Source organism: Pan paniscus, chromosome 9, assembly GCF_029289425.2.
Source record: "Pan paniscus chromosome 9, NHGRI_mPanPan1-v2.0_pri, whole genome shotgun sequence".
Taxonomy (NCBI): domain Eukaryota; kingdom Metazoa; phylum Chordata; class Mammalia; order Primates; family Hominidae; genus Pan; species Pan paniscus.
The window spans coordinates 60,293,148-60,365,067 of NC_073258.2; the positions used below are offsets into that span (position 1 = coordinate 60,293,148).

At 44.2% G+C, this 71,920-nt stretch overlaps 2 protein-coding genes across 2 annotated transcripts; one reads left to right on the forward strand and one right to left on the reverse strand.

Annotated features, from left to right (window-relative positions):
* The first annotated feature begins 2,324 nt into the window (after positions 1–2,324).
* On the forward strand, positions 2,325–38,284 carry DTX4 (deltex E3 ubiquitin ligase 4). Its single transcript, XM_034932688.3, has 9 exons — positions 2,325–2,535; positions 11,464–12,187; positions 18,443–18,504; positions 18,870–19,031; positions 20,814–20,875; positions 21,798–21,950; positions 24,908–25,069; positions 29,388–29,477; positions 34,367–38,284. The coding sequence occupies exons 1-9, from the start codon at positions 2,325–2,327 to the stop codon at positions 34,598–34,600; spliced, it is 1,860 nt and encodes a 619-aa protein (XP_034788579.3). The 3' UTR covers positions 34,601–38,284.
* On the reverse strand, positions 37,148–42,695 carry MPEG1 (macrophage expressed 1). The gene has a single exon (XM_008951798.4). The coding sequence runs from the start codon at positions 42,624–42,626 to the stop codon at positions 40,476–40,478; it is 2,151 nt and encodes a 716-aa protein (XP_008950046.1). The 5' UTR covers positions 42,627–42,695; the 3' UTR covers positions 37,148–40,475.
* Between the last annotated feature and the right edge of the window lie 29,225 nt (positions 42,696–71,920).

A 71,920-nucleotide genomic window follows, 5' to 3' on the forward strand; every position in this document is an offset into this window, starting at 1 on the left:
TTCACCTTGGAATTTCTGGCTTAGCTGGTCAGGTGCTATATTTTCGCTGGTACTTCCAATATCCCCTTGAATCATTACTCTTCACTTTTTGATTCATACTTACCAAGACTATAAGAAAGTTTCCTGAGTTTTGATACTTTCCATTTTTATGACTAGAAATAAAAGTAGCCCAATAAATTTTTAAATTACTTTTTCTTCAGTTTGCCTTCTGTTTCTTTTCCAGAAAATTCTACCCCCATTTTCTCCCTTCCCTTCTTTCACACTGAGACACTTCTACATTGCCTGTTATTGTGCCACCTCTGTGTTGTACAGGACATGCTATGGAGCAGGCATTTTCTTTTGAGTCAGCCCAACTAAATTTTGAATACTGGTTTCCCCTCTAACTAGCTATGTAATCTAGGGCAAATAGTTTAAATTCCTTAAGTCCTGTCATTTGTAAAATGGTAATAATAATGGCCTATGATATAATTAGTCGAGGTATCCTTGTTTTCTTTTTGTTCTTCTAATTCTGAAACTCGACATTTTAATGAGTGGTATTGTTTAGGTCGGATTAGGAACAGTCCCCAATTAAGGGAGAGGCCGACTAGGCATTTTAGAGGCCAAGCTGTGCAAGAAGACCAGAAAGAACAAAGCTCAGAGGTCCCTTGAGCCTGGTGCCTTTAGGGGCCTGAAGAAGAACAGATCTCACACTTTTTCTTTTGCTTTGTATTTAGAACTCTGTTGGGAGAAAGATAAAGGTAGAAGGATGCAAAATTCTAACAATGGGAGAAATGACAGCTGCAAGGAGAGGGAGGGGGAAGCAACTCTTCTAAAACATAAAAGGGTCATATGATATTTATGAAAAAATTGATTATTTCAAAAAGATTCACAATCCCATTCTCTAACACATAATCAATTTTTACTTTCCCGCATCCTATAACTTGGATCTTGATAAGACTCGATTCGTTGTTTTATGTGGTTTGCAATCTCAACAAAACAAAATTTGTGCTCTTTGACAAGGATAATGCATAATCCTGACTTCAGTCTTCCCTTTTAGTCAGAACCTACCTATTTAAGGTTATTTTCCATATTAACTATTGATGATCAAAATAAGTCTAGCTCGTGTTTTTCCTAGTGTTTCATAATTTTAGTTACAGAAACGATGCAGATAAAATTAATCTAACATGCGTCTTCCTGACTCTAGTACGTTGAATCTGGCCAGAAAAACCACATTTGCTCTCTACGTAGGTAATATAAATCCATCATTAGCGAAATTGCTGCATCCCTTTGGACTGGGTCTCAGCAGAGGTTGGAGTGGCCACTGGCCGGCACACGACACTTTATGCCAGCAGGGGGCGGGTATGCTCCAGGGCACTCGCCCGAGCAGCAGGGGGCGTGTCTTCTGCTTCCTTGACGGACAGCTAAGGATGCAGGAGAGGATGAGGTAATAGGAGCCGGGGCAAGGAAGGAGTGGGGGTGCGCGCGCGTGTGTGTGCGACTGTGAGTGTGCCAGTGCGTGCGCAAGCCCCGAGACAATGCGTGTCTCCAGTTCGCGCTGCGAACACTGATCATGCTGCATTAAGGAAAAAAAAAGAGAGAGAGAGACAATTACATTTGGGGGAAGGAGGCTGCAAAGTTGCGGCTGGGCGACAGTGGTGGTCCTGGGGCCGTGTCATGGCGGGTCGCTTCTCTGCATCAAGGAACCAGGGAAACACACGCGGGCGCGGGTTTGCCTTAGCGCCCCGCTTGGGAGGGGTGGTTCATTCTGGAAGGAACTGAGCAGAGCCACAGGCAGGGGGAGCTCTCCCAGCGGCGGCGACTGCAATTCGTGCGGCGAAGGGGTGGGGAGGGAGGGAGAGAGGGGAGGGTACCAGAGCGTGCCATTCCGAGCGCGGCCGTGCGGCGAGATCCCACCCCGGCGTCTGCAGAGCCCGAGGCGCAACTGGTGCGAGGGCTGGGTCCTCGCCTCGCCGTCAGCCTCAGCTCGCAGCCGCCGGGGCTCGGGCCGCGCGCCCGCCGAGTGGCTTTTGCAAGGCGGGGCCTGTTTGCAGAGAGCCGGGCATTTGCATGAAGCGACTCGACCCCACGGAGCAGCGGCAGCAGCAGCGGACCCCGGCGGCGGCGGCGGCGCGCAGTCCCAGCCAGGCGGCCCCGGTGTCCCGGCCCCGGTGGATGCACGGCTGGGGAGGAGCCCATGGGCCGGAGCTGAGGCTGCCCGGGGCGGCGGGGCGCGGGGCAGGGGGCGCGGTCGAGGCCCGGAGGCGGCGGCGCAGGAGGAAGCGGAGGAGGTCGGGCGCTCGGGGCCCGGGAGGCGGGCCGCGCAGCGCCGCAGCCCCGGGCTCGCCATGCTCCTGACCTCGGCCGTGGTGGTCTGGGAATGGCTGAACGAGCACGGCCGCTGGCGTCCCTACAGCCCAGCGGTGAGCCACCACATCGAGGCGGTGGTCCGCGCCGGCCCCCGCGCGGGGGGCAGCGTGGTGCTGGGCCAGGTGGACAGCCGTCTCGCGCCCTACATCATCGACCTGCAGTCCATGAACCAGTTCCGCCAAGACACGGGTGAGCCAGCCGCCCCTGACCCCGCCCCGCCTGCTCCCACCTTCCCAACCTGCCAAGGTACCTCCCTCCCTGTGAACCCACCTTGGCCACCTAGTCGGCACTTCTGTGCAGCAGTGTCACCAAGAGGTGGTGGTGGGAGGCGATTCACTCCGCTGGATCCTCGCAGGATCCTCCCTCCCCCTTATACATCCATGCAAATAGTATCAGTGTTGTGGTTTTGCAAACCCAGCTTCAACCTAGTCGGTAACAATCCACTCCCCACCCCTTTCATGCCCCCGCTTTTCAGCAGTTGGTGGCCCTAAGTCTTTCCATGTAGAAATTCTAGGGCCGCCCCAGACTACAGGCAATCCCAGCCCTTCGCAAAGGCTTCCTGCCCTCATCCCGTGGCGGCCGGCACCTTGGCTGACCTGACCCTGTTTTGCTTCAGGCACGCTGGGGCTTGCCACACGTCCCCTCACCCCCGATCTCACTGCCTCTGCGTCTCCTGTGTGGGATGCCTCCCCGCAGCTGGGTCCTGGGTGTGGGAACTGGGGGAGGAAGAAGGGATTCCCCGGAGGTTCTCGCTACAGTCGGGTAAGGGAAGCGCCGGGCTCCCTGGGAGGAGAGACTAGGGCTGGGGTACCCTGGACGCCGCGGCATTGGCGAATGCCTCTGCTACACACTACATGCGCGGAAGCAACAGGCCGGAGCAGATGGAGAGAGGAGGGGGAGGCTCGGGGCTTCGGAATGCATGGCAGGGAAGCCGCTCCCTTTGTCTGCGGAGGAGGAGGACGCAGATTCCTAAGGAGAAACTGTCCCCAGGCTTCCTCTTGAAACCATAGCCTGTAAGGAACCCATGGTCTCCTGGAGCGCCAAACTCCTATCTTTTCATGAGAATCAAGTTGTCACTGTAGCCAGCACAAACCCGCTTCCCAGCTGACCTGCCTTTCCAGGTCAGAGCCAGGAAGGGAGCCTCCAGGATGGGGCCTTGGGGGGTGGGGAGTGGGGGTGCTGCCCAAGGGAGAGCAAAACTGACTCTCTTTGCTCGGTCCTTGCTTAATCGATGACCCGGGAAGAGTTTCTGCCTCCGTCAGTGACAGGTGGGGAGGGGGCCATTGTTTCTGGAATTCTGGCTCGGCTTTCCCAAGAGTGCAACCGAGGAGCCTGGAGAGGCCGGTGTGCTGGGGAGGAAGTAGAGAAGATGACTCGGAAAGGCCCTCCCCAGTGAACAGCTGTTTGAGCAGAGTCTCTCTGCTTCCTTGGAAAGCCCCCACATCCTGTGTGCTAATTAGGATTGTCATGGGAAAGGGGTATCTTTCCACCCTCATGTCCCCATCTTTAGCCATAACTCCCAGCAACCCCTTTGCCAAGGACTCTGCAGACACTGGCTGATTGAGGAGAGCTTTCTGGGGAGAGGATTCTGGAAGTGTTAGAATCTGGAGGGGCTTCAACCCTGTGTGGAGCTGAGGGAAACTGGGAGGAGGAGAGAATAGAGAGGAATGTGGGGAGATTGAGAAAGAGGATTAAGTGTGGCTGAGGGGGAGGGAGAGAATGTCATTGTGCAACTTGGGTAAAGGTTGTGGAGGTGAGGGTGGAGGCATCAGAAGGTGAGGGTGGAGGGGGTGTGTGTTGGGCGGAGCTGAGCCACGGAGGTGGGACCAGAGAGAGAGAGACCAGCAGTTAAAGCACCTGACAGGGGATTCCAGTCCTGAAAAAAAAAAAAAAAAAAGCAGGTGTTAGCTTTTCTATTTCAGAGTAAATCTCTGCAGCATTTGGAAAACCACCCTTGTGACAGAAACGTCTCAGCCCCTTTCCCACATTTGGAAAGGGCAAAGGTGGAATCTGTGTTTGGGGGTACTTAGGATAGGCAAGGTATCTACAAAGGTTCATGACCCTTTCTACAGAAGCGAAGTTGTAGAGAAAACTGGGTGGAAGGAAAGAAGCTACGTTTCCCAGGTCTGATCACTCTTACCTGAGGACTGCCTGGTGGTGAGCAATTTAGTCAGAGGCTGGTGCTCCCTGGACTTTAAACCTCAGGCAGAGAACTTGCCCTGAATCATTTTAAAGGCTGCCTCAGGGTGTGTTTATCATCAGACTGCTGTGGTTTCATCCGCTCATTGCTAGAGTCAGTCAGCCATCCTGAATACCTCTCTGCTGTGCGCCAGGGCCTGTGCTGGGTGCTGCGGACACTGGGCTGAATTCCCAGAAAAGCTGGGTCTGTCAGGGTGCTTGTCAAAGAAGAATAGAAGAATCTCTGGGTTTCTTAGCTCTGAGCCCCCTCCTCTCCCTTCTCCACCAACACACTCATAGTTCCTCTCAATCTCATTGATGAGGCCATGACAGGGTAGGAACTTTAAACCAGTGGCTCCCAGGCAACCTCAGCCAAGCCCTCCCAATGTTTAATTAAATTACCCACCATCCTTAAGCCATAATTCAAAGCTGGGAACCAGAAACATCCCCATAAACAAAAGAGATCTGGAAGTCCCCTGCCCAGAGGCGATTCCTCTCCTTTTTTGTTGCCTCCTCTGTATGGGGACATTTCCTGACATGAGAGCTTTGTCTTTTTAGAAGTTGCTTGCTCTGCTGCTGAGAGAGTCCTCAGGCTCTCCACTCGCCTGGGCTCCTGACCTCATCCAGCCTGTCTCCAGGGAGATGGCTGGGAGGTCCCAGACACCCGTCTGCCCGCCTCTGTTTGCCCTGGGCCCTTCTCCTTCCCCAGACTGCCTAGAGGTCTGATCTTATTTGCATTCTATGCCAGTCTCCTCTAGGCATTTTGGGCTAGAGAATCTGGAATAAGGGTAGAGATGGGGTGAGATAGATGGGACTGGCTCTTGGCCACTTCCAAAAGCTTCGGTGGGCCCCTCTCCACTTGCCATCATTTACCTTGACTGGGTTGTCCTTTTTCTGTTGTAGGGCAGTGACTGAAGAGCTTTACTTCAGCATCACTTTCCCCTGTACCTTTCAGCATGCCTGACCCTACCAACTCCAGGTTTTCAGTAGCAGAATGAGGAAGATCCAGGCTGAGAGTGGAGACAAACAACTGTGGCTCTCATTCCAGGCTCACTGTTTACTCCGTGACCTTGAGCAAATCTCTAAATGGTCAGGCCTCATTTTTTTTTTTTTTTTAGAATGAAGAGCAGCCTTAAGATTTCTTCTTTCCCTCTTTTTCTTTCCTCCCATCATGCAGATCAACAGGTGAATGGGTTGGCCCCTGTGCCAGTGATGATACTGATAAGCACAGGGTAAAGGAGCGTTCTTTCCAGCTCCGAGTTTTCTGTGCAGGTTTTGCCTTCTTTATGTCTTTTAAAGTGGTGAGAAGTGTCAGATGGAGAGAAAGAGCGTGGGCTGAATTAAATGATTTGACAGAAGCTGAGTTTTAGCCCCGCCACAAAACCCTCTACCCTATGTTAGCATAGAAGTGGAGGAGGCAGGCATCATGATGACCACATGATAATTACAATGTGCAGGATGCACCATGTGTCTGCATCATGCCAAGCACCTTGCACACACTATCTTATTTAATCCTCACAACAATCTTATGAAGAACCTATTATTATCCCCATTTTATAAGTAAGGAAACAAATTGAAAGTGATTAAGTTGCTCAAGGGTTTACAGCTAGTCAATGGCAGGGCCGAGATTCTGAATTAGGTGCCCTATGTCCTATTTCTTCATTCAGTAAATAGTTATGGAGCAACTATTTAGCGCAGTCACTGTTCCAGACATGTGAGATATAGCAATAATAGAGCATCCAAATATTTCTTTGTCCTTACGGAAAATTCTGGTGGGCGTGGGGGATGCTGGTAAGAGCGGCCTGGGATTTCTTGGACATAGCGCATGCCCTAACGGCAGTGAGTCACTTACATAGATGTGTGTAACATGCCCCAGAGACCTCAGTGCATGCCTGGAAGGCATGGCCTTCCACTTCCCAGAAGCTGAAAGGTTTTGGGTGCTTTGTAACGCAGGTGGAAAATCTGTAAAAAACTGATTTTCTTTCTCCTTCTTCATCCTTAGTTTATGAACATCCTCAATCCCTATCCTACTGGAGCCCCTTTCCTTGGGTTACTTCACAGATTATCTGGTTTATAATACTGATTCTAGAAAAGTCAAGAACTAGCACATCCAAAATAGGGTGGTCTCTGAAAATAATCAGCGAGTAAAATCCCACCATGTCTATTGTCTCAACACTTTGGTTCTGAGGTCTGCATGCTATCTCTGACTCTCTGTAGCGTTGAATTGAACTCAACAACTTTCCCTCCAAAACCAGCTCTTCCTCTTGACATCCCTCTGACACCATTTTACCACTTTCCCATGGTCCAAACCCAGGATTCTTTGACTCATTCTGTCATTTAGAATCTTATTTGGGCACCTAATAGGTACAGGCACATAGACCCTGTAGCCCAACAGCTGAAATTTGAGTGTACCCATGCACCACTCAAGGTGGCCATTCACATGCAGATTCCCATGCCCAGGTCCTGGAGATGCTGGCCTGTAGGTCTCAAGGGCACTGCTGATTCAATTCATACCCCAGGAGATTCTGACGGAGGCGATCCTCAAACCTCACTTGGAAAGCATTCAGCTACTCATGATCAAGTCTTACCCATTTTTTTCTCTGTAAGGTCTCTCCAGTTTGTCACCTTCTTTTCATTTTCTATGCCAACACCTCTCCACTCACCTGGAACTAATGGACAGAGTGGCTCTGGTCTTGCCCCTCTTTTCTTAACAAACTTCACTGGCTCTTCATTGATTACAAATTAAATCTATCATAGTCTGACATTTCAGACCTTCCATACCCTCTCTGGCTCTAACATATCTTTCCAGGATTGTCTTCTTCTATGCCTTATATTTCCCTCCAATCTGCCAAACAGAGGCTACCTCTATCCTCATGCATTCCTTTAGAGTTCTCTGACACCCTTCACCCCCCCAGCTAGCCTTGAGGTCCCTTCTTCTGAAACACTGTCCTTTGCCATTTTTACCTCTCAAAATTCTTTTTGTTATACGAGTCCATGCCATTTGTTATTCATTTCTTAAAACATTCTCCACACCTTGAAATGCTTTCCAAACCATCATTACTTCATTTATTGAATCAATATTTTGGAGTGCCTAGGACATGCAGGCATAGAGAATACAGCCATGAGCACATACCTTGATGCCCACTCTCATGGTACTCACTCTCTAGTGAAGGGGACAGATATTCATCAAATTAGCCACACAAATACATATGTAACTGCACATTGAGATGAATGCTATTAAAAATTTTTTAAAAGGAACAAGAATTTCACCTGTCCAGGACTGCCCAGGGGGCCTCCTTGAAGAAATAAACTCTTCCTGTGGGAAGAGCTATGGAAAAGATGCCAGAGTTTTGGGGAGGAACCAGCATTGTGAAGAGGCCCAGAATCAGAGAAGCCTGGCAATGAGGAGAGATTGAAGGCCAGTGTAGCTGAAATGTGGGCAGTTAGGCTATGAGGGGGCCATGTATGTTGGTGGGTAGGGGGGATTTAGATTTCAACCTAATGGGAAGTCATGGAAGGGATTTACGCAGGGAAGGGACATGGTCAATTTTCCTGCCAACATGCATTTTGTTGGCATTCTTGTGATACGTTCTGCCTCATAAATAGTCATTCACACACTTGTCTTCTAACCCTGTTTCAGACTGAAAGCTAATTGAGGAATGCTTGAATCTGCATTCCCCATAGCAGTTAATGAGTGCTCAGGGATATGTGATAAATGATTAAATATTAAAGCAGCCAGAAGTCTTCAATCAGTCACAGCAGTTTCTGGAGCCCTTGCAACTGCCAGACACTGCATTAGGCACTAAGAATGCAAAGAGCTCCACAGTGGCATTCCTGCACCCACTTAAGGCAGGATGGTATGAAAAATGTTGCTGAAACATTGGTGCACATCAGCATAGTCAAGCTACACAGCTCAGGCTTCCTGAGGGTGGGGCCTGGGCTGGGAGAACATTTTAAGAAATGGATGGAAAATGGCTTGAGACCTGAATGGTAAGGAGAATTTCAATAGGTAAAAATGGCAAAGGAGGCCATTTCAGTAGAAGGGACCTAGCGAATTGTGGGGAAGGGAGTCAGGGAACTCTGGGGGAATGCATGAGGATAAAAGGGGCCTCTGTCAGGCAGGAATAGAAGAAAACACAGAGACTGAGGAAGACAAACCTAGAAAGGTATATTAAAGATCCATGGCATAGTTTCCAGAAGTTCTGGGACAACTCTCAGGCATCTCCAGGATTGATAACAGTATTGTGTTTTAAAAAAAAAAAAAAAAAGTCTTTTAGGCAAATCTGTGAGGGGGTTAATTGCACAGTCCCTGCCACCCTGGAGAGAATATAAAATAGTGCCATTTAAACTCTCTAAACTTAATTTCCTCATCTGTGAAAGGTATTTCTAGGATTGCTATGAAATTTACGTGGGATATGTGAGGTGCTTTGTAAGTAATAAAGATTGTGCAAATACCAATTTGAGAGCAGCAGAAGGCAGCCAAATGACTAGGCAGATAGGGGCAGGTCCCCAGTGAAACCCCACTTTCAAGCCAAAAACAGCCTGAAGGCTGAAAGACTGGACTGCTGGTCCAAGATAAAACCCGCAACCCAGAGTGAGAACTTCTGTTCCTGTTTTTGTACCCTTTCCCAATTGATTCTTTCTGAATAATGCCTTTTAACCAATCAAATGTTGCCTTTTCCAGTACTACCTACAGCCTGCCCCTCCCCTATTCTGAGCTTATAAAAGCCCCAGACTCAGCCACATTGCAGGGACTTTCCCACTTTTCGGTAGGGGCACCACCCCTGGGTCCCCTCTCTGCTGAAAGCTGTTTCATCACTCAATAAAACTCCCCACCTTGCTCACTCTTCGATTGTCAGCATATCCTCATTCTTCTTGGGTGTGGGACAAGAACTTAGGAACTGGTGTGCAGCCAAACTTGGCCCAGGTGGGCAGAGTGGGCGAGTCATCTCTTGCCATCTCCTGCAGCAGGTTGTGTGGCCAAGTGAGGCCCAGGCAGGGTGTTGCCAGCCAGAGGTCCCTGGCTTGAAAAGTGACCGAGAAGAAAATCCTGTGTCAGTTATATAGAAACTTTTTCTCTCTCTCTTTCTTACACCCCCTACCACCCTACACACACACACACAGACACACACACACACACACCCTCACACACCCTGAGCTAAACCTTCTCCATGGTTTCTCCATCCTGCTTAGACATATAATAGAAAATAAATTACAAAAATAATCACCAATTTTCATTGAGTTCTTGCCATGGTGACAGGTGCTATTTTTGAGTTTTGCATTCATTTCTTCATTTAATCCTCAAATCCACCCTTTGAAGTCACTACCCAGGACCCAAACAGATGAGGAAACTGAGGCTTAATCACACAGCTGGAAGGGACAAAACCACCCCTATTGGCCCCAAAGCCCATACTCTTTGTTCCCCAGCAAGCTGTGCACTTAGGAAGGAAATGGAGGCAAACCAGGGAACTATTGCCTCCCCCTCCCCTGCCCCCACCATCCTGATACCCCCATGTTCCCCAGCAGAGGCCCTGGTGATGAATAGGGGATTGTTCTGCTTCTCCCTTGTGCCTCTGAATGTTGATGTTTTGGGTCATTAAGGAGCTTGGAGATGGGGTGGGGGGCAGGTTATGACCCTGGCAAAGGCCTGAATAGCCATTGTTTCTTTTCTTCCCCCCTTGAATGGGATTCTGTCCCCAGTCTTGGTGTATCCCTCTGGGTTGAAGGAGGGGTGGGTCAGAGGCTGGTGAAGGCAGCCTTTTCTCACCACTTTGATGGATAGAGCTTAAGCTGACAGATGCAGAGATTCCAGCATCCCAGGGGCCCTCCCCGACCTCCCCACCCTGCCCTGAGCTAGACATCTTTAGCCTTAATGTTGATACCATGAAATGAGCCCTGGTTGAGGATGAGTCAGGATTCAGGTTTTGAGTGAGGGAGAAAGAGGCAACAGTTACAGGTTCAGTTCCCTTACAGTCCTGCCAGTTCATATCTGCTGTACCATTACCCTGTAATAACCCTGACCTCTTCCCGGCCCCAAAGTGAGACTCTGAAAATTAAGACAATCCTATCTTTAGGAGGGTTTTAGCTTCTTAAAGAAAGACATCAGATAAATATAAAATTATTCTCATGACCATTGAGAATGTTACTTTTGCTACTGATATAAGATTTAATGTTGGGAAATATGAGAGAGTTCTCCCAACCTGATTTCCCTTCTTCTCATAGTAACACACCATTTTTTTTTTGGACAGCATTCATAAATGTATAGAGATCCAGCTCCCTCACAGCCACTTCTGGGCAGCCTTCCTGCATGGAGGCAGAGTCTTCCCTCAGTCCTCTAGGCTTCCACAGCCCTGTATTCTTTTCCTCATGACCCTTGGCACAAGAGCATTTAGAGGAACAGAGGAGAAGGAATATGATCATTATGAGCACCTACTGTGTGTCAAGGGCTTTACATGCCTTAGCGCATTCATAGGGTTCACATGAAATCCAGAACCTCGCATGTACAAATACATATTTGCTGAATAAATAAGTGAGTCATATTTAGTTTGTGCAAAAACTCTAGGAAGGAGTTATCCTGTTTCCCAGGAGGGAAAGGGAGGCTGAGAGGTTCTATATTAGCTAGTAAATGGAATGAATTTGTCTGCAAACCAAGATGTCCCGACTGCAAACCAGGAGGCAGTCTTTCTGCTACCTTACCTTACACTGCCACCCATATCCTTCATGCTGTAACTCATCTGCTTCTACCCTGGTTGGACTATAGACATCTTAAAGGGAGAAATGAGTTTCATTCAAAGCTGGCACTTCAGGCAGTGTCATGCCCAGTACACAGTAGGACTTGTTTCATGTTTGCCATTATGGCAATGGCATGACTTGTTAATGTCATGCCACTCAGTGTAATTGCATGCTGACTCTGACCTCTCCCCTATCCCACCCTGGCAGGAACTCTCCGCCCAGTTCGCCGCAACTACTACGACCCCTCCTCGGCCCCTGGGAAGGGCGTGGTGTGGGAGTGGGAGAACGACAATGGCTCCTGGACGCCCTACGACATGGAAGTGGGCATCACCATCCAGCATGCCTATGAGAAGCAGCACCCCTGGATCGACCTCACTTCCATTGGCTTTAGCTACGTCATTGACTTCAACACCATGGGCCAGATCAACCGTCAGACCCAGCGCCAACGCCGCGTCCGCCGGCGCCTCGACCTCATCTACCCCATGGTCACAGGGACCTTGCCTAAGGCTCAGTCCTGGCCAGTCAGCCCTGGGCCAGCCACCTCGCCCCCCATGTCCCCCTGCTCCTGTCCCCAGTGTGTCTTGGTGATGAGTGTTAAGGCAGCCGTGGTCAATGGCAGCACTGGGCCCCTACAGCTGCCAGTGACCCGCAAGAACATGCCGCCTCCTGGAGTGGTCAAGCTACCCCCACCGCCAGGCTCTGGGGCCAAGCCACTGGACAGCACAGGCACCATTCGAGGCCCACTGAAGACCACCCCATCGCAGGTGATCCGGAGACAAGCCTCCAGCATGCCCACTGGGACAACCATGGGCTCTCCTGCCAGTCCCCCAGGACCCAACAGCAAGACCGGAAGGGTGGCCCTGGCCACCTTGAATCGTACCAACCTGCAGCGACTGGCCATTGCCCAGTCCCGGGTGCTGATCGCCTCTGGGTAAGTGCTTCCACAGCTGCCTCAGAGCATTTACTCAGGGTAGAGATAGGCTACAGCAGATCTTCTGGATCAGAAGAAGGAGGGGCTGCCAAGACTTAAGCGTCTCATCTTGTGCTGACCCCTGGCTGCAGGTGAAGGTGGTGCACCTGGCTGCAGGTGTGGTGGATAAGGGAGGGTTTGATGCTTGGCCTCTGATCTGGACTCTGGTTGAGACTTTGGCCCTTCCTAGCCATATGATTTAGGACCAGATACCTAACGTCATGGAGTCCTAACTTTCTCATCTGTAAATGCTGGCAGTAATACACCTGTTAGGGTGGCTGTGAGGCTTAAAGAAGATTGTGGCCAGGCGTGGTGGTTCATACCTGTAATCCCAGCACTTTGGGAGGCTGACGCTGGAGGATCTCTTGAGCCCAGGAGGTCAAGGCTGCAGTGAGCTATTATTGTACCACTACACTCCAGCTTGGGTGACAGAATGAGATTGTGCCTACTAAGCAATAATAGGCAACATTAATAACATTAATTGAACTCCCACTATATTGTAGTTTGGGGCTTTATCGTCTCATTTAATCCTTGCAACAACTCTATGAATTAGGCAAGTAGGCATTATCCCATTTACAGATGAAGACAGTAGATGTTCGCTTGTTCAAGGGTACATAGCTAATCATTGGCAGAGAATGGGATTCAGACTTTAGGACATCTGACACTAGAGCCCAGATTCTGACTCTGCTGTGCTCCTCTTCTACCAAGTACCTACCACAATGCCCAGCATTCAGTAGGTGCAAAATGAGAGTTTCTTTCCCGTAGTCTCTCTGGAAGCCAGAGAGGTGACTCCAAATTGGAATACCGGCCTATTTTTAGTGATGACTTATTATGTGCCAGGCACTTTCCATACATTGTCTCAGTTATTTCTGTGACAACCTGTTGATGCTGTAGGTCCTGTTTGTATTGGTTTTTATGTTCTTGATTTTCCTGATCATAAAATCGAAGTGACCCAGATCCATATGGTGGCTGCAACCTTTGCCTGCCAGCCCCTGGTTTCTTAGCATCTCACAGCCACCCAATCTTCCCTGTCTCCAGAGAGGCCTGGCTCTGCCTGTGGCCCCTGATCCCAGCTGATCAGGATGGTTTTCAATTGCATTGGGTGCCTAAGTCTGAAAGTCCAGGCTGCTCTAAGAAGGTGGTTTTGGTACTCAGCTGGGTCCCTGCACACAGAGGTTTGGCACTGGGAGGAGGAATGAAGGAGGGTACACCACAGAGTGGGAAGGGTGCCGAGTTGGAAATCCAGAGGCCCAGCCCCTACTCCTACCTCTGTCACTGGGGTGAGCCACAGAATCTTTGCAAGATCCAGTGGCCTTACCTACTGCATGGAGTTATCGTGAAAACCTCCACTAAGGGAGTTGGCCCCTTGGCAGTGCATTCTCTTACTCTGTGATCTAAGTGTTAAGCACAGACATCCTGCTCAGAATTGATTTCCCAAGGAGAAACAGAGCTCATGTGTTATGCGATAGGGGTTGGAACCCAGGTTTTGGCCTCCTGATCCACTGTTCTTTTGGCTAAAGCCTAGCTCCTCATTGTACACAAAGGCAGTTTATAAAAGGCAAAATGCTGGTGAGACGCATGAGATTTTCATGACTTCCCCTGAGATGGCAGAAGTATTTGGGAGCAGAGAATGGATGGCTAAACCTTGCTGCTGCTTAATTTCTCCCCGATTTCACACAGCACCATCCTGGGGGCCTCTAACAGAGTTCCAGGGTGATTGCTAGCATGGAGGAGGGAGGCTCCTGTGCTGGGTAAGAACCCGTCCTCCAGAAACTAGGACTGTCTGGGCTTGAACCCAAGTGCCTTGCTGTGTCAGTTGGGGCAAGATTTGCATCCTCTGTCTTCAGTTTCCTCATCTGTAAGATGGGATAGTAATAGTAACTTCCTTTTACAGTTGTCTTGAGGTTCAAATGACATACTAAGTGTATAGACTTAGCACAGTGCTTGACACATAATAAGAGTTCAGTCAGTATAGGCTGCTGTCATTGTGATTGCTGTTATTATTGTTAACAGGTGTCCATGTAGTTGAAGTCAAAGCTGAGTAGGGTCTGACATCCCACCTTGTCTCTGGTGCCCTTGACAAATGCCAAGTGACTTCATTGCCATCACTGAGGGAGAGGCACCCAGGTGGCTTTGAATCTCGATGAGGGAGTGGAGTCAGCAGCTTTATCTATCTTCTTTATTTCCTCTGCCCGCTAATAGAATTGGGGCTAGAGAATGGGTGGAGGTCTGAGCAGTACAGTTTCAAAAGGGCTATAGAAACAAGTTTTTTTTTTTTTCTCTCTCTCTACTCTGTTTTCCTGATGAGGGAGGCCCCTGCCTACTCCTCTCGATCTTCCAGACCTTTGCTTTTCACCTCTTACCACCTCCCTCACCCCCAATCCCATCTTCTCCTCCAGCCTTTCTTGACCATTTAATTAGCGTGTTTATTCCCTTTGTCTGGCATTGCCATCGACCTTCTGTCGTTGCAGGGCCCCTTTCCCCCTCCTCTCTCTGCCCATGACCTCTTCCAGCAACTTTCCCACGGAAAAAGGAAGACCAGGGAGGGCGGGAGGAGTGGGATGAAGAGAAAGGTTTGGGGGCAGGAACAAAAGATCCTGTGAATTATTCAGAGACAGAAGCAGGGGTTTTCTAAAGGGAAGCAAGAAGGGGGCTGTGCAGTGGAGGCAAGCGTCACCCCTCTAGCCCCCTCCTCTAGAGCTGAGGATTCTCTGTCTCCAGCTAGGCCTCAGTTGCCGTAGAGACAAGATCCTTGTCCTGCTGGAGGATTCCTGGACTGGTGCATAACTCCGAGAAAAACACTGCTGCTCGTCATGGTGACTGCAGAGATATACTCCCTCCCTCAAAACTCCTTTCTCTGCCACCTTGCCAGCTCTCTTCTCTTGTCTTAGTTTTATGTTTTAGCGACAGAAACAAAAGACCCTCCATATCAGGGAACAGGCCAACTGAATGGGGGCAGGGGGTGTCTTATGATTGGCCAAGAAGTGGTTAGGACAGACAGTTTTGGCTGATGGAGTTGCCTGAAGGATGTGAGATGCATGCCTGCCATTGGGTTGCAGTTTTCTAGGAGAGCTCAGGCTTTTGAAGCTGGGGCCCCAAAAGGGTGTGACCAGCTGGGACTTCATGGGCTGTTCTCCAAGGTTTAACCAGTAATAGTGGGGGAGGTGAGATCAACCGTCTCAAGTACTGCCCAGCACTCAACTTTATGCTGGATACCCATGACCTCGAGAATCAGAAAATTGGAATATTAGAGCAGAAAACGTCTTTATTCAGCCCAATGCCCCTTTTATACTTGGGAGGTAAAAGCATAAACAGTCACGCAAACTTGCACAGGGTTCAGCTGTTTACAGTTAGTTGACCTAGTTCCTAAATCCTCACAGGGACCCCATGGAGCAGACATTTAGGATGCCCAGTTCACGGCTGTGGTAACTTAGATATGGTCAACAAAACGCAGAGAGGCTGTGCGGCTCTCCCAAAGGCAAAGCAGGTCGGTGCTGAGCGGGGCTAAAACAAAGACTCCCTGACTCCAGTGCAGAGCTCCTTCCATTACACGGTTCTGGATTTCACAAGCAAATATACCCCTTCTCCCCAGACTCCTCCTTCCCAGAGCCCAGTGACAAGCCTACCCGCCATGTCATTCCTCTCCTCAAGTGGCAGGGACATGTATCTCTCCCACCTGTTGAACCCACAGTCTTCTTGTGTGTCCCAGGTCCACATGCGGGCCCTTCCCTCCCTCTCTCCACATCTTGCCCCTGAGTTCTTGAGCTGCCTGAAATGTGTGGTGTTCTGGGGATTGGATTATTTCCTGGTTGGCCAGATTGGGTGTGGAAACCTGCCAGTCCAGTTTATGGGAACAAAGGTGGCTTTTGTCACCCAGATCACAGCTACTTATCAGCTGGAGTGGGGGCTCTGAAGATGGCGAGGGAGAAGGTAGGTGCAGGTCTGGGTTCTGAGTGCTGCCCCCTGCTGGGGAGCTGGGAGCAGGACACAGGAAGCCGGGTCTTTTCCCCAAACCTCTCCAGAAAGGGCTGGGCGAGGAGAATCGGCCATAAGTGGAGGACTCAGGGCTTGGGTGGCCATTTTGTTCTCAGATATTGGTGGGAAGTTGTCAGCCCGTTTCCGTAGCGTCTTCTAACCCAAGACCCTCACAGTTTTACAGATGGGGAAATTGAGGCTCAGAAAAGTTAACTACCTTAGCGAGAAACTCCTGGCAGGGATGGGACTTGAACCTGATTTTCCGGACTGCCCATCCACCATACCATGCCTGGCCCTGGGGAGCAGGTCACAGAGTCCAGAAACAAGTCCATTCTTCTTTTCTTGGCCCAGTGGCCCTTGTTTTGTATTCAGCTTTCTCCTCAATCCTCCCATCCTGGTTTGATTTATCCTGGGGACAGTTTCAGAAGAAAAGCGGCTTTGGGTGGCCTGGTGAGACACAAACATTCCCATTCCCACATCTGTTCTTTCACATCCATCTCCCAGCATTGGTGCACATGTCATCATCCCTGGGAAGGGACAGAGCCCCAGGCAGGCTCAAAGTAGGTTAGAGCTGGGGAAGAACCTCCCTTACAAGGATGAGGGGCAGAGACAGACCCCACTGCTTGGCATGGAGGTCCCGTTGCAGCTTTCCCCATTCCTAGTGGTGGGTTTATTCATTACGCTCTCTGAGTTTCTGGTCTATGTTTGCAGTGTGGGATGTTATAAGGATTACGTAAACACAAGAGCCTGGCATAGTAAATGGGCTGTGGTGCCAGATTTTCTGGCTTAGCTGTGTGATCTTACCAAGTTTCCTTAACCTCTCTGTGCCTCAATATAGTTGTCTCTAAAATGGTGTTAATGACTGCACCTCTTGCATAGGATGTTGGAAGGATCAGACAGGTTTATATGCTGTGAGCAGTTGGAGCCACTGTTGGGAGGAGGTGAGCTCTGTGCATGTTGGTAACTGTAACATGTGAGTGAAGAAGGGCCATGAGCCATGTGTTCACTGCTGACCCCCAGCATCGGGAATAGCAAACAACACAAAGTAGGGCTCAATAAACACTTTTTGGATGGATAAATCAATACATAAATATTCTTTTTTTCCTCCTCTTGCTTTCCCAGCACCATTCTGCCCCCACAGCAGAGCTGTTGGCTTTGCAGGCTGTCTGCCTCCTGGAGTCATCTGTGACCGGGTCCATTAGCCTCTCCAAGCCCAGCTGCAGGAGTGTGGGTGGCAGAGAGGATGGCGCAAGACCCAGACCCATGTGTCCCATATTTTCCAAGTCAGCGCTGTGGGAGGGCCGCGCCTTTCCCAGGCAGCTGTGCCATCTCCTCTCCAGCCTGGCTGGAGTTGCTGGGGAGAAGGACAGAAAGGGGAGGAGGCTTTGCCTAATATTTATGTATGTCTCAGGGAAAAGGAGAAGTGACAGCTGTTCTAGCAGTGGTTCCAAATGTTAGGCTGGGGATTGCTACATCTGCAGCCTCTCAGGAGCTTTGGGAAATGCAGCTTCTCGTGCTCCACAGGTGGATATTCTGGTCTGGATCTGGGACCCTGTCCTTCTAAAAACATCTTAGGTGACTCTTTTGTACACCCTGGTTTGAACTTGCTTCTTTGTTTTTTCATCCTTCAACAAATATCAATTGAATGCCTACTAGTGCCTGGCTCTGAAAAAAACAGACAAAGATATTTTGCCCTTTGTAGAGCCTAGATTCTAGAAGGGGGCATAATAAGCAATAATTTCTTTTAAAGGATCCTGAGTAGAGCAGGAGTCCTGGCGTGGGATGGAGGGGTAGGTAGCAATATTCAATACTATGGTCTCAGGAACCTCACCTGATAGGTAGGATTTAAGCCAGGACTGAAGGAGTTGTAGGAGGAAACTAAGCAGTTGTCTGGTGGAAGGGCATTTTGGGTACAGGGAACAGCATATGCAAAGGCTCTGAGGCAGGAGTGCACCTGGCTCCTTGAGAGCTGAGTGATATGAGAGGAAGCAAGATGAATAAGAGAAGCTGGGTGGCAGTGTTGGCAGATCGTGCTGGGCTCTGTAGGCCTTGCTAGGACTTTAACTGACATAGTTCTGAGGTTCTGAGTGGTGGCGTGACATGGCCTGACTTAGGTTTTGAAGATGTCACTTCCTGCTGTCTGCTGTGTTAAGCACTTAACTGCATTTTATTAGAATTAAATACTGGTCCATTTTGTTCCACGTGTCAAAATGACATTGTATGTGCTCTTTCCTTTCACAGGGTCCCCACAGTCCCAGTGAAGAACCTAAATGGGTCCAGTCCTGTCAACCCTGCCTTGGCAGGTAAGAGAAACCCCAGGATGCTCTGGGTTAAGGTAGAGAAATCAGAGTGATAAAATAGGTCGTGAGCATTTGTGGAAAAAAAGGAGAGAATCTGGATATTAATGAAAGCAAATGGTGATTTTAGGAATTGCATGGGAAGGGTATGAAGAGTTTGGAAGAGAACTGATTACTAAAAGGAAAGCATGCAATTGAAGATAAGTGAGTGAATGAATAAGTTTCTGGGGAAAGTACAGGGTAGAGAATCCAGGAATTATGAGAACTTTCTGCTGGAAAGGAGGAGAGTAGGTTAATGGGGAAAGAGGAATTTGGGGAATGTTGAGAGCTAAGTCTCCAGTCTTTCCTCACCCATGCCCTGCCCCTTCCAGGAATCACTGGGATCCTCATGAGTGCAGCGGGGCTGCCTGTGTGTCTCACCAGGCCACCAAAGCTGGTCCTACACCCACCCCCCGTCAGCAAGAGTGAAATAAAATCCATCCCAGGGGTTTCCAACACAAGCCGCAAGACCACCAAAAAACAAGCCAAGAAAGGTACCAGCCTCTTGTCTCGTGGGGTACTGAGAGTCAAAGACTTGGCTGTCAGCCCTGAGTCTGCCTCAACCTCCAAGGGTCATAGCCACGGCTTCACCCTCTGTGCCTCAATTTCTGCATCTGTAAGTGGGCCTAACCAGTAAATCTTGACGATTATACCACAGCTGATGTGTATGGATCAGATGGAAACACCTTGAGAAATAAAAATATACAATGCAAAAGTATAGAAACATAAAAATATAAGGCGTGGTACAAAGAAAATATGTTAGAAGAGAAAGATGACTTTGGCATTGGAACCAAAACAGACTGGATTCAAATCGTACCTTTGTTTCTTGCAAGTTGTGTGACCACATGGAGCCCCTATTTTCTCATTTTTATAATGAAGTAAAAATAGTCACAACTGGTATAACTGGTATCCAGCAGGTATATCCTGGAATGCATCCATGACAGTTAGGAAGTAGTCCCTGTCCTGTGTCCCCCTAGAACCTACAGATGCTCTGAAATCCTCCTTTAGGAACCCCCTCCTACCTGCACGCAATCCGGCAAATAAGGGGTCAATATCTGTACCCTCCTAGCACTGCAGGACCCCAGCTTAGCTCTGTGGCTTGTCTTTCTGGTCACTGGCATTAGTTGTTAAATTTGACCATCTCCCTAAGCCCCAATCTTGCAGGCTTGTGAAGTTTAAATTGGATCATGTGTGTGTTGCACTTAGCCCAGGGCCTGGCAAGAAATAGGCTCTTAATTACTAGAGCTTAATTCTTACAAGAGAAGCAGGGCAACTGGAGGAAAGGGCCTGCATCGAAGCTTTTGGCTGTTGCATGATCCACTTCCTCAAACCCTTGTCCTACTTTTCCAGTCCGTCAAGATTTCCCTGCTTAAATGAGCTCAATTGCCTTGCTCATAGTCTTATCGGAAATAACAGCATTTTACACTTTCCCACTCTTCCTGTTATTATTAATAGTGCATATCGGGCCCTTATCTGGCAGAGAGCTAAAGGGCAGTACATCCATTTGCTCATTCAATTGTCAAAGCAACCCTTTGAGGTAGTGCTATTGCTCATCCCCATTTCATAGGTGAGAAAACAGAAGCTTAGAGAAATTAAGGGAGTGGCCCAAGGTAGCACTGATCATTTTTCAGGTTATATCATCCCATCCTCTACCTTCAGGTTGGGCTACCTTTTAAGAGTCCAGTCCCCCGAAAAAAATCCCTAAATCATTGCAGCCCATCAGGATGCTTCCGAGAGGATCACCCTTCCCCTGCTGCAGGACTGTGCTGGCTGGCAGTGACAGTGCCATCCACAGCCAGGAAAGATTGTTCTGGAGTCGTGGGTCATAACTTCCTTGTTTCCCATAAAAATAATCACACTTTGACACCACATTATAAATTGAGACTACACTTAGCAAATTGTAAAATGAAGGTGGTAAGACTGCCTAACATCTATTTAATGTGTAAGAGTGCAAAGTGCTGTTATCAAATCATTTGATTATAAGGAAGAGAAACCCACTCAACTCTTCTCAATTAAAAAAGTGGTTTGTTGAAAATAGGCAGAGAGATGTCAGAAAAGGGACTGCAAGAAATAAAGCCTTCTCGTCAAACCATCTCACTAGCTTTTCCACAATCCATACTCTCTTCCATGTTCTTAACTTAAATTGCAGAGGGAATTCCTCCCCTTTTTGCTTTTAACTTGCCTGATAACTTCCCCCTCTACCATGTCTAGCACGACAAGGCTGTTTGATCTCTTACCTCTGCCTTGGTGGCCCACTGAACCTCCTGTCTCTGCAGGTAAAACCCCAGAGGAAGTGCTAAAAAAATATCTACAGAAAGTCCGGCACCCACCAGATGAGGTGAGTTCAGGGTTAGAAGAGCGGGATTCACCTCTCCATCACCCACAAGCATTTCCTCTTATGTTGTTGGTTTCTACAGGATATGGCGGGGGCTGCATTCCAAGCTCTCATGGATACAGAACTGGTCAGAACTGACACTGAGGGTTCAAGGTCCATGGTCCAGAGCTGCAGCTGCACCTCAATCTCTCCCGCCTCCCCCTTCAGCATAGTGCTGGTTGTTTTTAAGCTACCTTAACATGACAGTCTCAATTTAAGAAAAACAGTGTGATAAGCCACAAGAACTCACCTTAAAATGGGTTTGATACAGAACAGTGGTTCTCAACCAGAGACAATTTGGCCCCTGAGGGAACATTTGGCCATGTCTGGAGACATTTTTGGTCGTCATTATTCTCAGGACCTTGTGAGTAGAGCAGAGGCCGGGGATGGTGCTAACCACCCTACAATGCCCAGGACAGTCCTCACAGCAAAGAATTGTCCTCCCCAAAATGTAAATAGTTCTGAGGTTTAGAAACCCTGTTGGATATTTATTTAAATAGCCGTCCCTCTGATACAGTTAAAATACAATTCCTTTACATTCCTTAAAAATTCACCTTAAGTAAAGCTCCTCAGTGGGCTTGTTGACAGTATTCGTTTCCTCCATAAGCCGTTGAAGGACAAAACAGAAGGACAGTGCATTGTTATAGCCCTCACGATTATGATAATTTAGATGATGAGCCCAAGTTAATCAGTACCAGGAATTATTTCAGGACGTTGTTGTGTAAAGACAAAACGATATTTAGATTCCAGAAAGCACATACACCCTGATTTGTGGGCGTTTTAGAAGAGAAGTGGTAAGAGCTCATCTGACCTCTAAGATCATGTGGAAATCTCCCAGGCTGGGTGAGAGCTGACAGCCTCTCTGCTGTGTCTCCTCCCTCCCCAGGACTGCACCATCTGTATGGAACGCCTCACGGCCCCCTCAGGCTACAAGGGCCCGCAGCCTACGGTAAAACCTGACCTGGTAGGGAAGCTGTCCAGATGCGGCCACGTCTACCACATCTACTGCTTGGTTGCCATGTACAACAATGGGAACAAGGTCAGTGCCAGCCTGTGGGGCTCCTGCCACCCTTCACACTGGGCTATGGAGTAGCAAGATGGTGAAGGCCCTTTAGGGCCCTTGCTCAAGTGATCTGGGAAGTCTTAGAGGTTACCCCTAGGCAAGAGTGGTGATCTTGGCTGTTCTCAGCAGGATCAGTTCTTTACTAAATTACAGTGCTGGTAAGACCCGTCTTCACCTTCCCTTTTGGGCTGTGCTATCTAACTCTCCATCTTCGGTGTCAGGTCTAAGAGTGGGGTAGGTTTTACCCATGAGGGTTCTGAGGGGAGTGGCCCATTGTCATGGCCCATTGCTAGGTGAAGTGTGCCCCCATCAGTGAGAGAGAAGGAAGTTCTTATCACAGCGCTAGACCCATGGTGAGTATTCGTTCATACCATTGTAAATGGGTTTCCCAATCACCCTTTCTTCCCCAGGGTTAGTGATTTTCAGCTACAATTTTCTTTGGACAATTTCAAAACACCCTTGATTGGCCCTTCAAAGGTACTAAAGACTGTTGCCAAAGTACACCTGGTAATCCCTGGCCTAGAATCCCACTGTTGGAAGAGGGGAAGGCTGTTTGGGATGCTTGTCTTGTCTATTATCTGACAATGCAATGGTATCCCCTCATTAGAGCTGGTTCTTTGGAATCTGGAAGACTCCATAGGTGATCATTCTCTCCTTACAGTGTCTGAGCATTTCCTAAGTCATTGACTCATGTTCTTTCGTGTACCTGAGATAACTTTTACTCCCTATTTCCATGAGTACTTATTTCTCCAGGCCAAGCTTAGATTACATCAGAGTCTGAGATCTCCCTAATAGCTCCCAACCTCTCACTAAGCAAGAAGTATGTCTGGATTATACGTCTGTCTGGTCTGGTCTATACATCTCTTACTGTGGGAAAGAAGTAGAGGTAAGAGAGGTGGGAGACCTGAGCTTGAATCCTGGCTTATTAGCTGAATGACCTTGGACAAGGTTTTCCAATCTCTGAGAGAGACTTTCCATCTGGAAAATGGAGATTAAAACTATACCTACTTTATGGGGTCTTATGCTATTATTATTCAAATTGATATCGCCTTTGTATTAAAGGCTGTAATTTTTTCCTTCATCTTCATGTAGCCTATTTGATTGAAGTTCCCAAAGTGCTTTCTTGGTGTCCCTGAGAGACATGCTTATAGTGGTGGTCAGTCATTGATGGGGGATGCAAATCTGGATCACTTGCTCACTTTCCCAACCCTGGGCTAAAAGGATTCATTGGGATCTTGCATTTCAAGAAGTTATTTTGGGCTTAAAGGGGTTTCTTAGCACATTTGTTCCCTATTTGATGTCTATATTCAAGAAGAATATGGTAACTCTACTTTTATTTCCATGGGGCTTTCAAAAATGTTTCTCAAGAGTCTATGCTTTATTCTCTTTTGCACTAATACTTTGAAGCATGTGTTTTTATTTTATCAAACACATGAGAGAAAAGGGCCCAAGAAGAAAGGAGTGATTCACCCTAGGTCATGAAGCAAGTCAAGGCCAAAGCAGAAAGTGGGAACCTGGTTTCAGAGAATAGTCACCCTGAATACGAGCTATTGCTTTAAGTGAGTAGACTGGAGAAGTCCCTAAATAGCTCAGCAGAGGATCCCTGTCTTCCCGAGGAGTTGGGGATGTCCTGGCAAGCTTTCATCCCAGCTGCGCAGCAGCACATTTTACACACGTTGCTCCCAGCCCATGCGCCTTCCTTCTCTTTGCCCCTCCTTTTTGCGAGCCTGGGAATAGGATTTGGTGTCCAGGCCCTCCTCCAGGCAGCACCTCACCAGGTCCTGCAGTGAAACCGTCACCCTGTACACCCCTGCATCCAGAACTGCCTCTTCCCACTAATGGAGCCACCGAGTTGCAATGCAAAGCTGGGGGTTTAAACAGACCCCACACCCTGACAAGCAGGAAGTCCTTTAATCTTGCTGTGCCTCGATTTTCCTCTCTACAAAAAGGGGCTAATAATTTCTTCCAGGCCATTGTCAGAAGCTAAAGCCTAAATGAAACAAGAAATGTTAAACTCTTTATAGTATGATTTAAAGCACTATAATTACTGGCATCATTCTCTCTTCTAGGTATTTGTGCAGACCTTACACTCTATCCTTCTAAGCAAATTCATAGCTATTCTTCAAGGACCATTTTCTTAAAGTTATCCTCATTTACTCCAGCTCTTAGTGGCCAATTTCTCTCTTCATAGCAGTAGTTTCCAAACCTGTATGAGCATCAGTCTTTCCATGGAAATTATAAAAATGCTAATAACATTTAGATACACCACATGCTAAGATCTTCCTATAGATTATCTCATTTAATTCTCCCAACAACCCGATGAGACAGATATTTTTTATCCTTCTCCTATAAGGGAAACTGAGACTCAGAGAAGTTAATTAATTTGTCCAAGGTCACACAGCAGTCAGATGGCAGAGCTAAGAATTACGTCTAGGCAGTCTGATTTTCGCATTCACAGCCTGAACCATTATGCTTTGCAGCTTCCCAGTTCTTACTCAGTGGACCCGATGTGGTGCCCAGGCATCTGTGTGATTAACAAGCTCTGTGGGTGATTCTGATGCTCAGGAACTGGGCAGTTGCTGCTCTCCAGGTCTTTCTGTCTGTTCCACCCATTTGGTACTGAGTGGCTGAATAATGACTCCCTGTGTAGGCTCCTGCCCTAGAGAGCTGGTCCCCTCCTCAGGGACAGGGGCTTCTCTTACATATCCCTCAGCATGGAGCATGGGACCAGTTGTGGAATTTACCTCCTATTACTTTGGAGAAAGCAGAAATAGCCTAGGTGACTGGGCTGGGAGGGAAAAACTAAGATCTATCACTCACCAGGGTGCATTTTGTTCCCCTGGCCCTTTATCTCTGGTACCTTTTGGGACTGGGTGGGAAAGTTATTACCAAAACTGTTTCCCAATCTGGCTCTTCTGGCCTTGGCCCCTCAGGATGGAAGTTTGCAGTGTCCAACCTGCAAGACCATTTATGGGGTGAAGACAGGCACCCAACCTCCAGGGAAGATGGAGTACCACCTCATCCCCCACTCCTTGCCTGGCCACCCAGACTGCAAAACCATCCGGATCATCTACAGCATCCCCCCCGGCATTCAGGTGAGCCTTTCTCTCAGGTGAGCCTTTCTGTCACCCCTTGGTTTTTATTGTTCTATGTGTTTGCAGGTAAAAAGTTACATATGGAGAGTCTCCTTCCCACACTTTTCCGCCATCTACCCAGCCTCGCCCGCTGACACTACATCCCCCGACTCAACACTATTGTTCTGACTTTCCTATGTATCCTTCCAGGATTCTTTGTGCACACACAACGGAAAATCGCATCCACCCTTCCCTTTTTTTTTTCACAAACAGTGACATTTAGGCACATTGTTTGGCACCCTGCACTTTTCAGTTAACAATATAGTCTGTAGATCTTTCCACATCAGTATAGAGAGAGCTTCCTCGTTCTTGTGTCTGTGTAATCATCCATTGTATAAATGTACCACTATTTGCATTCAGCAGTCTCCATTTGATGGGCATATGGATTGTTGCCAATCTTTGGCTACAACAAATAATGCTGGAATGAATAACCTTGTACACATGTGAATATATCTGTAGAATAATTTTCCAGAAGTGGAATTTCTTTGTCAAACGGTATTTGCACTTGTAATTTGATAGCTATACTTGGCTTTGATTTTGGTGGGCATTTCTTTCCTCTTTTGATTCTCTGAAAGACAGTCCTGAAGAACAAATCTGAACACTATTCCTGCCAGTAAATACAAATGTGGCACCTTCCTTCACACAATGAAGCTTTTTCTGAGTGTTCTGGGCCATTGACTGTATGCATTTCTTTAGCAAATATTAATTCTTCTATCCTCTTTTCCTCCCTCCTAGTTTTCTTCTTCCATTTTGTCTTTTATTTAACAAACATGGAGTGTGGATTATGGTCCAGACATGTTCTAGACATTGGAGAAGCAATGAGCAAAGTAGACGCAATCCTTGCTCCTTGAAGCCCCTATTCTAGTGGGGCCAGGAAGGCCATAAAGGAAACAAATGAATAAACAAGGTACCTCCAGATAGTGATCATTGATGTGGAGGAAATAAAACAGGAAGTTGTGATAGCCTGTAAAAGAAGCGAATAATTCATAGTTCTTCCTGGAGGGGCTTACCAGCCAGTCAGGGGAAGATAAATGTACATCACTAATAAAACCTCTGAGATGCAACGTAGACAAAGTGAGAACACAGGCCTTCAAAGTCCAATGGACCTGGGTTCCCCTTCCTAGCTGAGTCTTTATTAGCTGGTGCCTTCAGCCCAGGGGTTCCCAACCCTCAGGCCACAGAAGGGGCCGCACAGTAGGAGGTGAGTGATGGGTGAGCCAGTAATACCACCTGTGCTCTGCCTCCTGCCAGATAAGTGGCAGCCTTAGACTCTCATAGGAACACAAACTCTATTGTGAACTGTGCATGTGACGGATCTAGGTCGCACACTCCTTATGAGAATCTAATGCCTGATGATCTGTCACTGTCTCCCATCACGCCCAGATGAGGCCATCTAGTTGCAGGGAAACAAGTTCAGGTATCTCACTGATTCTTCATTATGGTGAGTTGTGTAATTATTTTGTTATATATTACAATGTAATAACAATAGAAAGAAAGTGTGCAATAAATCTAATGCTCTTGCATCATCCCAAAACCATCCCCCACCACCCCGGTCCATTGAAAAGTTGTCTTGCACAAAACCAGTCCCTGGGGCCAAAATGGTTGGGGACAGCTGTTTTAGACAACAGGCCCTTGACCTTTTGGAGCCTGATTTCTTCACCTGCCCAGCCAGGAGCCCAATTGGCAGAGGTTTGGTGAGAATGGGAGATAACGTTTGCCTATGCGTATTGAAGAATGAGCACAGTACCAAGGTGCTCAATACCTGGTCGTCAACATCATTTTAGGTCCTGCTTGTCATGGTGAAGAGGAGGGCTTATATCTGTCTGTCTCTCTGGAAGGGTTAGAGGAGACTTTCTAGTGCAGGGAATTGTCTAGTTGAGTCTAGAAAGACATTAAAAAAATGGAGGAGAACGTTTTTAGTGGGAGTAGGTAAGAGGGTTGTAGAGGAAAAATTTGAGTATCAAAGGGCAAGAAGGAAGGGTTTAATTTGGGGCTCAAGACTCGCAAGGAAGTAGAGGGAGGAAGCATGAAGGAGATGGAGGGAGAAGACTAGGCCGTGAGGGAGGTTGCAGCCAGATCATAGAAGGCATTGAATACCAGGGCGGGGGTCGTGGATTTTAATCATCAGTTATTGGATGTGCAGTTAGGAATATGGACCATTGTGTGAATGGAATTATGCTCTAGGAAGGCTAGTCAGGCAAAAGAGTCGGGGATGGCCAGAGGAAAGAAGACCAATTAAAAGACCACTGCCACAGTCCAGGCCCTAGGAATGGGGCTCGAACAAGGGAAGGCCGGGATAAGGAAGAGAGAGATATGGTTGGATATGGGGTCAGGTGAGACTTCTGGAGTGTCTCAGAGGCAGTGAGTCAAGGTGATACAGACATGAATGAAAAAACAGGACTTGGGAGAAACAGACGATGTTCTGGTGAGCAGTAGAACAGACTGAAGCTTGCAAAGACAAACGTGGGGCTACCATTTCCTCCAGGATTAAAGAGCAGAGAGCCCACACTAGGGGATACAGGTGGTGCATGCTGCCTTGACGGGTACCACGGTGGCTCCTCCTGAAAAACCCAAGCTCGTATCAAGGGAAATGCAGCTCTCCACTGTTAGGATCTACATTCATCCCTGAGTGTAAGTAGCAGGACACTCAGTGCCATGTCATTCAAGTTTCCAGGGACCACACAGGCACGCGCTTCTGTGAGGAGTCGAGGCCTTCAAGCTCTGCATTCACTGCAGAGAACTATTCCCTTGGGGAGAAACTCTGGGTTGGGCTGAGGCAGAGTCGTGACTGCTCCACTTAGCAACGAGCTGGGAGGGCAGAGCCGTGTTGGGTCAGTGCCAGGCAGGCGTCTGAGTTGGCCACACAAGCGGCAGTCGAAGGCAGATCAGGAGCAGTCAGAGCCGTGGTTAGAACTGGCCTTTCAGTCAGGCAACTTGATTTAGAAACAGCCGGGGCCATGGGAAGGTTGTAAATTTGTAGTGATTTCCTGTAAATGTCAAATTCATAAATGTTGGATTCTGCATCTCCGAGAAGGCATTGTTGCTTCTTTCAGCTCACGGTGACTGCTCCCTTCTCTGAGACCCCATTGCATTTACCATGTCAAACCATAGGTGATCTTGAATCATGTTAACTATTTAAGAAAATGGAAAGCCACAGAATTTCTTATCATTTTGGAACCATGGTCCATAATAAGAGAAAAAGAAAAATCTGGGTTTTTTTCTTGCAGTTTTTTCATTCATTTGTTCTTCCACACTCGTTCATTTATTCAGGCAGGACGTATTTGCTGATCATCTACGTGAGAACTTGTGCCAAGAGCTGCATGGAAGTATCAGTTTTATACTGGTTGAATCTAGAAGGGGTTTTTAAAGAGGGTTCCATCCCTCAGGGGGTCAGGGATCCTCAGAAATTATAGACAAACCTTTGTATGGGGAGGAGGGGATTTGGTCATTGTTACCGGGAGAAAATTTGCCGCTTTTCATGAGCTTCTCAAAGAGGCCTGTGGACTCATTCTGGGCACTGATTAGGAAACCTGTTCTCACTCAATTGTGCTTCAGTTTTTTTCTCACCAAGTGGCCTGAGACTGCCTACTTAATAGGTTATTGGGTGGCAATAGTTGAAATGCTGTTAGAAGATTTTTAGTCCTGACTATCCCAATTCCTATTGTTAAAGAAGAAAACAAACAAAAACCCATGAGGACAAAGGAGAAAATCCACAAGAATCATTCAGAAAATTCTGTTGGCATGGCTCATAGCTTGGAGGCACTTTCTTTATTCTGAGTAGTTAAAAATCCAGAGTGTGCCTCAGGAAACCTGGGCTTCAATTTTAGCAGAGCCACTAATATTACAGAAGCCACAACATATCTTCTCTGCACTGCAGATTTCTTCTTTTGTAAGACAATAGATGATGAAGATGATGGACAATGATGTTAAACATTTACTGAGCTCTTACTACTCATCAGGCACCACTCACTTAACATTTATAACAGCCCCATAAGGGAAGGACTCTGCATCATTCCTGTTAGAGAGATGGGGAACAAAAGCCCCAAGAGAGGGTTCCAGCTAATGCAGTGGGAGGTAGCAGCTCTGCATCCAAACCCAGGTCTAAGGACACAGAAACACGTGCTAAATGACCACTCACAGTGCTTTTTGGGTCTGTTCTCTGTTGAGGCTTTATGGGAATTATTATTGTCATTATTATTGAAATTAGTCACAGCCTAACCCCGCTCTTATCAGAAATATTTTGAAAAATGCCATTTGCTTGCTTGCTTTCTGCTTTCAGGGACCGGAACACCCGAATCCTGGGAAGAGTTTCAGCGCCCGAGGCTTCCCACGACACTGTTACCTTCCGGACAGCGAGAAAGGGAGAAAAGTAAGACCGGAAGTTTCCACATAGAACTAGGTTTTAGAATAGATCGGGCAGTTTACTTCTATGTCAAGGCCTAAAGTTTTGCTTCTTACAATGCACAGACCAAAGAGAACTGTGTCTCTTTTAAGTCTAGATGCACACAGTAACAAGGTCAAATTTGAGTCAACCATAGGTGGGGTGGCTACGATTAGAATTAGGTGGGTGGGAGTGGACATTTAGTTTGTGTATTAGCCTGTTCTCACGCTGCTAATAAAGACATAAATGAAACTGGGTAATTTATGAAGGAAAGAGGTTTAATTGACTCTCAGTTCCACGTGGCTGGGAAGTCCCCACAATCATGGCAGAAGATGAAAGGCAACTCTTATATGGTGGCAGTCAAGAAAGAATGAGAGCCAAGTGAAAGGGGAAACCCCTTATAAAACCATCAGATCTTGTGACACTTATTCACTACCACGAGAACAGTATAGGGGAAACTGCCCCCATGATTCAGTTATCTCCCACTGGGTCCCTCCCACAGCATGTGGGAATTATGGGAACTACAATTCAAGATGAGGTTTGGGTGGGGACACAGCCAAACCATATCAGTTTGTTTCCTCTCTCGGGTATTAGTGGCAATATCATCTATTTTAAGATCCTGTGTCTAGAGCCCTGCTGCTTAAACGCTGGTCCTGGGACCAGCGCCAGTGGCACCACATAGGAGCTTGATAGAAATGCAGAACCAGAAGCCACTTCATCTTAACGAGATGCGTAGCTGATCTGACAACACATTGAAGCTGGAGAAACACTGGTCTGGGATAGGGATCTTAATATGTAGATTATTTTCTTTGTATGTACTTTCATATTATTTGACTTTTTCCCAAAAGGGCAGAGAAAACAATCATTGGGTTTCTGGATTCCTAGTGATTCATGGTTAGGCTTCAGTGGTTCTATGAACTCTAAAATTAGAATAAAAAATTTATGTTTGTATTTCTATGGATGAGGCCAGAAAATCATTGGATTTTCAAAATCTTTCCCAATCTCAAAAGGAGTAGGAACCATTGATCTAAAGGGAGTATTGGGGGGAATATTAGACCAGATATATTTTAGTGAGCTTTCTCTCCAAATTTCCGCTGCTTACTTCAACAAGTATTTATTCGTCATGCACTTTGCATGTCAGCAGCTATGGCTATGCTGTTGCTGTGGGTCAGTGTCTTAGTCTGTTCTGGCTGCTGTAACACAGTGCCATAGACGGGGTGCCTTATAAACAATAGACACTTATGTCTCACAATTCTGGAACCTGAGAAGTCCAAGATCAAGGCGCAGGCGGGTTTAGTGTCTGGCTAGGACTTGTTCATATGAACCCATCCTGGTTTGTAAATGGTGCCTTCTCACTGTGTCCCCACATGGTAGAAGGGGCAAGGGGTTTCTCTGGGGCCTCTTTTATAACGGCACTAATGTTATCCATTAGGGTTCTGCTGTCATTACCTAATCACCTCTCCAAGGACCCACCTTCTAATACTGTCACCTTGGGGGTGAGGATTTCAACATAGCAATTTCGTGAGGACATATATTCAGACCATAGCAGCAGCTTCAGTCGGCTCCATGTGTCTTCCTGTTCTGCAGGCCAGGTGGAAGGAGCAGCCCTTCTGTGGCCTATGCCCTTCCCATGGAAAGGGGCAGAGGACAAACAGAGAACCCAAGCGGAAGTGTGTAATCCCATTTAGAGCCCCTGGATGCTTGTTACTTCCACTCACCCTTCACAGGCCCCAAGAAGTCCTGGCCAAGCCAGATAAGGGGTGGAACAGTGACCTTTCTACAGGGAGGCACTTTGGGTTTCATGTCAAAGGGTATAGATATGGTCTCCCCCTACAGGTGGCAGGCAGGTATTTTGGAAGAAATAGAAAATCAACCACACTGAGAAGATGCGCGAGTGCAGTGTCCCCAGATTAGGGGTCAGGACCATCCCTGATACTGTTTACCTTGAAGAGCCAGATTTCTGTGCTTGAGCCCTGGAGCTACATCCCAACTGTTGGCGAAATGCCTCCACTGTAAAGTCCTGCGGTTAAAACTAGAATCCTGTTGCCAAGAGCTGCTTTTCTTCCAGGCCTCCCTCTTTATGTTAATGACATATTCAGAGTCCCTGGTACCCAGATGGGCACATTAACCTTCTTGGACTCCTGTTCTTATCCACTGCATCCATTTGGCTCATTCCTCCCTGCACTCACTGCCTTCCAAACCACTAGACTCCTCTTCTAACCCTGCCACTGCCAACATAGATAAGACTTCATCTTTTACCTGCTACCAGGTTAGTTTCAAACAGTTTCTAGAATCAGGCTTTTTGGGTGTAAAAGAAATAAAACGAAGAAACAACAAAGTGCACTCTTCTCAGCTTGACATATAAGACCTACTACAGTGTGAGTTAAACCTTCTCCTCACACCAATTTCTCATCCTTATCCTTCACATCTGCTGTTCCAGGACCCTAACCTTGGGCTTCCTTGTAGATTGAAGTATAATTAGAGGATGGGCTTTGAAGCCAGAACAGCCTGGGTTCAAGTCCCATTTCTGCCATTTACTAGCTGTGGGAACTGGTTGGCTTCATGTCTTGAAGTCTCAGTTTCCTAATCTGTAAAATAGTGGTGATGATTTCCATCTGTATGGACAGGATGTGGGAAAAATTAAATGAAAATATCATTTGTAAAATGCACAGCATAGTGACAGCAATTGTAATTTATCCATGCCTTGGGTTTATATTTGTTTACTATGTCTATACATCCTTCTCTATTGATATGCCCCCAAATCCTTCCCTTCCTTTATTACTCAGCTCAGAAGCAACCTCCATGAATTCTAGACTGATTCCCATCTGAGAGTCAACAGAGTGGTGATTCAGACCATGGACTATGGAGTCAGGCAGTCCTGAAATCAATCCCTTAACCCCACCGCCCCCAGCCACTTACTAGCTATAAGACCAAGGCAAGTCTTTTACCTTTTGAGTCTCTGTTTCCTTGAGAGGGATGATGAGAGTCCAGTTTTCTGTCATTTAATGACAGGGATATCATTATTATTAGACAGCTTCATCATCATACAAACATGGCAGAGTGTACTTACACAAAACTAGATGGAATAGCCTATTACACAGCTAGGCAATATGGTATAGCCTATTGCTTCTAGGCTACAAACCTGTACACCATGTTATTTTATTGAATACTATAAGTAGTTGTATAATGGTAAGTATTTGTGAATCTAAACATTGAAGAGGTACAGTAAAAATACAGTATAAAAGATAAAAGTGGTATATCTGTATAGGGCACTTACCATGAATGGTACTTGCAGGACTGGAAGTAGTTTTGGGTGAATCTGTGAGTGAATGTGAAGGCCTAGGACATTGCTGTGCACTACTAAAGACTTTATAAACACTGTACACTTAAACTACACTAAATTTATTAAAACTACTTTTCTTTCTTCAATCATAAACTAACCTTAGCTTATTGTGACTTCTCCATTTAAAAACCTTTTAACTTTTTTAACTTTTCACCTGTTTGTAACAACACAGCTTAAAACACAAACACATTGTACAGCTGTAGAAAAATATTTTCTTTAATCCTTATTCTATAAGCTTGTTTATTTTTAAAAACTTTTTTTTTTTTACTTCTGAAACTTTTTGTTTAAAATGAACACACGAACATATACCTTAGCCTTGACCTACTAAGGGCAGAATCATCAGCCTCACTGTCTTCCACATCCATATCTTATCCTGCTGGAAGGCCTTGGGGACAATAACAGGAATGGAACTGTCATCTCTTATGATAACAATGCCTTCTTCTGGAATACCTTCTGAAGAAACTGCCTGAGGCTGTTTTACAGTTAACTTTTCTTTTTGTAAATAAGTAGGAGTGCACTCTACAATAATGATTAAAAGTACAGTATAGTAAGTACAGGGCAATAGGAATTTCTCAGCTCTATTGTAATCTTGTGAGATCACCATTGCATATGTGTTCAGTCATTGACCAAAATGTCACTATGTGTGGCACATGGGCATACCTATATCATCTGATTACTGTAACGATTATATGTCCCAATGCCCAACACTGAGAAAGTAAACACTCAGGAAATAGCAGCTCATATTTCTAATGTCTGCTTTTATTACTCATACTATTATGGTTTCCTCTCCTCCAGCCCATACCATGTTTACAGTAGTTCAGTTTTCAACCCAAGACATTTTCACTGGATGCTTTTTCTTCATGCTGGACACTACTCTGACCAAGGCCTGGAACAGGGCATTAGCCACTAGTCTTGCTCAACAAACATTTTTTTTTTTTTAATTTAACTGATTTAGAACATTCTGCAAGCCCCAAAACTTTCTTTGAGCCTCAGTTTTCTCACCTCGAGAAAGTCAGAGTGCTCCAAGATGTCACTAGAAAAATAGTGCACAGCTTCAGCTTTGGATAAATTAATACTACATTGAGGTAGTGGTGGCAGTAATGAAGGGCAGAACTTCAGAAGTTCTCAGATCATAAGTGCCTTCAACTCCTAGATCCTGTCTTTCAAAATGCAGCCGTTATGTTGGCAGATAACATTTATCAATTAGTGCGTTGTAGGCACTGGTGTGAAAATACTTTTCATGGAGTGTCCAGTAAGATGTTCACAACGTTTAGAGGCAGATTGTACCATTGCCATTTCATAAAAAAAATTAATGTTCAGAGAGGTGCTATAACTTCTCCAAGGTCACACAGTTATTCAGTGACAGAGCCAGGACTCAGCCTGTAGCTCCCAAACTCCAAGTCCAAATCTCTTTCTTTCCCCTGGGCTGCTTAGGGTATCATGATACAGGAAGGGATGGGGCCCTTGGGAGGATTCTCTACCGTCCAAGGGATAGTCTTTGACTGCCTTTCATGTCCCACTTTTGTCCCTCTAGGTTCTGAAGCTGCTGCTCGTGGCCTGGGATCGCCGCCTCATTTTTGCCATTGGCACCTCCAGCACCACAGGCGAGTCAGACACCGTCATCTGGAATGAGGTCCACCACAAGACAGAGTTTGGCTCTAATCTCACTGGCCATGGCTACCCAGATGCCAATTACCTGGATAATGTGCTGGCTGAACTGGCTGCCCAGGGCATCTCTGAGGACAGCACTGCCCAGGAGAAGGACTGAGGCCAGAAAAGCTTTGAGGTGGGAGGGGCCATGGAGACTGCAGGACAGGAAGTGAGGAGAGTGAGTCAATGTAGAAGAAGTTGGTGTCCTGCCCTCCCAATTTTCTATCCTCCCCTCCTGCCCTGTGTCCATCCCTCATCCCTCCCAACCACAGTGGGAGCCAGACTGAATATAGCGACATCATTCATAAATCTCATCCAACACAAAGGGAGATGGGATGAGGGCCATCCTGGGTCTGTTCCCATGGAGTTTTTGGTGCTGGGTAGGCAGGAATCTCCTCCCTACCCCACCTCCCAAGTAGGGGCATGGTCAGCACACCTAGGGTATGGGCAGTGCTTAGGCACTCCATATCCTGGCTTTGGGAAGCCGGGGTTTCTTGCCTCAGCCGGCTTCTTGCTACTTCCACTCTGCTTTGAGACTGGAGTTTCTGCTATTCTCCCTCTGCTGGAGGCAGGGAGCTCTCACTGTGCAAGGTTGGGGGGTGGGCAAAGGGGTGAATCACTAAACTGCTGTGACATCAGAAACTGATGCCTTGGTGTAGAGCAAGGAAGCACTTCTTCCCAAGAGGGTCGGAGAAGGAAAAGCCTCTGGGAGCACATTCTGCTGTCATCACAGTCCTTGGCTTCTCTGGGCCCTCCTCTCCTCCTCACAGCTCTGACCTGTCCAAAGAGGCATCTGGTTCTCTCATGTGGATGGATGGACTCTGGGGTTCCTCTTTGGGGTGGCATCCCATGATGCTGTTTCTAGCCCCTCTCTGATCAAACCAGAGCCTGCATCCCACTGAGCATCTGAACTGTCCTCAGGGAGAGGAGCCCACAGCCTTCTTCCCAACTCATTCTAGACCAGCTCAAAGATTCCATGAGTTTCATCGAGTCACTGTGAGTGGAGCCCATGCTGGGCTCTGTGCCCTCTGTGTCTGTGCATGCGCGTGTGTGTGTGGGCGTGTGTGCATTGCTGGGCCAGCTTGAAGGGAAGGCCCGTCATGTCCCTGCACTCTGTTTTGCAAGATGCCAAACCCCAGTTCTGATGGGGCTCCAACAGCCAGTCTGTGGTCCTTTGACGTTCCTCACCTGTTGCCAACCTATCCCGTAGTGAACTGAAACCCCAATGAAGACAGAACTGTGCCTGGGGAGATGCAATGAGGTGAGGGCTGAACTCATCCTTTTATATTTCTTTTCAAGATTGGATCAGAGCTCATCTCCATCCAGTCTTGTTTCTATGAAGGCTTCAATCTGTTTCCATGCAAATTTGCTAATCAGAGCCCAGAGCTGCTGGGTCCCTCATCTCCCTCATCTATTATAGATTGACTTACAGCAGGGAGAGAATCTCTTTAGCTCATTCCTAATGGGGTTGGGATCACAATGTGGTCTGGTCCAATCTGCATCTTGTTGTGTCCCAAGACCCTATCTCCTCCCCAACATTCTTATTGCCTTTGTCTCCCAGTAAGGAATGAATTGGGGGCCAGGGAGGAGAACAGGGGGGATCAAGAAGGGAAACCCAATTCCCCCTTTGAAAGTGGGTTCTTTGAACTATGTGTTTGGGGGAAGTTCCTCTGGATACTAATTTGAATTTATATACCTCATGTTTTGGGGGTTTGACGTATATATATATATATATATATGCATATATATTTCATAATATTTGGAAGGTTTTTGATGCTAGAAAAATGGAAACAAGAGAACCTTCAAAAATGGTACTTAGATGGGAACCGGAGGCCAATCTTTCATAAAAGCCAGCCCCATAGCTGCTTGCTGTTAGGCCTCCAGCCATTTTGACATTGGGGTGGATAGTCGATTCACCTGCCTGTCAGTCGATTCACCTGCCTGTCACCCAGTTCTGTGGATGTGCTGGTGCTGAGCCTTTGCTCTCTTTCCAAATGGTTACAGGGATGTTGATCAGCTCCACCAGAGGGAGCCCTGATGGGAGGAAGTGCTCTGCCATCCTTGTCCCTGTGTCTCCTGTCGGCAGGCAGCCATTGTATCTCACCAGCAGACCAGGAGACTGGTCCCAAGGTTACTGCACCACAGGGCAATTTCCTGCCATAGTTAGGAAGGAAACACCTGAACTAAATGGAAGAGACATCCCTGCGGTGTTTAATGTCACACCCATGCCCTTTGTCAGGTTACCATGTACCAGAGATTACTTGGAGAGCCTCATGCCGTCTCTACCTTCGCACACTGGTCAAGTATCTGCTGAGCTTCTTGGCCGCAAGGGTGCAGAAATAGGCTGAGGGTCCATGGGAGGAAAGACACAATGAGGCAGTAGGAGGTGGGGAAGAAAAGAAGACAGACTTTCAAAATGGCATTAGGCACTGGGGAGAGATCAGTTTCCCCACATCAGGGAGAAGAAGGTATAGGTGGGGAAGGGGGTGGCCAGGAGCAGAAGGAAGAAGACTCAAGATGGAAAGGGAGCCGCTGTGCCTGTGGCAATACCACTTGGAGAGGTCGACTTCATACCTTCAAGCCTTTTCCCCTGGGCTTTTGATTGTGTCTGTGCCCCCTTTCTTGTCCTCTCTGCAGATGCCCAGTAGGGGCTACCTCATCCTCGTGCTGTTCTTGTGTGGCTTTCTGGGCAGTAGGGATCTTGAATTTCCTTTCTAACACTGTGCCCGGCAAGGCGGGGAGCATTCCTCTGCCCTTTCTCTTGTGCCAACCTGGAAAGGTGCGGTCTAGATTTCAGTGAGAACCCTGCCAGCTGAGCCCTGTGCATCTACTACCTTGACACAGAGTGTTTTCCCACTAGAAGCTCTGCTGTGCTCTCCTGGCCCAAGTAGGGGATTCCATGCCTTCCCTTTCATGGTCTTAGCACCAGCAGCCTAGTTTCTCCCTTCTTGAGTCTCCAGGGATGACAAATTGGATTGGAGACAAACCTCGTCAGATGCTCATCCCCTAAAAGGTTAATTGTGTATTTGTGGCTGCGTGTGCCTTTGTGTTTTCATTCTCTTCCCATTTTTGTACATTTTGGTCTTCTCTGTGGTTTTATACTTGGTCAAAAGTACTCGTCTTGGTATTGCACTGTTGTGTGCATGAGAAAACTGGGGGAAGACTCACTGGTACAAGAAAGGACCCCTGACCCCTTTCCTTCTCTGTGGTCCCCGGCATTAGATTGGGGGTTCTGGGAGAGGCAGGTGAATGTCCTAAGTGAATTGTTCTGTTTGTAACTGGAATGTTTTTGAAGTCTTTGGTGTTGCTCCGTGAAAGGACATCGCCACCTGGTGCTCATGAGGTGTCTTTGCAGAACAATAAATGGCAAATGAACAACCACAAAATTGTTACTCTTGTTGGCCTTCTGCTCTTTGTAGATTAGTGCACCTATCTGTGAGGGATTTGGGTTACCTCCCTGAGTCTGTAAGCAACCACAAGCCCTGCCACTGGGTGGGGGAAGTCCCTCCCCAACCACTTAAAAACAAATTTTCCACATACTACCCACCCACACATTTGACCTGGCTAGACTCTTTGTTTGCCTAAAGGAACAGACCACATGGCTGGGAAAATGAGTAAGTGAACGTGTGGGAGAAAAACACTTTTAGAATCACGAATATTCACTTTTAAAGGTCTCTTTGCCTGACTGCAATATGGTGTGTGTTTAAATTATTTACAGGCTGTTGTTTCTCAAATAAATGTTTAATATTAATCATTCCCAAACTGACAAGAACACAAAAATAAAATGCAAATACAGAGCCACCTTTGTCACCCAAATCTGTGTCTATTTCTGATACTCCATGGAATGTGGTTTTCTTGGAAGCCAGGGTTGGTCTCCCCACAGACCCCAGCCTAAGGTCACCAGTTAGGAACCCAGGACTTGGAAGGCAGAGCCTGTGAGCTCTTCCATCAGGGATCTGACTCCGCAAAACGACTTGATGAATGCAACTGGCAAACTCCCATGTTCGGACTTCATATGCATGAGCCGTTGGACAGAGGGTTTCTTAGTATATACTTTAATGCATATTTATGTGCAATCTTGTTAGTGGGTATACAAGTTTGTGAAGAACTTCTCATTTCAATAGGCAGTTAATGTAATGCATTAAAAGCCTGGGAATTTGGGGCTATATTTTTCCTTTCTGACTCAATAATCTTCAAAGAATTCATAGGAAAGTCAGTACTTGCAGACAAGTGGTTAGCTTGGCTAAAACGTACAAAACACCCAGAACCCACAAAACACTCAGAGGTTTAGGAGAATGTTTTAATGCTTAAGAGGCAGGATCAAGTGAAGAGGTTACAGAAATCAGTGTCTCTGGCTGGGCAGTCAAGAGAGTGGGCTCAAATTCTGTGACTCACTTCTCTGTGTCTCGGTTGGAAATGAATGGGTATCCTGGTTCCCACCTTCCCACACGCTGTGATACTTCAAACTCCTTGGGTGAAGGGCCTCTTCTCAGCCCAAGATCTTGATTGTGAACATTAACAAAGAGAACAGTCATCCTCCACAGAAGATAACTCATTAATGACATTTGATTCATTTAAAAAAATATTGTAGGGGGATCAGGACAATCAGGAGAGATTGGTATTAAAATTAAGCAAAGTCCCAACTCTCACCAGATGACGATTATGCATCCTGCTAGATGCCCCAGGGCTGTCAGCCTGGAACTGAAATAAATGTGTTATAAGTGGTGCTGGATGCCTTTTTCAGTTCATTTGAAAACATGGATTTGATCATGTCAGCTCCCTTTCTGCTGGAAAAAAAAGTAGTTTGCATAATTGGTGTTAACTACTCTGTTTTGATTCTACAGAGTAAGTAATACTCAAATGTGGTCTTACTTTAACTTCTTGCCTTTGTTACCCCCAGAACCATGCAGACATTGAAATGTGGTGTGCGTGTGTGTGTGTGTGTGTGTGTCTGTGTGTGTGTTGATATAACAGGAGGACAGGAAAGGTAAGGACCCAGAACAATGAAGACTTATTGAAATGTGGTATGTGTGTGCATGTGTGTGTGTGTGTGTGTGTGTGTGTGTGTTCATATAACAGAAGGACAGGAAAGGTAAGGACCCAGAACAATGAAGACTTATTGAAATGTGGGGGGTGTGTGTGTGTGTGTGTGTGTGTGTGTTCATAGAACAGGAGGACAGGAAAGGTAATGACCATCCATGGAAGATGAAGGGGTAGTACTTAGCACCAGAATCTTTTCCAGTTTTTACCCATCTTTCATTACTCCTTGTCTCCAAATCATCCCTTCCTCTTTGACCCACTAGTAGAAGTTTATAACTTAAAATATTTTCTGAGGACTTGATGACACCAGTCAGAAGTCCAAGAGTGGTCTGGTATAAGGGAGTGTTCATCAAGGGGCAGCTGGAAAAAGTGGAATTGGCACAGGCAACATCTTTCTTTTCAGATGTTTGAGGTCACCCAGAGGAGATAACAGTCTGTCAACATAGAGCCCTCAAAGTTAAAAAGCAGTAGCCAGGCAAGACTTGTGTCTTTTCAGGGCTCTTCCAGGCTCTAAGAGTGTGAAATTCAGACAGCTTTTTAAAAATCAAAATAAAAGGAGAGTAGTTCTTACAGGCAGAAACTCTTAGAGCTCACAAATTGGAAACAACTGCAAACTTCAGAGTAAATTCATAGCTTCCAAATACAAATGTTCACATTCTCCCTCCGCTATTTTTACACAAATGCATTCAGGTGAAGACAGCAACACACATTGGGAAAGGACATCTGCTTCCTATTTTAGTCCCAGAATCACTTTTGCTTCTAGTCCCAACTGTTCCCTCTCCCCAGTCCCAACCTTATCCATGTAACAGTATGAATTTCCTGGCCCAGAGACCTAAACAAGAAGTCACGAATATACCTACTTTTGGTTGCACTTGCCATTTCAATGCTTAGGAAAACAGAGTGGTCAGCAATGACCACACTGGAGATGAGAGAAACCATTTTCGGGGAGAGATTTAAGCTGGACTCTGCCCCTGCTCTTGGTAAGTGGTGTCTCCAGTTGCTGCAGTGCCTGGAACCAAACTCTGCCTTTCCTCAATTGCCTGATATGCTTTCTTCTTGAACTTCCGGGTGCCGTAGATGGCCAAGGTGATAACAACAGCCAGAATGGTGGTGACCCCCACTGTGACCCCAGCTGCAGCCCCTCCTGACAGACCACCACCATCCCCATGGATGACATTCATGGCCCTCCGCAGCTCTATCGGTTCTCCCAGCCTCCACTGGTGGGTCTGGGAGTCTTTAATCCAGGATCTCGCATTCTCAGAATTGGTCACTATGACAGTATTGGTGGCAGCCTGACTCATGAGGGGTGGCCGGGTGAAAGGTGGGAGCCTGGCAGGGGGCAGGGACCCTCCTGTAAAGAGCCCGGATTTGACGCAATAGGACACTTGGCATCCATCGCTGATGAGGGCTGGGTGCTGGCTGAAGCCCCCGGGGCACTTTTTCAGAGACGGTGCCCCTAAATCTCTGGATATAGCAGGATCTACCAGGGGGTTCCCAACTGTGCAGCTAAAGAACCCGCCAAAGGGGACCGCAAACCTGCTTCCCAACTCATAGTCCTGAGAAACACATACCTTGAGGTTTTCAAAGAGTCTCAGTGGAAAGTAGCCGGCTGGGCATGACTGTGCATTTGTCATGGGGTTTATGCTCTTGCTGCTGAAGAGGCCCCCAAAAAGCAGTCCTGAGTTTTCAGGTACTTGGCTGCTGGCCACACACCAAAAAGCCCTAAATTCAGCTTTTGCCACCTGGAACACATCTTCACACACGGTCTTGCAGAAGACAAGGAGAGTGCACTTTCGATGACACTCCAGGTGGTTGTAACCCTCCTCGTGGATCTGGGATAACAGGTGCACCGGGGAGTAGCCAGAGGGGCAGGAGAAATCACCAGTGAGTGGATTCTTCTGCTCCAACTTTTGGCAGAGGAGGACATCACTATTCCCTGAGAGCTGAGTGCATTCCTGATAAACCCCACCGAAAGAGAAGTTGGTCATTTTCCCCTCGCAGGAGCCATCATCCGTGTTGGCCTGAAAATTGAAGTTGGGAGAATTGAGATCTGTGCAGCCAGGGTAGGTGTTGAATGTATAATAGCGCTTCACAGCAGTTTCCACTGTCTTTGACACCTTCTTCACCAGGGGGCCTGGCAAGTCAGGTAGCATGTTGGGGTTGATGAAGAAATGCAGCGGCAGGCCAGAGCGGTCGATGGCCACCAGGTGGTTGGTGATACCCTGCTGCCAGGCCTGGAGGGTGATGCCTGGGTAAAAAGGAACCCCTCCAATGCTCTGCACCCTGGAGTTGGTTCGGTTTGAGAGGTAGCTCTTGGTGAGGACATTCTGCGAGGTATAGTTTTCCTCAAATTTGAAGTTCACGGTGTTTTGAAAGGCAAGTCCAGCAGAGGCGGTCACGGCACTATGACTGCTCTGGCTGTCTTGGAGGAAGGAGGCCCTGAGGTGGTCCTCCTGAATAAGAGCAGCCCCAGCGTCGACACTGGTGATGACATGGGTGCCATAGTTGAGCACCAGGAGTTCTGCCAGGTAGGTGGCCATCCTCGTCTGGTTGTTCTCTAGACGGTCAGAGATGTCAAGGAGTTCCTTCCTAAAACCTGAGCTTAGCTCTAAAGTTGGGTTGATTTTGACTGTGTAGACGAGGTTTCTTACCTGAACTCGGGTAGTTATAGCTTGGTCCTTCACTTGGAGGGTCTTCATCCTCTGGAACTCAGGGGAAAACTTGCCATTGACTTTGGAAAAAAGAGAGAGTTCTGTGTTGATGGAGTAGGAGGTGCTACTCTGGTAATTTGCCCAGGATTCCAGGATTTCTGAGTTCATCTCCAGGTTGCTCTGTTTCTGGGGAATGGTGAAGATTTCATCAGGGATGATATACTGTCCATCCTCTGTTGTCCTGCAGTTGGAGTAAGTCAATTCCATAACTCGTCCCATGTCCACATTCCGCAGATTGTCCCAGCCCCCTCCAGGTAGGACTTCCAGGACAGATAGTTTCAAGGCATTCTTGCATTTTTGAACTCCAACTTCGTCCATCTCTCCCGAAGGCTTGCCTGATTTAGCCCATGCTGCCGCTGCCCAGAAGAGGATGGTGGCCCTGAAGTTGTTCATGGCTCAGACAGCCCCAGCCACTCACCAGCCCTACACAGTGGCCAGCAAGCTTTGGGCAAACTAAGATGGAGAAAACAGAAGCAGATGATGAAGCGGAAAACTCATGAGTTCTCTAAACGCTACAAGTTCCTCTTTAAGCTAATTTAATGACAAAATGGGGAAACGAGAGTTGGTTGGAATATTAAAGACCATCAGGTCTTTGAAGAATGTATGCCGTACTAAACATGCAAACACAGCCCTACATGCCTAACAGGTAGCTATCCTAATTTTTCCCCCAGCTCTGGCTGGTTACTCTGCTGCAGGGGTGTGCACTTAGAAAAAAATCCTGACCCCACACCCTACTGCTTCCTCCACCAGAAAGTTTGGCTTTGCTTTTTGCTCATTCTCTTGGACTTGATGTTTCATATTTTCCCTGACTGCTGTCTCTTGGGACTCCAATATCAGTTTTCTTTTACTATAAATGCAGAGGCAAATGACCACACCACCCTTACTGAAACACCCTGGCTCCACCATACCTATGCAAGCTGTTAGTCAAGGCCAACTCTGGGTTTCCTCTTTGCCTGAGGGTGGAGGCTGTTTCCACAAAAGAAAGGAGTGAAACTCTTGGACACTTGTCCTGTGGGTTTTACTGTTATGAACCATAGCAATTCTGTCTTTGGGGATGGCATTGTCTGGAGCACAGCTGACAGGGCCTGAAGAGGATTCGGTTGCAATATGCTGGGAAACCCCAATTTGCATTGTCCTAAGCATTCAAAGCGAGGGCAAGGAACTCCTACACTGTGTTGTTTTCATTCAGATAGAAATGTTCAAGACAAAACCACACTATTATCTAGATTTTGATTTATCAACAGCAGACAGGGGCCAAGGAACATATGTGTATGTGTACACACATTTATATATCCTCTGTGTGTGTGCATTTTGCATGAAGTTGGTAGCTGTTATACCTTTAATTTTTTGTTCCATTGCTAAGTGTGTGTAATCAGTTTAGGTGGATAAAAAAGAATGTGGCTCTTCACTACCCAATATTTTTTCTAAAAGCAAAAATTCATTTGCTATATCATTAGAAGAATATAATTACATGAGTTTCTTTTCAAGTTCCAATGCCAGCTCTATTAGAGCCCATAATTTAAAACAATGGTGACAGGTTTGATTGAAACCCAACTCTGTTAATTCTTTGGGACAATTAGGCTATGTCTTAGTATGCTTAGTGGTAGCCAGGGAATCCAGAGGACTTAGTGAAGCTCCCAATTGCATCCTTAACATTCCCAAGATTATACCATGAACTAGATACAGTACTGAGACTGAAAAAGTCATGTTGCAATTCACAGGTATCACTACACCATCATCTGTATGCATCCTGGAAGGAAGGTTCCAAGGAGTTGAATTCCTCTGTTGGTTATTAATGCAGCAAAGAAGTGTTTTTAGAAAGAATGAGGCTAGTTATCTTGCTTCCCAGGCTGGGCTTCACCAGTTATTATCAAAACCATGATGGTGTTCTATAAATCTAGAAATACTGCATTCCGGGTATATTTTTTTTTCCAAGACAGGGTCTTGCTTATTGCCCAGGCTTGAGTGCAGTAGCTATTCACAGGCATGGTCCCACTACTAATCAGCATAGGAGTTTTGACCTGCTCCATTTCCAACCTGGACCCGTTTAGCCCTCCTTAGGCAACCTGGTGATTTGCTCCAAGGAGGCCACCATATTGATGCTGAACTTAGTGCAGACACCCAATTGGCATAGCACACTACAGCCCAGAACTCATGGATTCCAGCAATCCTCCCACATCAGCTTCCCAGGAATCTGGGACTGCAGTCATGCACCACCACACCTGGCCATTCTGGTTCTATTTGTGCCACAGTTATCATGCTTCTGGGAAGTGACACCAGCCACCTAAGAGGGATTAATTTATGAACCAGTGCCTAGTCTGTATTTGGCTAAAGAACCAAATCTTTGCACAGGATGTTCTAGTTAATTTATAAATCAGTTAGCCATAAATTTATACCTCAGCAGCATGATCCCAGCATTAGAAAAATGAGAGTTGAATGCCCTTGAGTACTTCCAATAAGTCTGTTGAAATACCTACATACTTCTCTTCAAACTATTTCTGGGATGGTTCATCAAAATTAGAATACTCTCACACTGCTTTGGAGACAAGCTGACAATTTGTTACCCTCTGCTTTCTCTTTAGTAGACCCTGTTGAGAGCTCACTCTCCTGAAATGAGAATACAAGCAAGGTTAATACAGACAGTTCTATATTCAGGTGTTCCTATGTCTCCAGACGTCTAGTCACTGTATTTTTTATTCTATAGCCTTTGTCTTCATTTTATCATAGGAAAAAAAAATTGAAAATAGCGGAAAGAGCCAACAAGGGTAAAATTACATTGTACCCATAAGACAAAATATTGTATAGCCATCACAATTATTTAAAACTATTTTAATAACATGAGAAATTCTTATGCCATAATGTTACTGGAAAGGGTTCCCAATGCAGACCTCAAGAGAGAGTTCTTGGACTTTGTGCAAGAAGGACCAGGGCAAGTCCACAGAGTAAGGTGAAAGTAAGTTTATTAGAGAAGTAAAGAAACAAAAGAATGGCTACTCCATAGGCAGAGCAGAAGTATGTGCTGCTTGATTAAGGATACTTATCGTTATTTCTTAATTATATGCTAAACAAGGGGTGGATTAATCATGAGTTTTCTGGGAAAGAGGTGGGCAATTCCCAGAACTAAGGGTTCCTCTCCTTTTTAGACTATACAGGGTAACTTCTGGAAATTGGCAGTCATGGCACTGGTGGAAACATCTTTTATCATGCGAATGCACTACAATTAGTGTATAATGAACAATGAGGATGACCAGAGTTCACTCTTGTCGCCATCTTAGTTTTGGTGGGTTTTGGCTGCCTTCTTTACTGCATGCTCTTTTATCAGAAAGATCTTTGTGATCTGTATCTGTATCTTATGCCGATCTTCTATCTCATCCCATGACTTAGAATACTTAACCCTCTGGGAATGCAGCCCAGCCTTCTTTTACCCAGCCCCTATTTGAGATGGAGTTATTCTGGTTCAAATATCTCTGACAATAATGTTATGAAAAAAAAGAATGATAAACATTCAGCATGACCCCAACTATGTACATAACTAGAGGGATGTACGCCAATGCATAGACAGTAATTACATCTGGTTGAGAGGTTTTTCTAAATTATTTTAATTTTTTCCTCTTTTCTGTGTTTTTTGAGTTTTCAACAATGAGCATGTATTTATTAACTCGAGAAATTTGTATTCAGAGCCTATTAAGTACCAAACACTGATGGGTATTGGGTAATCATCACTTTTGTGCTCAGGAAAATAACCAATGCACAACCATGTAAAAAAAAACAAAAGAAACAGGCCAGGCAGGGTGGCTCATGCCTGTAATCCCAGCACTTTGGGAATCCGAGGTGGATGGATCACTTGAGGCCGGGAGTTCAAGACCAGCCTGGCCAACATGGAGAAACCACATCTCTACTAAAAATACAAAAAATTTAGCGAGATGTAGTGGTGACACACAACTGTAATCCCAGCTACTTGGGAGGCTGAGGCAGGAGAATTGCTTGAACCCAAGAGTTCGAGGTTGCAGTGAGCCGAGATCGTGCCACTGCACTCCAGCCTGCAAGACAGAGTGAGACTGTCAAAAACACAAACAAACAAACAAACAAAAAAACTTAGTTCTGGAATTTTTATATTCCTGAAATGACCCAAAGCCTATGGATTATGTGACTGCTGTGCTCAAGGAAGTTCTCTTTCCAGTTCTCTGGGAAACAGTGAAAGGAGAAGTGCAAATGATGGGAAATTTGGCTTAACTTAATTTTACATACCAGGAGCAGAAGAACTGCTCATAACAGTCACATTTGAGGAAGTGGTGACCAGTGCGTTTTACCCACAACTTTTCTGTTTTATTCTGTTCACCAGAAATTTCCTTTGCTTTTTCTTGTACTAGAATGCATATGCAGTCACATAACCTCCCCAGATGGCCACACTTGAGGAGTAATGGCCTGTGGCTAACACTGATCTCTAAAAGAAAGAGGCATCTTGTCTACAAAAACTTTGCATCTGCGTTGCTGAACGGCGATTTCACTTCCTCCAAAAAGAGGCAAGAAGGAAGTCCCACATCTGCTTTCTTTCTCTGTTTGATCCCGTGCAACCTTCTGACACCATCTCATTCAGCGCCAAACCGTGATTCATATCTGAGGTTCGCTTCTGTGTGGGCTTGGAACTAATCCAGGTGTTTCCTACTTCTGCATTTCACCTGTGGTCTAAAATGGGGAGGAAAGTCTAGTTGCATTTGCTGGGACAATTCCCTTTCAGCAGGAATCTAGGAAACCAGTGTGAAAACTGATAGTTAAATAATTACTAAGTAGATCAGAGAACTATGGCTTTTAAAGACTTTGCAGTAAACTTTGTTATGGAAAATCTGGAAAGTATCAGTGAACAAAGTGGCAGTATTTTCCTTTCTGAACAGTTGATTCCTAGCCTGACGTTTTAAGAGTTGCGTTGTCAGCTTCTTCCCCTCAGAGGCTCTTCTTTCCACCAGGATCATTTGGTGATCTGACCACAAAACTAAGAACATAGTGATTTCATGACTTCTTTTAATCTGGAGGGTGAAAACAGGAGGCCCATGTGAAGTGTTGCATATTCCCATTAAAAGCTAGGCCAGAATTTGATGGCCTAAGCCATTTCATTTCTGTTCTCTATTAGCACTCTTTTTCTTCCTCTCTCTTCCACTTTCCTTGATCCATTTTCTCATCATCAATTATTCCCTTTCTGCTCTTTTTTTTCTCTTTGGCGTTTGCAAATTTAGATTTGGAGGGCACATGTCAGTGATTTGAGGTGGTACTTCCACTGGACTAAAGAGGAGCTGGTTTGAGGGTGTGAGCCTGTAGTCTCAGCTATTCAAGAAGCTGAAGCAGGAGGATCCCTTGAGCCCAGGAGTTCAAGGCCAGCCTGGCTAACATAGTGAGACACTGAAAAAAAAAAAAGCAAGAAAGCAGGAAGGAAGGAAAGAAGGAAGGAGGGAAGGAAGGAAGGAGGGAGGAAGGGAGGGAGGGAGGGAGGGAAGGAAGGAAGGAAGGAAGGAAGGAAGGAAAAGAAAAGAAGAGACAAGAAAAGAAAAAGAAAAACAAAAGAAAAGAAAAAGAAGAAGGACACCCTGATGTGGCAAAAGCTTAGCCTTTTTAGCCTGTAGGCTTCCACACTCCTATTCCATGTCATGGTAGACATCACTGAGCAGTCATACCCTTGATTTCCACTGAGCCCTGAAGTTGCCTCAACATCATTCTCAACACAGTTCTCTAGGACATTCTAGTGAAAGCCTAATTCATCAATCCATTAAATAAATTCTCCTTGAGCATCTGTTATTGGTCATTTGAAGAGTCTAGGAGACAGAGTAAGCCCTGAGAGCCATTGTTTCCTCTCCGTCTATCCTCCAAGCTACGCTCTACAAAGATTGAGCATTAGGACCAACTTACTTCCCCTGCCCATCTGCCTTCAGGCTCCCAAATAACATTAGCCTAATATAAAAAGTACCTCTTGCATTATCCTTCAGCCGAAAACAGTTTAGTATGAAGAGCTTTGCACACACAGGACTGGAAACACAGTGGAATTTCTCTTAGGTCCTCATTTCTCAGTCTCCACTTCTTCCCTCTCATGTAACTTCCTTCTTAAGGAAGATATGAATAAAAGCAGTTGCATTTGGTCTCTCTGGATTAACTGCTGTCAGACTTCATATTTCTAAATTTGTTTCATTATTAGGTAACATAAAACCAGTCTCACGTTCAATCTTTTCTTCTTTTACGATGGGATATTCAGATAAACTTTGAGAAGAAGCAAAGTAAAATTGCCACCATTTTTCTTTCTGCCTGAAATGACCATGAATAAGTTAAGGTGAAAACAAGCAATTTAAGTGAAGTGATTCTTCTATCACAGAATTATATAGAATTTGGAGCTTTGGGTCATCTATTGAAATGTTCACATTGCCTCTTCTATTTATTGATAATCTTAATACGAGATTAAGAGCAAAGCCTGGACTGTGAGTCTATTCAGTCCCTCAACTTTGTTCTTGCTTTGCTAGTCACTCAAATATCTCAACTGCTAGACTGACAAATATAGATGGAAAATAGAGGTTTCAGAATTGAAATACAGGCAACATTCTGGCTCAATAGATGACTTTGTGCAAGTCCTGGAGTTTCCCTAAGCCCTCATCTTACCAACTGTGAAACACAAACAATAGGAGCTTCCTCTATACAGTAGATGAAGTTGCTAAGAGGATTGACTGCAATCATCCATGTAAATCTCAACGTGGTGCAGGCAGGAGCTCAATGTATATCAGCTCTCAGCTTTGCTTGCTGTACAGTCTTCAGGATGGGAGTGGGGGGAAAGGCATGTTAGAGCATCTCAGAAGCTTGACTTTCCTCCCCAGTTATGGATTTGACAGTATGAGAAGTCATATTGACTCAGAGAGACCACCTGACTATTGTTTACTAATATCCTAAACAAAGGTATGAATATCTTTCAGAAAAACAATCTGGTTGCAATGTCATCTGGATTAATGACACAGGTAAATGAGAAGTGACTGGTTGGTTGCTTTATCAAAAAATTCATTTTAGGAGTGTTTTACAATGGGGTTGCCAAACTTTTTTCTATAAATGAGAAGCTAGTAAATATTCTGGGCTTTGCAATCAAATGGTCTCTGTGGTAACTACCTAGCTCTGCCACTGTAGTACAAAAGTAGGTGATAGGAAAATCAATGAGCATGAGTGTGTTCCAATCAATCTTTTTAAAAATAAGTTGAGGCTGGATTTGGCCTATAGTCTGTAGTTTACTGACCCTCAATTTAGAATGATAGAATTATAGAATCTCATATTTAAAAAGGACCTGTCTTCCCAGCCAATGATTTAACATCCTCCAATAAAGTCTGACAAAGTGGTCATCCAACCTCTGCTTGGATGCATCCAGATCATGGGGGCTCCCTAGCTCCTGTGAAGACAGTTCTGATCTTAAAACACTCCTGCTTCAACTGATCCCAAAATGGTCTGTTTGATCTTCTGGTGGCTGATCGCATTCTTCTTGTATGCTGTGACTGTCTTGGCAGTGATGCCGTATATCGTATCCAAGCATAATAAGATGGTAGCCTTAGATGGCCATGAGCCTAGAGGTCCTGTGAGGATGTGACTGTATCTATCTTGTTTACTGACTAATTGGAATGAACGAGGACCACAATGCAAGGGTCCCAGAGGCCTCCTGTTGGGTCAATTTTTTTTTCGTTACTGGAGAATTTCAGTGGTTTTCAGGTCAGAGATCAAGATGAATAGGGCAATTAATGTGCTTGAAGAAGCACCAGTTAACTTTCAAGAAGAAAATATTTCAATATTTCCACAATCCCTCAAAGTGTGGATTTTCTTCTGAAAAAGTCCTACATGACCCAGAAGAGTCCTGCCCTACATGATAACTGTGAGGCAGGAGACACCCAATTTCCTGGGAGAGCTATGAGGCTTTCCTCAATTTCAACCTAACATAAGTGGGAAATATTTACAAACTTAGGGACAATTTAATATGTAAGAAAATTTTGCAGTGAGCATTAGGAAGGGTTGTAGAGGCAAACTCAATTGAAGAGCTATCTTTTGAGGGGCAGGTAAAAAGAGGGGTGGGGGCAGTGACTCAAACCTGAAGTGCTCTCTCTAGCACCTGGGCAGTGCCTGCTGTTTATCTAGGTTGGGCTACTTCCTAAATTCTCCAAGCTAATTTCTGCTTGTCCTCATATTTCAGTTTAAACATGATTTCTTCCTAGAAGCCACTGTTGAATCCATAGGCCTATGTTGTAAGATAACAATTTATGTGCCTCCCTAGATTCCATCAGCAGCACCAGCTTCCCAAGCCTTGGCTACTCCCTCTGTGTAGATTCCCAGATTGTCCTCCATCCCCTCACCTCCAAAACCACTTGCCTCTCTCCCAGGAAGAGGCCTGGGCTCTGGCATGGTCTCCCCCTCCCCAGTGGTTCCTATGCAAGTCCAGCAAGAGTAGGGTTGCTAGATTTAACAAATACAAATTCAGGGCACCCAGTTAAATTTGAATTTCACATAAACAGTGAATATGTTTTTTAGTATAAATATGTCTCATGCAATACTTGGGGAATAAAAAAATTATTCATTGTTTATCGAAAATTCAATTTTAACTGAGCATCCTGTACTTTATCTGAAGACCCTAAACATGAAGGACCTCAAAGAGATTCTGGTTCCTCTCATCATATCTGGACTCCACTGAAGCACCAAGTCATTGTGTGTGGCATCTGGCTTCTCCAGTGGCTGGCCAGAGGTGCTGCACAGCCCAGAAGTTAAGAGGACTTAATTCCACAGGGCAGTGAACATTGATGAATTAGAGCTGAGATACAGGAGAGATCTAGCAGACAATTTCCTCTCCTTTCTTCCTCCAACGGACTGTCCTGAGCCCTGGTGGTTACGTATGGTCTGGTTAAAGATATTAACCACCTGTGTTTTTCACTGAGTTGCGATCAGCTCAGTAATACACCCCTCTAGATTTGCTTCCTCTCCTTCTCTACCTTATCTCCCTTGCTCCCTCACATTTGCTGCCCTTGGATTGCACCTCCCAATAAACCGTTATTAAATGATAGGGCATTAAATAATACCAGAATCTTCCTCTTACATGCTCCAATAGCACCCCTTGCATTATTACTCTGTATTTCAATTGACTTTTTGTTTGACTTTCTCCTCCAGTGAATGTAAGCTCTTTAATGGCAGAGGACTGTGTCATTGGTTTATCATTCTCTTATTGGAATGTAGCAATGTTTGGTACATAGTTTGCTTATATTGAATGAATAAAGACGTGAATAAAACAGACAAATCTGACAGCATTTCTCAAACATTTCCCTGGAAAAGCAGGCCATGACTCATTGAGATGGAATACTCAAGCTTAAGTAACGTTATTATGAAATTTTTATTTGAATTTACTACAATATTTTTGAACAGTTACCCTGGGTCTAGTTTGTGCTATTTGTGTTTCTTACTATAAAAGAATTGGTTTTCTGGTCTGAAGTTATATCCTTGGCAAACGTGGGATGGTGTAAACTTGATGTCTTATATAATGAATCAATTACAAAGCCTAAAGACAGTGCTCCTCTATGCCAAAAGCTTTGGCCTTATTTACATCTGATCTGGTCTTCAAGGCTCTGGCCCTGCAAGGCTGAACCCATAGCCAGTTCCATACCCACCTTGCTTCCCATCTTTGCCTGATATCTGCAGCTAATGAGTCTGTCCTAAAGGTACCTGGTCTTACCCCTCTCCCTGTTCCTAACCCTCCTACATAGATATAGAAGCTGGGTGGGGCAAAGGTTGGGAAGGAAGAAGAAACTCTCACAGAACCTGACTTGCCCCAATTGTAATAACACTTTCATTATGCCAACAGCAGGAGAAGGACTAAGTAGGGGAAAACTAGGAAAGAGAACCAGGTCAGCATAATGCAAATACAAGACAGGAGGCATTTATTTAAAATTTCTAGTTATTAGAGAGCCAAATAGGAGCTTTGCTAATTAGAACTAAGGTCCTCACTCCAGCTTTTCCTAGATCCTTGATAGGTCTTTCTGTCTCTCTTTTCTACTGGTCCTCTCTTGAAGTTAGATTTTTAATTTTTACCTTGAGAAATTAGGGCCTCATGGGACAGAAAAAGTAGCACAGGGCTAGAAACCTGGCAACTTTGATTCTATTCCTCATTCTCCCACTAACCTAAGGGTGACTTTAGACAAGTCACTTCCCCTCTCTGAGTCTCTGTTTCCCCATCTGTAAAATAAAAAAGCTTGTTGAGATTCTCTCCAGCATCTGAATGACACACGGTCTGTGATTCTGCAATGCAGTGATAACAAACTTCTTCAACTAAAAATTATGACCATGATGTTTTACTTGAAAAAAAAAAAAAAGAATATCTTGTTGAATCCAGGTCATGGTGTGGAAATTTTTCCGTGTTTTGTTTCTGCTGATACTTCCCCTTTGTGACTTGCTTCCCTTTGTGGTTTGTAACTTATGAGTCTTGAGCTGCATTTCCACTGGGGTTGTTTGCTGTGGGAGGCTGGTTTGCTCCGGTTTATGCAACTGTCCCTCCAAGATAGTTTTAGCTTTGCCTCTGCTGAGGCCTACTCTATCAGTATATGAGGACTTAGATTCAATATACTGAATAAACTTATACTGAATATGCTGAGTATATGAGGCCTTATGCTGAACCAGTGATTATGGTAATTTCTTGGTTTGGGAACAATGTGAACAAAAACGTCACACCTATGTGGTCATAAGCCTTCTTGACTCCCAAGACAGTTCCATCACCCCCTTGAACATTGTACACAGGACCAGCAGCCTGGATCCCCACCCACAGCCCTTAAAGCCCCAAGACTCTGCCATTAAGTCTACATAAGGCCCAACAAGCTTCTTAGCTGCAGGGCTTCAACTCCCACTTACTGCTCTGATTTTGAGTTCTCTCTTTTTGGCCTTCAGGTATTTCCCTTTCTTGGTTTTGAGCTTGAATCTTTGTGTTTGAAGAAATGTGTCTATACCTGAGTATATGCAGGGCAGGGTTTCCATGCATCAGCTCACCCAGCCAAGTTCTCTTTTGTTATAATTATTTTGTAATTGTTAACTTTTTCTTAGATATAACAGGTTGCCATGCATGTATTGTGGTTTCAGGACTGTGGGAAACAAACTTTCCTGCTGTCACATCCCTGCCCTGAATAAAATAATACTTTCACAGAAGTCTAAAACCCTTTTTTTCTGAAAGTAACAACTTTCTTTCCATAGGGAGAGCTCAGGCTGCAAATGTAATTAATCTGCCTTCCCTCTCCCTGAACCGCTAGAATAAAGATGAAGAACTGCTATTTCACCAAGTGATGACAACACAACTTTTCCTGAGAGTCGGGAGAGGGCAAAAGAGCAGCTAGTGATTACATCAGTGAAGTGGGGAGAGAAAAAGAGAGAATTGAGGTCTGAGGGCGGAGAAAGGTCTGGAGACTAACTTCATTGGCAGTGGGATGTTAACAAGAGCCAGATCTCTGCAATGTTCTTCTCCTTTACTTTCATGGTGGGTGAGATAATATGAAGGAATTCTTCATAGAGAGGAAAGATTATGGTCAGGACATGAGGATTCAGGAGCAGTCGGTGTGAATCCTAGCTCTGCCACCATCTTGCAAATTGCTTCCTTTCTCTGGGCTTTCATTTTCTCACTTACAAAATTAGAGGATTATATTAAATTTGTGGATTATAAGCATTATTCAGCTGTAGAGCCTTTCTTTTCCCATGTAAGCTTACATGGAAACCAAAAATATAAAACATATGAAAGAGGAGCTCCCTCGGTTGAGCAGGAAGCAGGGCGCCAAAGCCCAGAAGTTCACTTCCTCCTCACCTCTCAGAGCAGGCCTGGGATCCCTGGAACACAATTTGAAAACTGCCAGTCCGTATATTCTCTTACGGTTTCTTCCATTTGAGGCATGATAATTATGATGAGAAGAAGTTTCCCAAGCCACAGGATTCATGGGATAGCTGAAGTAGCATGATTTCCTTGAAAACAGGAAATCAGAGTCGCCAAACAGTGGAGCAAGGGTTTTCAGACCGTACTGCATTCTTCCTTCTAGAACCTTTCACCTCTTCTTGGGTAAGTTGTCAACAAGCAACACCCAGCTGTTGTGTGATAAGTGGAAAGATTGCTGGGCCAGAAAAGAGTGCTTTCATTAACCAGCTGCGAGACATTAGCAAATTATTTCCCCACTGGGAGCTCCAGTTATTTGCTTGTAAACAGAGGAGAGTGGGTAGAGCAGTCACTAAGAGATCATGGATAGCTCTAAAAATGTTGTGAGGTACAGTCAAATTAATAATGTACTCCTCCCCAAATTTGTTGAGCAAATACTGAGTCAGGCACCAGTTGCTTTGTCATGAAGATTATAGAGTCATTCAAGGACAGACATTGAACACGATGCACTATGTGAAAGGGAAGTTCAAGATGCTGAGAGAACGTAGCAGGGAAGTCAATGTGGCCCTGGGGATCAGCATGGCCCTCCAAGACAGACGGAGAGGGAGATGGAGATTCAGAGACAAAGAGCCACACGTGGAGACAGAGACAGAGAAACAGAGAGAGAGAGACAGACAGAGATATGGAGAGAAACAGAAACAGACACAAAGAGAGAGAGACAGAGAAAGAAGAGACAAAAACAGAGTCAGAGACAAAGATAGACATAGAAGAACAGAGAGGAATGACAGAGACAGAGATAGAAATAGACAGATATATAGAGACAGAGATATATACAGAAACAGAAAGACAAAGAGATAGACATAGAGACAGAGAACAGAAACAGAGAGGGAAAAAAGAAACAGAGAGATAGACCACGGATAGAGATACAGAGACAGGGAGACAGAGATAGAGAGACAGAGTGAGTCATAAATAGAGACAGATAGAAAGGCAGAGACAGAGACAGAAACAGATTGTTTTCATCCATTTTAAATTGCTATAAAGGAACACTTGAGGCTGGGTAATTTGTAAAGAAAATAGGTTTAATTGACTCACAGTTCTGCAGCCTTTATATAAAGCACGGCACCAGCATCTGCTCCTGGAGAGGACTCAGGAAGCTTTGAATCATGGCAGAATGCAAAGGGGGAGCAGGTGCATCACACATCGCATGGCGAGAGTGGGAGCAAGAGAGAGAGAGAGAAGGTGGATGTCCCAAACTCTTTCAAACAACCAGCTCTCAAGTGAACTAACTGGGCAAGAACTCGCTTATCACCAAGGGGATGGTGCTCTTCCATTCATGAGGGATTCGCCCCCATGATCCAGTCACCTCCCACCAGGCCCTACCTCCAACATTGGGAATCCCATTTCGAAGGGAGATTTGGAAAAGACACATATCCAAACCATATCACAGATAGAGAGACAGAGACTGAGACATACTGAAAGAGAATGGAGATAATGTTGGGAAGTCTAGGGTGACTACAGATTACAGAGGTGGCTGTGGTTTGAGCAGAGGCTGGAGAGACAGGTATAGGAGTGGATTTTATCATGCGTTGTATATGATAAGAATAAAAGGTTTTATTCAGGAGAGTAAAATGATACAATTTCTCTTTTATAAGATCCCTCAGGATGTTCCATGGGGGTGGGTTGGAGTCATTTTGTGTATCATTGCAGTAAGTTCCTATGGCTGTCTCAACAAATTATCACAAATTTATTTTCCACCTATCAGGGATTGCGGGAGCAGTTAATAAGGAGAGGGATGGATGTTTTAAAGTCTACCACTGGATTAAGCCAGGTAAGAAAAGTCTGACACACAACAGTGTGCTTGAGGTCAGAAGTCTAAAATTAAGGTGTCTTCAGAGCTGCATTCCCTCTGGAGGCTTCAGAGGAAAATCTGTTTTCTTGCCTCTTTCAGCTTTTGTATTCTTAGCTACGGCCCCTTCTCCGTATCATTCCAAACTTCTGCTTCTGTCGTCACGCCCCCATGACCAACTCCTTTATAGAACATAAGGTAACACATTCACAAGTTCTGAGGGTTAGAATGTAGACGTCTTTGGGAGAGAAGGGCTTATTTTTCAGCTGACCACAATCATTATTGAAAGGTGATGGTCAAAGCTTCAAACACGTATGCCCTTTAGTGCCCTCAGCACGGTGGATGGTAGGATTTCCTGTGATTCTTTACAAATAACAGTGATAATACTTGGCAGTGAATATAAATATGAAAACCTGCCTGGAATGTCCTCTAAGACCTGCCAACTCATTCCACATTGTTTATTGAGCCCATACTGTATTCTTGACCGTCACTGTATGTAGTTTTCCATTTCAAATAATAATCACCCTCACCTGGTATATTCTCCTCCTCAGCAAACTGTCAGTGAGAACAATAGTATGATATGATATTTATATCTCAGCACATGGAAAAGTAGTAAAACAACAAGTGTGTTTTACTATTGTTTTATTGTTTTATTCCTGACTCTACTCCACATCTCTATAGGTAGGAGAATGTGTTGGTTTCATTGAAGGTAAAAGTATTTGTCAAAGTGTTTGTCAAAATCTCTTAAACTGCCATTGAGCAATTGATAAAGGGAAGAGGGTCTTCATTTGCTCCCTTACAACTTGATTTTATGCTTTGATTTAGGGATGGATTAAAGGACTGAATATTTTTGAGCAGATATTAGAGACCATCTTCATTAGGAGTTATCCCCATAGGTTTTCAGATTTTTAGCAGTCTATCTTTCCCTGCAGTTTTAGCAGTCTTTGTCACAAAAAGGGAGTTGTGGTTCTGTTAAAATGATCATAAATAAAAGTACTAAAGTCATAATCCTGATAGAAAGGGGGCAGTTCCACATTACATGGATGAGTTACCAAAAATTAGGTTATGATGCTGTTCTGTGGTTTCTTTTAAAAAATGATTTTCCTTCTTATTTTAATTGGATCCAAGAAACCACAAAATGTAGAGAGATTCAAAACACACTTGAGGGTTGACTTTACATGTGTTAGAAGTTTCACTGATTTCATAGTTCACAAAATTTATTTTACTTACATTATTTAGTTTGACCCTCACTCAAACTTGTACAGGTAATTTATATGATGGAAGAACAGCTATTAATATTTCCATTATATACATGAAGACAGTGGGATGTCTACTTTATCTAAAAAGACACACAATTTGAGTAAGAAACCAAGCACAATTCTTCGAATTCCTATCCTAATGGACTTTCTAAAGTGGGCATTTATGATTTCTTTTCTTCTGGTGGCAGTGGATTGACATTTCTGATATTTGTTACCAAAAGAACCATGACACATTCTCTTTCTAATGCATCATCTTTCTGGGTAAAGCAAAATCTTGGACTTTATTATATTCTACTTTGCTCCAAAATATTTAAGCAAGCATCCTGCAAAGATATATAAAATATACAAAATAAAAAATTTAGGCCAGGCTCAGTGGCTCAGGCCTGTAATCCCACACTTTGGGAGGCTGAGGCGGGCGGATCACGAGGTCAGAAGATCCAGAACATCCTGGCTAACACGGTGAAACCCCGTCTCTACTAAAAATACAAAAAAATTAGCCAGGTGTGGTGGCAGGCACCTGTAGTCTCAGCTACTCGGGAGGCTGAGGCAGGAGAATGGCATGAACCTGGGAGGCGGAGCTTGCAGTGAGCCGAAATGGCGTCACTGCACTCCAGCCTGGGCGACAGAGCGAGACTCCATCTCAAAACAAAAAAAAAAATTAAAGAATGATAAAAGCGAAAACAGAGGTGCAGAGAAGAGCCAGGAATAAGAATAAAAGGCCAGACGCGGTGGCTCACTCCTGTAATCCCAGCACTTTGGGAGGCCGAGGCGGATGGATCATGAGGTCAGGGGTTTGAGACCAGCCTGGCCAACGTAGTGAAACCCCATCTCTACTAAAAAATACAAAAAATTAGCCGGGTGTGGTGGCAGGCGACTGTAATTCCAGCTACTTAGGAGGCTGAGGCAGGAGAATAGGTTGAACCTGGGAGGCGGAGTTTGCAGTGAGCCGAGATCGCGCCACTGCACTTCAGCCCAGGCAACTGTGCGAGACTCCGTCTCAAAAAAAAAAAAAAAAAAAGTGCTCCCAGAGTGACTAAACTTCTTGCTACAGATGTCCCACAAATTTCACTCAAAACTTGTTAGTGGCCAACGTGGAAAGAGTTTATGTTTCCATGTTCAATGATACAGTACAGATTGTTAATAGGATGAATACAGGAAAATTGTAGTGAAGAAGACAGTTGTCAGAGGGTCTATTTCTTCTAGAGTCTTTCAGTATAAATCATTCTCTGTGGATTCTGATGCAATGTTGTGTGGCAGTCTTTTCTTACGTGGCTTAATCCAGGGGTAGACTTTAAAACATCCATCCCTCTCTTTATTAACTGCTCCCCCAACCCCTGATACTTGGTACATGGACACTCAAGACTGTTTTCCTTTGCTAGAGCCTATAGCACAGCTGGTCAGTCCTTTAGCTGAGTGTAGACAGGGGCTGTAAGCTGGATAGAGCCTCCTTGCTATCATTAACTTTGGAAAGCATTACTTACTCATTATTAATTCAATTCTGTTTATGTTTTAACATTTTGGTTTCTCCCTTGTTTTACGATCATTTATGAAAAAAAATTTACAAAATTTCTCCATTAAGAAATTCATGGCGGGGGCGCAGTGGCTCACGCCTGTAATCCCAGCACTTTGGGAGGCCGAGGCGGGCGGATCACGAGGTCAGGAGATCGAGACCATCCTGGCTAACATGGTGAAACCCTGTCTCTACTAAAAATACAAAAAAAAATTAGCTGAGCGTGGTGGCGGGCGCCTGTAGTCCCAACTGCTCGGGAGGCTAAGGCAGGAGAATGGTGTGAACCCAGGAGGTGGAGCTTGCAGTGAGCTGAGATAGCGCCATTGCACTCCAGCCTAGGCGACAGAGCGAGACTCTGCCTCAAAAAAAAAAAAAAAGAAAGAAATTCATTACTTTTTGAATAATGCTATGTTATATACAGCTCATCACTCCTGGTAAATAACTTAGGTGGCGATCTTATTAAAACTGATTCTATTTAGCAGAAGCAAGCCAGTTCTCCTTTCTCTTTCTGCACTTACATCTTGCCTGACTAGAGAAAATATTTAGGCAGTTTTTGAAAGAATTTGCTTTAATATTTTCTTCTTTGTCTCTGAGTGGTACCAAGCATGCAAGTGAAAATGTGTATTTTCAATGAATGACCTTGGTGTCATGTAAATATGCACTTGAGATGTTCTTAATTTATTAGTGTATGCCAGAATATATTTTACTTCACATCCTTTCCAGCCTTATATATCTTATCTCACATAAAAATGATGAAAATTTCTATCTCATAGTGTGGTTGTGAGAACTGAAAGAGAAATAGTGTATGTAAGGACCCTTTCTGTCATCTGTAGTATTTTGTAGGTAAAAGAGGAAAATAACCCAATCTAACAGTGTTGTTTCAAGGATTAAAGGGATACATATAAAGAGCCCATCAAAGGGAATAACATTAATATCATTCTTCCAAAAAGTGTAACGTGATAGGTGCCCTGTTATATAGATGGCTGGACATTCCCTGGAAACAGCAATTCAACCTCTCAGTTTCTACCATAAAAATTGCATATTAGGGCTAGGCGCGATGGCTCAAGCCTGTAATTCCAGCACTTTGAGAGGCCGAGGCAGGCGGATCACAAGGTCAGCAGTTTGGGACCAGCCTGGCCAATATGGTGAAATTAGCCGGGCATGGTGGCGCATGCCTGTAGTCCCAGCTACTCGGGAGGCTGAGGCAGAAGACTCACTTGAACCTGGGAGGCGGAGGTTGCAATGAGCCGAGATTGTGCCACTGCACTCCAGCCTGGGCAAAAGAGCTAGACTCCGTCTAAAAAAAAAAAGAAAGAAAGAAAGAAAAAAATTGCATATTAGCATAAAGCAGCATGTTCAATTACTGTTTGTAATAGATTGGTAAAATCTGGAAACTACCTAAATATCCATCAATGGGGGAATAGGTACATAGATTTTGTGTATCAATTCTATGAAACAATTTTAAAAGACCGAGGTAGATCTACTAACACAGAAGGAGCTCCAAGAAATAACATTCAATGAAAAAAAAGCAAGGTGTGGAATGATCACTCAGCATGATAACATTTATGTAAATACACACAGAGCCTCATAAAATAGTGTTATTTATTTTCAATTGGTACATATATATGAATGTGAATATGCAGAAAAAGTCTAAATTTACATACCAACTCTTAACAGTCATTACCTACTGGGGAGCACAGAAAGAGATTGAAATTGAGAATAAGGTCAAATAAGCATTTTCTCGGCTAGTGTATGAATTTTTTCAAACAAGGAATCTGTGTATATGTTATAGAATTGAAATACAACTTTAAAAAACTGCTGGGCACAATGCTTGACATAATATAAGCATCTAATAAGTGTTAGTTCCCTTACTGTGGAATAAAATCTCTAAATTTCCTACCAAATGAATTTGGATGTATTTATTCATTGTCCAAAAAATATTTATTAAGCATATAGTTTGACCTACCCATGTTCTATGCTTTGGGGAAAGAATACAGAGAAGTTTAGACAACAATATTAACAACTCTGGAAGAAGAGAGTAAAACAAGAAAAATAACAAAATCTCACAAATGCTGATAGATGAATTCGAGGATGTAGAAACACTGCAGTAACACTTAGTCTAGTCTGGAGGAGTCAAAGATCAATAAGGGCCTTACAAAAGAATCTTCGGTCTAAGCCTTAAGCCCTCCCCTACACAAACTGCCAGTAATTCCAGGGGTCAGAGAAGAGATCAAATGAGAACAGTATGAATTGCAAGGGAATTAAGGAAGAATAGTTATGGCCAAAACAGATGTGATTTAGGGTTGGTTGTGGTTATTCACATGGTTTATACACACAACCATTAAAGAAGCAGGTCTTCAGAAATGTTTCTCTTTTGCCCAAGAACCATCATGTAAAATGGGCTCAAAGACATTGGCGTGCACTTGTAGTCCCAGCTACTCGGGAAGCTGGGGCAGGAGGATCACTTGAATCTGGGAGGCAGAGGTTGCAGTGAGCCAGATCACGCCATGCACTCCAGCCTGGGCGACAGAGTGAGACTCTGTCAAAAAAAAAAAAACCTGAAAATTCTGTTAACCAGTGCTCTTGAGCCACTTGCCTGAGCCAGCTCCTGCTCTGTGGAATGTACTTTCATTTCAATAAATCTGTGCTTTTCTTTCATTGCTTTGTTTGTGTGTTTTGTTCAATTATTTGTTCAAATATCCAAGAACCCTCCACTGGTAACATATTTTGGGGAGCCAGCCAGGAGGTAATCCCAAAGTTTGGGATTTATTTTTCTTCTCTTTTTACCTTTTCCTCTCTCCTCCATATATGGGAACACTTTTTTTTATAACTGCCCTGCCTGGAAAAAGGAAGACTCTTCTATCTTTCTGGTTATAGTCCTGAATGCTATGTGTGACACAAGCGGCAGCTGCAATGCAGCTTGGGAGCTCTTCCATGGCGAATACACACACTTCAAGGGATTTAAACCTTCTTTTCTTATGCTAAAATTTCCTATAAGGTTAATCCTTAACTGCAAAAGATAATGTCTTTTAGGTGTTTTGACCTCCTTTCTCCAGCCTCCAGTTCCTATCATTAAAGTTCATGGCCAGCACTCGAGTGGAATAGGAAGCCTGGGAAAGTGTGGCCTTATCAAATTACAAGGATGCTAGAAGTCAAGGCCTTCATCCAGGGACAAAGGGAAAGCTCATAGTAGGCCATTGCCTCTGGAGGGAAAACATAAAAAGTGACACCAGGGCCCACCTAAGGTCAGAGACATCTGACACTCTAAGATTGGACCCCAAAGGGGGACTTCCCAGGGGATCCTATTCCAGACCTTATCCTCTCCAAAGGGGATGCCATTGGTAGAGGTTCAGAGGTCTAGTATTAAGCCATCCTTAGAATTTTCTCTCGCAGATGACAATGGGACAGTTTGGGCATTCATGGGGCTTATTTGTTGCTGCACCAGTTGGATTGTGTTCTGGTGATTGTTTGTATGTCTTTGATATAGTCATGGGAAATTAGGATCTTGTAAACTTGATATTCTTTTGCAATATGGTTTGACGCTAATATTGTTGGGAATTCTGGAGTTTGCTATTGAATGGGAAAGTGGGTTGGACTTGCGTGTACCCAGGCTTTTGTGCTACAGTTCTAAGCAGGGTCGGGCCTGGCTAGTATGTGATATTCTCCTTTGGTGCTGTTTGTCCCTAATGTTCTTTGAAGTCTGAGGAGGTTTGGCCTTTAAAAATCTAGCTGCCATGGAAACTGCTTTACCCGAGATTTTGGTTCACAGCCTTCATTGGATTACCTACTGGGGCAAAGAAAGTAAAACCAGTGAGCTTGTATTACTATCTCATGGCTAAAGCTATTGTATCTTCATTTATGTGTGTGTATACATGTCTAGATGTGTTTATTTGTATGTACTTACTGTTATACATTGTGTCTACCAAATTGGCTTATAAGTAAAAGAGCACTCATAAATTAAGTAAATAAGTCCATGCAGTTTTCAAGTTCACATAACAAGTATAACTTTACTAAACAAGCTGGCTTTAAAATTATTGGTAAATTAAAAATAGAAATGTCTTCAAAATTGTCAGCATACATTTTTGTCTGGATTTTATATTTGTCTTTTGTAGATATTTTGAAGTGTCAGGGTTTGGCATAGAAGGTTATAAAACTATAAACCTAGCCGAAACAAAAAGATCTTTGTGCAGATTTTTTAATAAGTAATACTAATTATGTTATTGGTTTAATGAAAACACCTGAGGGGAGAGGGACCAAGATGGCTGAGTAGAAACAGCTTCAGTCTGCAGCTCCCACTGAAACAAACGCAAAGGACAAGTTATTTCTGCATTTCCAACTGAGGTACTTAGATCTTCTCATTGTGACTGATTAGGCAGTTGGTGCGACCCATGGAGAGCAAGGAAAAGCAGGGTGGGGTGATGGTTCACCCGAAAGCTGCCCAGGGCAAAGGGACCTCCCACCCCAAGCCAAGGGAGGCAGTGTGCTACCTGCCTGGGGTACTACACTTTTTCTATGGATTTTTGCAAGCTGCAGATCAGGAAATTCCCTCATGAGCCTACACCACCATGACCTTGGGTCTCAAGCACAAAAGTGGGCAGACCCATGGCAGCTGCTCCAGTCGGTGGCTGTTCAGGCAGGCACAGAGCTCCAGGAGTTTTTACATACTCTGGTGGTTCCCAGAACTCCAGTGAGGCCAGGGAACTGTCCACTCCAGTGGAAAGGAGGCTGAATACAGGAAGCCAAATGGCCTCACTCAGCAGGTCCCACTCCCATGGAACCCTGCAAGCTAAGACCCATTGGTTTGGAATTTTTGCTGGCCAGCACAGCAGCCTGGAGTCTGCCTAAGATGACTGAGTTCCTGGGGTGAAGGGTGACTGCCATGACAGGCGGTTTTCCCCTATCAGTGCTAGGAACACTGGGTGGTCTGGACTGGGTGGTACACCCCACAGCACAGCACAGTGGCTGTGACAGATCGTGGCCTGGCTGCTTCTTTAGGTGGGACCTGGATCCATCCTTCCTTACCAAGCAGGGCCTCCCTACAGGAATTCCAGCAACTCCATCCAGGGGTTTACAGACAGAGCTCACATCTCCCTGGGACAGAGAACCTGGGGGAAGGGACGGCCACAGTCTCAGGTTCAGCAGACTTAATCTTTCCTGCCTGCTGGCTCTGAAGAGTCTGGGTAATTTGGACAAGGGGGATTCCCCCAGCACCATGCACCAACTCTGCTAAGGTACAGCCAGTCTGCTTCCATAAGCAGGGCTCTGATCCCGTGCCTCCTGACTGGGTGAGACCTCCCAACAGGGGTCACCAGAAATGTCATCCAGGAGGGTTCTGGCTGGCATCAGGTTGGTGCCCCATTGGGATGAAGCTTCCAGAAAAAGGAAAAGGCAGGAATTTTTACTGTTTTGCAGCTTCCACTGGTGATACTCAGGTGAACAGAGTCTGCAGTGCACCCCCAGCACACTGCAGCAGACCTGCAGAAAAGGGGCCTGACTGTTACAAGGAAAACAAACTAACATAAAGCAACAACAACAACATCAACAAAAAAGACCCCACAAAACCCCATACAAAGATCAACAGCCTCAAAGATCAAAGGTAGATAAATCCATGAAGGTGAGGAAAAACCTATGCAAAATTCCTGAGAATTCCAAAAGGTAGAATGCCTCTTCTCCTCCAAATGATTCCTGAATTTGGAGCAAGTGAATGAGGCTGAAGCTGAGATGGATGAACTGACAGAAGCAGGTACCAGAAAGTGGGTAATAACAAACTTTGCTGAGATAAAGGATTATGTTCTAACCCAATGCAAAGAAGAGCCATGATAAAACATTACAGGAGCTGTTATCTAGAATGATCAGTTTACAGAGGAACATAAATAACCTGATGGAGCTAAAAAAAAAAAAACACACAGCAAGAGAACTTCATGATGCAAACACAAGTATCAACAACCAAATCAACCAAGTGGAAGAAAGAATAACAGATCTTGAGGACTATCTTGCTGAAATAAGGCAGTCAGACAAGATTAGAGAAAAAAAAATAAACAGGATCTAACAAAACATGTGAGAACTATAAGACTACATAAAAAGACCAAACCTATGACTGATTGGAATACCTGAATACCTAAAAGAAATGGGGAGAATGGAACCAAATTGGAAAATGCACTTCCCCAACCTAGCAAGACAGACCAACATTCAAATTCAGGAAATCCAGAGAACCCCAATAAGATACTCCACAAGAAGATCAACCCCAAGACACATAATCTTCAGATTATCCAAGGTCAAAATGAAGAAAAAAATGTTAAGGGCAGCCAGACAGAAAGGCTTCACTTAGAAAGGGAAGCCCATCAGACTAACAGCAGACCTCTCAGCAGAAACCCACAAGCCAGAAGAAATTGTGGGCCATTCAACATTCTTAAAGAAAATAATTTTCAACCTGGAATTTCACATTTGACCAAACTAAGCTTCAAAAGTGAAAAAGAAATAAAATCGTTTTTAGACAAGTAAATGCTGAGGGATTTCATCACCACCAGGCTTGCCTTGCAAGAGCTCCTGGATGAAGCACTAAACATGGTTGGCAGGGGGAAAAATACCAGCCACTACAAAAAGGTACTGAAGTACACAGACCAATGAAACTATGAAGCAACTGCATTAACAAGTCTACAAAATTTACCAGCAAGCATCATGAGGACAACATCAACTTTGCACATAAAAGCACTAATTTTAAATGTAAATGGGCTAAATGCCCCAATTAAAAGACACAGAATGGCAAGATGGATAAAAAGGCAAAACCCATTGGTGTGCTGTATTCAAGAGACACATATCTTGTACAAAGACACACATAGGCTAAAAATAAAGGAATGGAGGAAAATTTACCAAGCAAATGGAAAGCAGAAAAAAGCAGGAGTTGCAATCCTAGTTCCTGACAAAATAGACTTTAAACCAACAAAGGTCAAAAAAGACACAGAAGGGCATTACATAATGGTAAAGTGTTCAATTCAACAAGAAAAGCTAACTATCCTAAATATATATGCACTCAATACAGGAGCACCCAGATCCATAAAACAAGTTCTTAAAGAACTGAAAAGAGACTTAGACCCCCACACAATAATAGTGGAGACTTTAATACTCCATTGTCAGTATTAGACAGATTATCAAGACAGAAAATTAGCAAAGATATTCAGGATTTAAATTCAGCTCTGGACAAGTGGACCTGATAGATTGCTACAGAACTCTCCACCCAAAAACAACAGAATATACATTTTTCTTGGTGCCACATGGCACTTAATCTAAAAGTGATCACATGATTGGAAGTAAAATACTCCTCAGCAAAGGCAAGAGAGCTGAAATCATAAGAAACAGTCTCTCAGACCACAGTACAATCAAATTAGAACCCAAGATTAAGAAACCCTCTCAAAACCAAACAACTATATAGAAATTGAATCTGCTCTTGAATGACTTCTGGATAAATAATGAAATTAAGGCAGAAATCAAGAAGTACTTTGAAACTAATGAGAACAAAGAGACAATGTACCAGAATCTCTGGGATGCAGCTAAAGCGTGTTAAGAGGCAAATTTAGATCACTAAATGCCCACATCAAAAAGCTAGAAAGATTTCAGATCAACACCCTAACATCATAACTAAAAGAACTAGAGAACCAAGAGCAAATAAACTCCAGAGCTAGAAGAAGACAAGAAATAACCACCTCAGAGCAAACTGAAGGAGACAGAGACATGAAAAACCCTTCAAAAAATTAACAAATCCAGGAGCTGGTTTTTTGAAAAAAATCAATGAAATAGATAGACTTCTAGCTAGACTAATAAAGAAGAGAGAAGACTCAAACAAACAATCAGAAATGATAAGGGGGATACCACCAATGACCCACAGAAATACAAACCATCATCAGAGAATACTATGAAAACCTCTGTGCAAAATAAACTAAAAAAATAGAAGAAATGGATAAATTCCCAAACATGTACACCTTCCCAAGACTGAACCAGTAAGAAGTTGAACCCCTGAATAAACCAATAACAAGTTCTGAAATAGAAGCAGTAATGAATAGCCTACCAATCGAAAAAAAAGAAAAAAGCACAGGTCCAGATAGATTTATAGCTGAATTATATAAGAGGTATAAAGAGGAGGTGGTACCATTTCTTCTGAAACTATTCCGAACAATTGAAAAGAAGGGACTCCTCAATAACTCATTTTATAAGGCCAGCATCATCCTGATACTAAAACCTACCAGAGATGCAACAAAAAAAGAAAACTTCAGGCCAATATCCCTGATGAACATTGACACAAAAATCCTCAATAAAATACTGGCAAACCGAATCCAGCAGCACATCAAAAAGCTTATCCACCACAATCAAGTCAGCTTGATCACCAGGATGCAAGGCTGGTTCAACATACACAAATCAATAAATGTAATTAATCACATAAATAAAACTAAAGACAAAAATCACATGATTATATCAATAGATGCAGTGAAGGCCTTCTATAAAATTCAACATCCCTTCATGTTAAAAACTTTCAATAAACTAGGTATTGAAAGAACATACCTCAAAATAATAAGAGCCATTTATGACAAATCCACACCCAGTATCATACTGAATGGGCAAAAGCTAGAAGCATTCCCCTTGAAAACTGCATAAGACAAGGATGCCCTCTCTCACCACTCTTATTCAACATAGTATTAGAAGTTCTGGCCAGGGCAACCAGGCAATAGAAAGAAATAAAGGTTATTAAAATAGGAAGAGAGGAAGTCAAATTGTCTCTGTTTGCAGATGACATGATCCTATATCTAGAAAACTGAATTGACTCAGCCCAAAAGCTTCTTAAACTGATAAGCAACTTCAGCAAAGTCTCAGGATACAAAATCAATGTACAAAAATCACAGGCATTCCTATACACCAACAACAGACAAGCAGAGAGCCAAATCATGAATGAACTCCCACTCACAATTGCCACAAAGAGAATAAAATACCTAGGAATACAGCTAACAAAGGAAGTAAAGGACCTCTTCAAGGAGAACTACAAACCACTTCTCAAGGAAACCAGAGAGGGCACAAGCAGATGGAAAAACATTCCATGTTCATGGATAGAAGGAATCAATATCATGTAAATGGCCATACTGCCCAAAGAAATTTACAGATACAATGCTATTCCCATTTAACTGTCATTGACATTCTTCATGGAATTAGAAAATAAAACTATTTTAAAATTCATATGGAACCAAAAAACATCTCGTATAGCCAGGACAATCCTTAGCAAAAAGAACAAATCTGGAGGCATCATGCTACCTGACTTTAAAGTATACTACAAGGCTACAGTAAACAAAACAACAGGGTAATGGTACAAAAACAGGCACATAGACCAATGGAACAAAATAGAGAACTCAGAAATAAACCCACACATCTACAACCATCTGATCTTTGATAAACCTGACAAAAACAAGCAATGGGGAAATGATTCCCTATTTAGCAAATGTTGCTGAGAGAACTGGCTAGCCATATGCAGAAAATTGAAACTGGACTCCTTCTTTACACATTATACAAAAATTGACTCAAGATGGATTAAAGACTTAAAAGTAAAACCCAAAACTATAAAAACTCTAGAAGAAAATCTAGGCAATGCAATTCAAGACATAGGCATGGGGAAAGATTTTATGATGAAATTGCCAAAAGCAATAGCAACAAAAGCAAAAAGTGACAAATGGGATCTAATTAAACTAAAGAACTTCTGCACAGCAAAAGAAACTACCATCAGAGTGAACAGAAAACCTACAGAATGAGAGAAAAATTGTGCAATCTATACATCTGACAAAGGTCTAATATCCAGAGTCTACAAGGAACTTAAGCAAATTTACAAGAAAACAAACAACCCCATTAAAAAGTTGACAAAGGACATGAACAGACACTTCTCAAAAGAAGACATATATGTGGCCAACAAATATATGAAAAAAGCTTATCATTGATTATCAAATGCAAATCAAAACCACCCTTCTCACATCAGTCAGAATGGCGATTATTAAAAAGTCAAGAAACAACAGATGCCAGTTAAATTGTGGAGAAGTGGGAATGCTTTTACACACATTTGGTGGGAATTTAATGTAATGTTCAACCTTTGTGGAAGACAATGTGGTGATTCCTCAAAGATTTAGAACCAGAAATATCATTTGACCCAGCAATCCTATTAGTGGGTATATATCCAAAGAAATATAAATAGTTCTACTATAAAGACACATGCATGTGTATGTTTACGCAGCACTATTCACAATAGCAAAAACATGGAGTCAACCCAAATGCCCATCAATGATAGACTGAATAAAGAAAATGTGGTACATATACACCATGGAATACTATGCAGCCATAAACAAAAGGAGATCGTGTCCATTGCAGGTACATGGATAAAGCTAGAAGCCATTATCCTCAGTAAACTAATGCAGGAACAAAAACTCAAACACTGCATATTCTCACTTATAAGTGGAAGCTGAACAATAAGAACACACGAACATGGGGAGGGGAACAACACACACTGGGGCCTGTCAGGGGAGGACACAGATGATGATAGCATTAGGGAAAATAGCTAATACATACTGGGCTTAATACATAGGTGATGGGTTGATAGGTGGCAGCAAACCACCATGGCACATATTTACCTATGTAACAAACCTGCACATGTACACCAGAACTTAAAACAATAACATAATACAAAATAAAACAGCTGAATCTTCTCTGTTATTGGTGAAAATGTCTGTGTAATTCACTTTAAGGTTCTTATTTCAGTGAACACTTGATATCCATAGATTATAAAATGGTTAACAAGGAAATGTCTGAGTTTAAATGATGGTGTCTAACACCTCAGTTTTCAGAAGTAACCTAAATAAACTGTTAAAAATGAAATAATTGAGTACATATAAATAGGATAAATGTTTTAGGTAAACTTTTTGTGTAATTTAAAATATGAAAATTATTTTTGATGCTCATTGAATATCTGGATCATTTCCAATTATGAAAGGGTTGTGATATGGGGAAATATGTTTCTAAAAATTGTGGAATTGTTTTTATCTATAAAATGCTCATATCTGACAGTTCAAGATTTCTCGCTTTTAAGGGTTTCACTAAAAGTTAAGGCTACTAAGGACAAGAATTATAGTTAATATATAATTCTATACATAAAATGTGCCAAAAGATGTGCTATTAGTGGGAAAAATAATAAAAATTAAAAGATAGTTCAAATTACATATTTGAAAAAGTTACTTATGACACAAGGTAGTAAGAAATCTGTAAGTAGGTGAAAGAGATAGGAAGACAGTTACACTTACAAAGATGTATTTTTGGTAAGGAAGGTTATAAAGAAAATATAATAATTTTTATGAGAAAGGATCTTGTATGGTAAATTTTTTTGGCCTAGAGTAAAATGACTGGTTATCTAAAGAAGAAGAAGAAATCTGGGACTGAACAGAAAGCCCAGGCATGTCATGGATGGTCTATGTAAGTCACATATAATTTTTTTGTTTCTCTGTGTGTCTATCTTCATGCAGATAGAGTGAAACTAGAAAGCTGAAAAAGTTTAGATAATAAAATATTATTTAAAACATGATAAGGATTTGTAGAAATTTGGCTAATTAACATTCTCATATTTAAAACTCTTAGTCTTGATTAAAGTAAAATAAGAAATATTGTAAAGAAATGCATTGGCAGTTTGGTGATTCTTTTTCAGTGCAGATAAGCATGAAGCCAGATTTAGTGTAGAGCCAAATTTCACATATCTGCTTTCATTGCTTCATACGATGTTTACTGTTTTGCATGGATATTGCTGGCACTGGAGTATTTACTGATCATGTACCTAGAGTGAATATCTTGATTTCACAAGATTTATTGTGATATTGGTAGACTTAAAGATATTAAATTGTGTATCAGGAATAAAATATTCATTCTATAGGCTTTTTAGGCTCTAGGCAACATGTTAGCCTCCAACATAAACTGAGTAGGAAAAATTTAGGGTTGGTTTTCTGTTTATTTGTTTTTGCTTCTAAATTTTCATTTGTTTGCTGTTTTTTTCTCCTTTGGGTTGGCTTGTGTATTCATATATATAAAACCATTGTGGTTTTTTTTTAGTTTCTGGGGGAAGGTTTTTATTTTGTTCTGTGAACAGTTATTTTGTTTCTTGTGCATTTCTCACAAGTCATCAATTGTTCTCTTTATCTGGAATTCCTAGGCTATATTTGTTGGGCCTGTAGGAATTGACAGAGCACAACAGCCATTTAGAATTTACTTGGTTTTACTGGCCTCTGATGATCTAGAGAGCTATGAGAGCTTTAATGCTCCTGGCAAAAGAAAATTACATAAAAGATTTTTAAATAAGTTCTGAACAGAAATTGTACATTATTTATTATTTGAAAAAGTAGGTGAGAATAAAAATGTTTAAATGATGTTTATTTCCAAGGTAATTCAATTCAATTAATAATTTGAGTAGGTTTCACATCTTTCCCTTTAGGTAATGAAGAAATACTATGATATGGCTACAAAGTTTTAATATTCAAAAAAGATTGGCCTTGTCATTAGAGAAATTATATTGATTGGGATTTCTCTCAAACTAATCTAGTTGTATTCACCATTATTAAAATTAAGTGACACTCAATTGGACTAAGTAGCAATAAAAATATGAGACTTCCTAGTGATTTTTTTTATCCCAAGCCATTTACTACTGATGGGCCTTCATGTGTGTGCTTGAAAACAAAACATATGCAAGTGTTAGACTGGTTTGAAGATTTAGGTGGTGAAAGTTAGCTAATTAGATGTCAGTGCTCTATCTAGAAGCCAATCTTGGAAATATGTGATAATGCCCTTTTAAAATAGCTGAAAAGAAATTATTTTGTGTTTGTTTTTACTTCGTTCTTGTTTGGTTGTATAGCATTTAAGTGAAAGGAGATTTTTTATCCTTATACTAGTATTTGCATTTACCATCTTTTAATGATGGAGAGAAAAGTTAGTTGTCTTACTTTGATATGTTTGGCATAGGACCTATGACACTTTTGATGTTTTTGGTCACAGTTCTGTCACTAGAATGCTAGCAATTAGATATATGCAATGAGTAACCTACTTTAATACAATGGTTTGAAGTACCACAGGCAGTAACTCCTAAACACCAAATCACAGTGTTTTAATTTGTAACATGTTAAAGAGAAT

Bases quoted from the DNA above. Each gene is read 5' to 3' on its own strand.
- DTX4 (XM_034932688.3), top strand. From the start codon at position 2,325: ATGCTCCTGACCTCGGCCGTGGTGGTCTGGGAATGGCTGAACGAGCAC. The intron at 2,536-11,463 runs GTGAGCCAGCCG...CCACCCTGGCAG, and splicing joins CCAGTTCCGCCAAGACACGG to GAACTCTCCGCCCAGTTCGC. The intron at 25,070-29,387 runs GTGAGCCTTTCT...TTCTGCTTTCAG, and splicing joins GCATCCCCCCCGGCATTCAG to GGACCGGAACACCCGAATCC.
- MPEG1 (XM_008951798.4), bottom strand. From the start codon at position 42,626: ATGAACAACTTCAGGGCCACCATCCTCTTCTGGGCAGCGGCAGCATGG.